General features: G+C 37.6%; 1 protein-coding gene across 1 annotated transcript; it reads left to right on the top strand.

Moving 5' to 3' along the window:
- The first annotated feature begins 205 nt into the window (after window positions 1-205).
- On the top strand, window positions 206-57,140 carry KIF14 (kinesin family member 14). The gene is made up of 30 exons (XM_058700513.1): window positions 206-440; window positions 3,027-4,254; window positions 6,508-6,762; window positions 7,488-7,575; window positions 8,606-8,704; window positions 9,487-9,539; window positions 11,011-11,041; window positions 11,614-11,721; window positions 12,581-12,697; window positions 13,165-13,280; window positions 14,839-15,011; window positions 16,612-16,759; window positions 17,020-17,083; window positions 19,522-19,706; window positions 23,760-23,862; window positions 25,145-25,305; window positions 27,317-27,464; window positions 28,007-28,159; window positions 29,862-29,988; window positions 32,397-32,490; window positions 33,071-33,203; window positions 34,556-34,656; window positions 39,828-39,922; window positions 43,559-43,783; window positions 44,269-44,453; window positions 47,287-47,445; window positions 48,026-48,148; window positions 51,860-51,934; window positions 54,502-54,640; window positions 55,011-57,140. The coding sequence occupies exons 2-30, from the start codon at window positions 3,143-3,145 to the stop codon at window positions 55,385-55,387; spliced, it is 4,947 nt and encodes a 1,648-aa protein (XP_058556496.1). The 5' UTR covers window positions 206-440; window positions 3,027-3,142; the 3' UTR covers window positions 55,388-57,140.
- Window positions 57,141-60,948: the final 3,808 nt, after the last annotated feature.

The following is a 60,948-nucleotide window of genomic DNA, read 5'->3' as shown; positions in this document are numbered from 1 at the left end:
TTGGACTCGCTGAGACCTAACAACGGCGCTTCCTGGGGGTGGGAGGAAGCGAGGGCGCGGTGCCCGACGCCACGTCCAGCAGCCAATCAAAATGCAGGGCGCCCATTCAAACCGCGGCCGCAGAGGGAGCAGGTTGTGGGGGCTGTGAGCGGTGTGGGGACTTCCTCCGGGAGGTCTCGGAGAGTGGCGAACCCTGCGGAGGGGCGAAGTATCGGTGTCGTGGGGGCGAGGGGGCGTCTTCTTTACCGGCGACCGCTGAGGTGCGGGCGGAGGCCTTAGCTCGGGTCCCCCACCACCCCGGAATCCGGGTCGGCGGCGGAGGCGCCCCCGGAGGACGCGCACGGGCGGCGCCTCTGCGGGGACAGCGCAGCCGGACTTCAGGGCCTCTCGGCCCACAGCCTCACCCACCGAAGTCTCGCCCAGTCGGTTGACATTAAGAGGTACACTTGCTGTCCCAGCCCTCGGAGTGACTAGCTTGAGAACCCATCCACGGGGATCTTTTGGTTTGGGTTGTGACAGTTTTTTCCCCCTTCTGTTCATTCCACTCCTTTTAAAACTCTATGGCGAACCCCCTCCTGCCCCCCCCCCCAAACAAACAGAAAGCCGTGTCTATCAGCGTAAGTAGCAAATAGTTTTTAGCTGCCCTAGAATATCCGGAATCTTCTTGCCTTTACATTTCTTTCCATAATAGGAGCACTCTATACTTTTTTAAGAGAAAAGGTTGAAGGGAGGAGCTTATGTCCTGACGATTTTTTTGGGGTGGGGGTAATGACTGTTACTCTTTTAGAACTTTAAAAGACTTACTTAAAGATTAACTTCTATTATTTTGTTCCTCAATAGCATTATCTACGGAATTGAGCAAGTGTCATTTTACAAGTTAGAACCCGGCATGCAAATTTAAAGACTTCTTTACATCAATATAACCAGTTTGGGGCAGAGCTGAGTAGAAGCCAGGCCTTTTAGCTGTCACTGCTGTTTTTTTTTCTTCTAGACATTATGCTGGATAGATATTGTTGACATATTTACTTACACACCTGTCTACTTTGTTGTCTAATTGCTAGAGGGCAAGCTGTCCACTTATCTAATCTTGCATAATTTTTCTCAACACAAGTAATTAATTTACAGTACTTCTATTTATTGTCTGCACTACTTATTTGGGAATACTCTGTTTTGTGACACCACTCAAACTAATCTCCATGACTGTTCCTGTATTTAACATACATGCAACAGGTGTTATCAAAATGCTTTACTCCAGCCTTTGATTTAGGGGCTAGGGTTTCTGTTAGTCCCTCTCCTAATCTGCAAACACAGAGTACTTAAATAAAAATCTCTGCTGACAGGCGCTCCCTCCCTCCCTTCCTTCTCCTCTTCTCCTCTTACCCCTCCTCCTCCTGCTGCTGCTTGTGTTAAAATACACACTTATCATCTTATCTACTTTTATGTACACATTTTATTTTTTTTTAACATTTATTTATTTTTGAGACAGAGAGAGACAGAGCACGAACGGGGGAGGGTCAGAGAGAGGGAGACACAGAATCCGAAACAGGCTCCAGGCCCTGAGCTGTCAGCACAGAGCCTGATGTGGGGCTCGAACTCACGGACCGCGAGATCATGACCTGAGCCGAAGTCAGAAGCTTAACCGACTGAGCCACCCAGACGCCCCTATGTACACATTTTAATGTGTATATCCTTAAATACATTCACATTGTTGTGCAGCCATCACCACCATCCATTCCCATAATCCTCTGTCATCTTGTAAATCTGAAGCTCTATATCTATTAAACAATAACTCCCATTGTCCCCTGCCCCCAGCCCCTGGCAACCACCGTTATACTTTCTGTCTTTATGATGTTAACCTCTCCAAGTACCTCCTATGAGTGGAATTATACAATATTTGTCTTTTTTTTTTGTGACTGGCTTATCTCTCTTAGCATTATGTCTTCAGGGTTCATTCATGTTGTAGTAGATTGCAGAATTTCTTTTTAAAGCTGAATGATGTTTCATTGTACACGTATACCCCATTTTGGTAAGGTCATTCGCCAGCCCATGGACACTTGGGTTGCTTCCATGTTTTAGTCATGTGGAATAATGCTGCTATGAACATGGGTGTACAAATGTTGCTTCAAGACCCGGCTTTCAGTTCTTTAGGTTACATATCCAGAAGTAGAGTTTCTGGATCAAAAGGTAATTCTGTTTTTTAATTTTTTGAGGAACTTCCATACTCTTTCCCACACTGACTGTGCCATTTATATTTCTACCTGTTGTATTCCAGGGTACCAATTTCCCCAGTCCTTGCCAAGACTGTTTTTTTGTTAGTAGCCATCCTAATGGGTGTGATGTAGTATCTGATTGCAGTTTTGATTTGCATTTCCCTAATGATTAGTGATGTTGAGCATCTTTTTTATGTGCTTGTTGGCCATTCATATATCTTCTTTGACATGCACTTTTTACATCTTTTAAGTCGTTTGGGACGTTTGGCCTGATATAGTGGTTATCTGTGTATTCTTTCTAGACTAAGGAAATGGGAACAGGGTCTTGTTTTTGAAATCCATAGTATCTGTCAGAGGGCCTGGCACATAATGGGGACTCAGTAAATATTTGTTGCACAATGATTGTAAGCTCTTTGAAGGCAGAGATTTGTCTGAAACTGCTTGGGAATAGTATCTGAGGAGGAGATCGTGGTTTATTCTAATGTGTTCCTCCGGGAAGTTACTTTCACAATGGAAGTTTCTCATATTTAAAAAAAAAATGGTTTTTTTTTTAATGTTTATTCTTGAGAGAGAGACAGAGCATGAGCAAGGAAGGGGCAGAAGGAGAGAGGGAGACACAGGATCTGAAGCAGGCTCCAGGCTCCAAGCTGTCAGGACAGAGTCCAACGCGGGGCTTGAACTCACAAACCACGAGATCATGATCTGAGCTGAAGTTTGATGCTTAACTGACTGAGCCACCCAGGTGCCCCTAAGGTTCTCATATTTTTTAAAGTCTGTTTAGAGTCTGTGTAATCTCATTTTTTTTTTTTTTTACAGTTTAGCAGATAGTTTTGGAAACTGATACTTAAAATATGGCTGGAAGTCAAATGAATGTCTAAAGAAGAGCTTAGTTGCTTCACTGACCTCCTTTTTTAAGACAACTTGCTGCCACAATGTCAGTGTTCACCACACATAATAGAAACAACAGCGATATCCTTGGTATACCTTCTTCCCCAGGGAGTTGCTCGCTGAATGTCCTCACCCATGGTAGACCTGAGCTGCATTTGATGTCAGATATGACAGAATGTGAACACGATGATCCATTATTGAGATCGGCAAGGAAAATCAGAGACATAAACAGTACTTATGTGATTTCTGCCTGTAAAAAAACAGGAGATGTACCTCTGACCCCTAACCCTGTAGGTAGACTGACACTTCAGAGAAGAGTCACAAGGAACAAAGAATCCTCTTTGCTTGGCAGTGAGTTGGGAGACTCCACCGAAAACACTGCAGAAACACGTCTTACGTTGCGGCGGCGTGCTAAACCAGAATCAGTGGAGAAGCGGAAAACAGCTCAAACAGATTGTGGGGAAAAGTGGAAAACAACACAGAATGTGGGCAGTGCAGCCGAAAATGATGGTGCCTCACTGGAAGCTGGTACAAATGTAAGGACTGTACATAAAGATAAAAACCCTTGTATTGCACCGGTTGTACCTTTAGCGGACCCAAAATGCATTAAAATTATGGCCGCTGAAAACCGCAAAGAGACATTTGTTGCCCTCCCTGGGGCAAATGAAAAGGTCGCACTTAAGTACTTAAGTAACAGAGCACCCACTGGTTCCCAGGGTCAGACTGAAGCTGTTCCATCGGGACGCTTGGCAACCAAACCTCTTCCGAGCAAGGTGAACATCAAAGTGTCGGGGAACCTACCTCACAGAAGTATTGGGAGGGATACTGCAAAATCTGCAAATAAATTTGAAAGCTTAGAAAAAAGAAGAACACCTACAAAATACATCGCAGGACACCGACTGACACCGAAGTGTGACACATCACAGCTGACGAGCCCAGTTGCGTCGTCACTGCTGAAAAAGAGGGTGCCTAGCCTGCAAGCTACACAAAAGCGAACAAGTTCTCTGCCTGCAAATGAAAGGGAAAGGTCACGAGAAAATACACTCCCTCTTGAAGAGGAAACCGCAGGTCGGAACCCCCCTGCAGAGACAGACCCCTTAAAGGTGGAGAACAGTCAAGTGACAGTGGCGGTACGGGTGAGGCCTTTCAGCAAGAGGTATGTTACACCTTTTATGTTTTCTATTTATCATTATTATTTTAATGTTTATTTACTTTTGAGAGATAGATGGAGTGTGAGCGGGGGAGGAGCAGAGAGAGAGGGAGACACAGAATCCAAGGCAGGCTCCAGGCTCTGAGCTGTCAGCACAGAGCCCGACGTGGGGCTCAAACTCACGAACCCTGAGACCATGACCTGAGCTGAAGTCGGACACTTAACCGACTGAGCCACCCAGGCGCTCCTCACCTTTTAATGTCTAAGGCTGAGCTAGTGACACGTAATGTGTGTGATTCCTCTCTGCTTTTGGAAAGTGAGCGTATTCGTGTATCTTCAGGCGTGGTGTGGCGTTTCTATGTAGAGAGGGCTTTTAGGTTTAGTTGTAGTACCCTGATTATTATTATTTTTTTTTTAATTTTTTTTAACGTTTATTTATTTTTGAGACCGAGAGAGACAGAGCATGAACGGGGGAGGGTCACAGAGAGAGGGAGACACAGAATCTGAAACAGGCTCCAGGCTCTGAGCTTGTCAGCACAGAGCCCGACGCGGGGCTCGAACCCACGGACCGTGAGATCATGACCTGAGCCGAAGTCGGACGCTTAACCGACCGAGCCACCCAGGCGCCCCTACCCTGATTATTTTTGATGATTGGCTGTAAAATTAAAACATTGAAGTCACTGGAGTTTGCAAATGTAAATTTCTTTTGATATACTGCTTTTAAAAAGTCGGAAATACTTAAGTCTCTAATGCAGTCTGCTTTCAAATCTGCAAGATATGGTGGGCTATTCTCTGTTTCTCTTAAAAAGAGCACTTGTTAGCTCACTTACTCCCCATAAAGGCCCTTCCAAAACCCCTTCCAGTGTAGAATCATCCCCATCATCATCTCTGATCTATAGTAGTTATAAATGCAGTGATATATTAGATTTGATTTTGATGGCAAAAAAAAAAAAAAAAAATCTGTCTCCAAAGTGATTGGGAATGAGATGGTCACAGATTACAGGTAAGGCTGAAAAAGATGGATGTGAATGTGGCATCTGATTATTTTTGAGTGTTTTCACGGAGTGACCGTGAAAAGCTTCAGAGTTAGTAGTTTTTGACTTGTATATCTAAGCAAGATATGAGAGGATATGGTGGCAATGGGAAGGAGCCTCTAGTTTGAACCTAAATCAGTAGTTTGAGGCAAGTTACACAGTGCTTTAAAGCCTGTTAGTAAAAATGTGGGGTTAGTGACAGGTGAGAGAACTGAGGGTGAGTTGACTGGAGAGAGAGAGGGTGGGGAAACCTAAAAGACCTCCAGAATCATGATAGGATGAGAGGCAACAGAAAGAACAGAGCTGGTAGGAACAAACCCCATGATGGAGGACTACCCCGAAGAGAACTTAGCAAGGGACCCAGTGCCTGATTCCAGACTCATCAGACAAGCCCTGTAAACTGTGTTTATAGCCGGGGTGGAGGGGCATTTGTCAAATTGATGAGGCAGGTGCTTTCCAGGACGAATTCTGATCTAAAGCAGAGTTGGGACAAAAAGGGGTATCTGGGACCAAACAAGGACTGATAATGTTCTCCTGCAAAGGTAGAGTAAGTGAAAGATTTCTACGTAGGTCTGAGATGGAAGAAGGATGGACATGAAGATCCATAATATTAAGGGAGATAACCTAACAGAGGGAGGCACCTTTGGATTAACAGTAACAATAGCTAGTGGCCAAAAGAGATTTATGATTGAAATTATACTTAACTGAGTTTGTTGCACTTATATTTGCATTTCATGTCAGCTTTATATAGATCTGCACCTACAAAATTTATTTATATTAAAAAGTTTCCAGATTTGAACTGAAGAGTATAGGTAGGTTATAGTAGGTGGGATGAGAGAAGGGAGAGCTCAAGAGAAGAAGGAAAAAGATGGAAAATCCTGTAAAAGAAGGGTAACTTTTCAGATAACATTTCTGGAACTCCATTTGCCCTTTAAGTGGTGGCAACTGGAGCCAGGGGAAGTATATTTTGGAAAACTATCATAATTATGTTAGCTGGTCTACACTGTCCACGGAAAACTAAAGAATTATCTTGCCCTACAGGAATTTTATGTTTAACTGGTTTTGAGGTTCTTATTATATTTCATGGGAAAAATACTCAAAATAATTAAAATAACTTAATAGTTTTCTTTCTGCTTCTTTTTCTTTTTTCTTTCTTTCTTTCTTTCTTTCTTTCTTTCTTTCTTTCTTTCTTTCTTTCTTTCTTTCTTTTTTGCTTCTTTTAAAGAGAGAAGGTTGAAAAAGCATCCCAGGTGGTCTTCATGGATGGAGAGGAAATAGCTGTGGAACATCCTGACATGAAACAAGTTTATAATTTTATTTATGATGTTGCATTCTGGTCTTTTGATGAATCCCATCCAAACTATGCCAGCCAGACAACTGTTTATGAGACCCTAGCTGTTCCGCTCCTGGAACGAGCCTTTGAAGGCTACAATGCCTGTCTCTTTGCTTATGGTCAGACCGGCTCTGGAAAATCATATACGTAAGTTTTATTCCAAGTACAATTATTGAGAAACCTTTAAGTCTTTGGTGAGAAGCAGCATGGTTTGATAGAAAGAATGTGGTTTTGAAACCATACAGATCTAGGCTCAGATCTCATCCATTTTATATACTGGTTCTGCAAACTTGGGCAAGTTACTTAACCTCTGGGCTTCAGCTTATGCAGAAGATACTGTTTAGCTTGTAAGTGTCAATGGCCCATTTGACTGTACATTATATTTCTTGTATAAACCAAAGCCCTGAGAGGTTATTTTGTAAGTATTCTTGTGAGAATTAAAAGTAAGTCATCTGATAAATGGTAATGGTATACCTGTCCTAGAAGGAGATACTCAGAATTTTAACAGTAGCTAACGTTTACTGAGTTCTTACTATATTCCAGGAACTGTATTAAAGACTCTGCTTATACTGTCTCACAACAACCCTCTGAATTAGATAGTTCCTATTTATTCCCATTTTATAGAAGAGGAAATTGAGGTTTATTGGGGTCAAGTATCTTGTCCAGGGTCACAGACCTAATAAGTGGTGAGATCAAGATTTGAACTCCGGAAGATTTGGCTTCAGAGCCTACGTTGTTAGATTTGAATGAGGTTTAATTAGCTTGCTTCCCATTCACTCCCAAACCCTTTTCCCCAAAAAGAATTTTAAAAATGCTAATTTTATGCAACTTCTCCCCCGCATCCCACTCCCCATTTATTATGTATTTTTCAGGATGATGGGACTTAGTGAGGAACCAGGAATAATTCCAAGGTTTTGTGAAGATCTTTTTGCTCAAGTAGCCAAAAAACAAACCCAAGAGGTATGTTCTCATCTGTAAACCTTCATATCAGACTAGAAAACAGTCAAATCAAATTAAAATCAGAGTCCTCGCCGCTAAGGAAATAATGGAAGATGTGCTGTGATAGAATATACAAGATAGGAGGGAGATAGGTTTTCTTAGATGAGGGAACACTGAGCTTATTTTGAAAGGAAACAGCAGTTATTAGCTTGGTGAAGAGGGGGAAGGACATTCTAGGCAGAGGGAGCAGTGTGTGCAAAGATTTGAAAACGAGAAGGTAGGGGGGCGCCTGGGTGTCTCAGTCAGTTGAGTGTCCAGTTTTGACTGGTCATAATCTCGTGGTTGGTAAGTTCGAGCCCCACATCGGGCTAGCTGCTGTCAGCACAGAAGCTGTCAGTGCAGAGCCTGCTTCAGATCCTCTGTCCCCCTCTCTCTCTGCCCCACCCCCACTTGTGCTCGCTCAAAAAATAAATAAGCATTAAAAAAAAAAAGTAGAGAGACTTTGGGAATCTATAAATTGCTTACTTTAAGCATGGAATCTGAGGGCGGGGGTGACAAGAGATGAAACTAAAGAAGCAGGCAGAACTCAGCTTGTGAAGGACTTTATGAGCCATGCTTCCAGGAGTCTGAAAGGCTATAGAAGGTCAACAGGGAAGTCAAAGGATCATCTTTGTTCTTAAAAAAAAAAAGATAGCTCTGGCTGCAGTGTGGCGAATGGATTGAAAGGAAGTAGAACTAACTGGATGCAAAGAGATCAGCTGTGGGACTTGTAAACTGTGTAAGGAAGGCATGACAAGGAGCTAGATTAAGTCAGTGACTGTAGGGTTAAACATTTGAGAGATCTTAGTAAGTAGAACTTATCTTCTTTGAAGAAATGTCTATTCAAGTCGTTTGCCTATTTTTTAACTGGGTTGTTTGTCTTTTTGTTGTTGAGCTGTAAGAGATCTTTATATATTCTGGATACTAGAACCATATCAGATATATGATTTGCAAAAAAAACACAAGGGTTTTTAAAATAAGTTGCATGCTGTGTCTCTATTCCTCCTACTAGGTCAGCTACCACCTCGAAATGAGCTTTTTTGAAGTATATAATGAAAAAATTCATGACCTTCTGGCTTGTAAAGGTGAAAATGGGCAGAGAAAGCAACCAGTAAGATTGAAACAATTTATAATTTGCTTTTAATTTGTTTTTGTAAATGCATGTAGTTATATTGGTTCTCAAGATGATCTAGAGAGCTTACATTTTGACTAAAATTGCTGTTAAATGATAGCAAATGCTTGGAATCTACAGTCTAAATAAGTAAATCGATAGTAAATAAGCTGAATGTTATTGTTAGTGGAAATTAACTTAGGTATCAAATTTAACCTCTTGTAAAGCAAATAGTGTATACAAATCAAAGATAAAATATTTGTTCCAGAGTTGAGTCGGACCACTTAAGTCAAATGCCAAATCCCTAAAAGTCTATAAAGCCAAAACCAGAAGTTTAAAAACTGTGTTTTTATTATAGAATATGTATCTTACCAGATTATTTAGCAAATTGATAACATTTGTGGTTACAAAGTTTAAAATGTATAATGTAAAACTGAAAACAATTTTAAGTGTCTGAAATTTATCGAACATATTTTAGAGACATATTTAGAAGCATAGAGATACTAGTTACTGCAGGTCTTAAGAATATAGAACTAGTAAGATATTTGATGCTACAGTCAACTGTAGCATATTGTGCGATTAGAAAACAGTTTGGATATTGAAATTGTCTTAATGCCTTACAGATTTGTGTTTGTGAGAACCTTTATATTTACCCCTGGGTCAAGTAAAGGCAAATCTCTTTGCCTTAAACTCAAAATATAGACAAAAAAATCATTTCAAATTATATTTTATATGAAATAATTTGTCATGCCCTTAATAGTGCCAATGTTTGCTTCCACTAGCTGAGAGTAAGGGAGCATCCTGTTTCTGGACCATATGTTGAAGCTCTGTCAATGTAAGTGTTTGGCTCAGCAAGAGCAAGGAGAAAAGAAATGAGTAGAGTGAATATTGTTCTCATTTGCCTCCCCAGCTTTGAAACCCTGGATAACTATTTAGCCTTCTATTCTTAATATTATTCAAATAACCATTCCTTCTCTTTCCAACTAGAGTGTGGGCTGCGTGTTTTTGTATTTGTTTATGTATTTCACAACATGTGTAAAGTGCCGAGCATAGAGTGTTATGCTGTGTGTGAAATACTTGATTTTTCTCCCTACCCCCCGCCTTTTCCCTGTTAAGTTAAGCCTTCCCTCTTGAGCTGCTTTATATATCTATTACTTGAAGCGAAGAGGGGAGAAGGTAATAAGATAAGGTCAGTGTTGAGAGTGTGAAACATACTGAGTCATTTACTTCATCTTTCAACACTCCAACTGCTTTCTTATTTTTTATTTTTATTATTTTTATTATTTATTTATTTATTTTTTAATTTACATCCAAGTTAGCATATAGTGCAACAAAGATTTCAGGAGTAGATTCCTTAATGCCCCTACCCATTTAGCCCATCCCCCCTCCCACAACCCCTCTAGCAACCCTCTGTTTATTCTCTATATTTAAGAGTCTCTTATGTTTTGTCTCCCTCCCTGTTTTTGTATGATTTTTGCTTCCCTTCCCTTATGTTCATCTGTTTTGTATCTTAAATTCCTCATATGGGTGAATATATGATATTTGTCTTTCTCTGACTAATTTCGCTTAGCATAATACCCTCCAGTTTTATCCACGTAGTTGCAAATCGCAAGATTTCATTCTTTTTGATTGCCGAGGAATACTCCATTGTATCTATATACCACATCTTCTTTATCCGTCCATCCGTTGATGGACATTTGGGCTCTTTCCATACTTTGGCCATTGTCGATAGCGCTGCTATAAACATTGGGGTGCATGTGCCCCTTCGAAACAGCACACCTGTATCCCTTGGATAAATGCCTAGTAGTGCAATTGCTGGGTTGTAGGGTGGTTCTATTTTTAGCTTTTTGAGGAATCTCTGTACTGTTTTCCAGAGTGGCTGCACCAGTTTGCATTCCCACTAAATGCTTTCTTAAGGGAAAGGGAAAGTGATTAGGAATGGATTCGGCTCCATTTAATAAAACTGGGATTATGTTAAGATCCATACATACCAGCATATCCACCCCCACGTATACATCAAGTGTATGTTTTGGTCTCATGAATTAGACTTGAAAATTATAATGCTAAGAGCTAAGCTGCTTCATTAATTAAAATCATACTTTTTGGTAAAATTAAAGCATTTTATTTTCTACCCTTCAAAAATGGAGATAGTGAAAGATTCTGTGAGAATCAGTATAATAATACCTATGAATTATTCAATTGTGGTCGTTAGAGGGTAATTATATAATTGAGAGGTTATTATATTATGAGAATAAGAGTGTAATAATCAGTTAAATTGATTTTGTCTTCTTACTTTTTAAAAATAGGAATGTTGTCAGTTCTTACTCTGATATCCAGGTAAGATTGATTGTGTTTTATTTTCTTTCCACTAGATAAAGATCATAATCTTAAGTATTCATAAGAATATTTCTCCTTAATTACTACTTACATAAGTAAAAAGTTAATCTTGTTAATTCATTATGAGCTGATTTTGTTTGTTAAACTTTAATCAAAAGAATTACTCTTCTTAACTAAAAATAAAAGTTGATGATCATAGTAGTTGAGAGTTATTGAAATAGCATTTTAAAAATATGATTTGCCTGGCTGGCTCGTTTGGTAGAGCATGTGACTCTTGATCTTGGGGTTATGAATTTGAGCCCCAAGTTGGGCATAGAGATAACTCAAACGTAATAAAATCTTAAAAAAAAAAAAATAAAGGTGTGATTTCCTGTTTCAGATATCTGTGATGGAAACAAAATTGACAATGGGAATACAAATTATTAAATGATAAACATGTATTTATTTCATTTTATAAACAGATTATAAAGCATATATGTTGCCAAACATGCTTACGTAACTTTTTTGTTCCTTAATTTGTTCCAATAAATTTTAGTTTACAGTTCTGACCTCCCTCTCTTCTTTCCTCTAAGAGTTGGCTAGAATTGGGAAATAAACAAAGAGCGACGGCTGCTACTGGTATGAATGATAAAAGCTCCCGATCGCATTCAGTTTTTACCCTGGTGATGACCCAGACCAAGGTATTCTTTCTGTTGATTATTTTCTTAGGTAAGATAACGACTGTATTCAGGTTTTATGTTTTTCTTATTTTATTCTTTAAATCAAAGGTAAGAGTATAGTAATCTATATATATAACATAATTGGATTTGAGTATACACAATAACTGAATGACTTTTAGTATATATGGCAGGGTTTTTTTTGCTGTTTAAAAAGTCAATAACATGATTATTAATTTATATTATTGGTGTTATCATATCAATATATGATAATAGGTTATCAATATATGGTAATTGTATAGTATTTGGAAAAACCTATCAGAAAGTCAGAGATTTTAAAAAATTCAGCCGTAGGTTCCGCTACTCAAATAAAGCATCTCTAAATATTGTGGTATATTTTAGTTATTTTACAGTCACACTTAAACACATTTACAAGATCTACAACAATTTTATGCTATTAAAATTCTTTGCCAAATATAATTTTTCATAGCTGTGAAATATTCCATTGACTATTCCAGTTCCTCAAGTTTTTCTCTACTGTTGGACATTTATGTTGCTTTTAAATACCTTGCTCCTTTAATGTTGGGATAAACAACACCTTTGTGTTCATTAAGCTTTTGCTCTATTTATGGTTTTTTTTCTTTAATAGAGTAGTTGTGAGTTTTCCTCTCTTTAAAGTCACTTCTTTGTGGCATAATGCAAGCATTACTCCGTATATTCTTGGATATGTATGCATTATAAGTTGTCACAGATTCATGAAGGGATAGTTTCAAAAATAAATGAGTGGTTTGTAATCTTGTATAACTTTCCATTTCAAGACTTACATTGATAGCAAGTCATAGAAGAATTTATGACATACTATTTTACTATCATTTTGCTACAGATAGAATCTGTGGAAGGTGAAGAACATGATCACAGAATAACAAGTCGGATAAACTTGATAGATCTGGCGGGCAGTGAGCGCTGCTCCACAGCTCAGACTAGCGGAGAGCGCCTGAAGGTAAATATGAGGCTTTGGTGGGGCACCTGGCTGGCTCAGTCAGTGGAGCATGTGACTCGATCTCGGGGTTGTGAGTTCAATCCCCACGTTGGGTGTAGAGATTAATTAAAGAAGTAAAATCTTTACCAAAAAATATGAGGCTTTTCTAATTTTGATAAAACTTATTCCCCACAGCATTATTTTTAGGAGATTAATATGAAATATATTTAGCAAGAGCAACAGCAACAATAAACAAAAAACTTTATGTGCAGTTTATAGGTTGCATCGCTGTGATTTAAAACGAGATCTTTACCTTTCGTTTATGTTTACTTTTTAAAGAAAATTAGTAAATTTTGAGTTGTAAAAAGGTGGTAGTTTATGGTAGAAAATATTTACTCAATAATTATATGAGGGAAGGAATATATTTTGTGAAATAAATTTATTGCTGAGCAGTTATTTTAAATTAGATGTTATTATCTTGTATGCAGGAAGGTGTGAGTATTAACAAGTCCCTGCTCACATTGGGAAAGGTTATATCTGCACTTTCTGAACAAGCAAACCGGAAGAGAGGTTTTGTTCCTTACCGTGAATCTGTTCTTACATGGCAAGTATCTTTTGAAGTACAAAGAATTGTATAAAATATAGTGAATACTGTGGGGAAAAGAACAATTGACTGACTTCATGTAGCTTTGGGACAGAGCAGAAGTGCTTAGTGGTGTGAATTCTGGAGCTGACCTACATGGATTTGAATCTCAGCTCTGCATCCTATAAGCTATGTGACTTTGGTCAAATCCTTAATACTCTAAGAATTTTTTTTTTAATTAATTTTTTTTTTAACGTTTATTTATTTTTGAGACAGAGAGAGACAGAGCATGAACAGGGGAGGGGCAGAGAGAGAGGGAGACACAGAATCCGAAACAGGCTCCAGGCTCTGAGCTGTCAGCACAGAGCCCGATGCGGGGCTCGAACTCATGGACCGTGAGATCATGACCTGAGCTGAAGTCGGACACTTAACCGACCAAGCCACCCAGGCGCCCCAAATCCTTAATACTCTAGTCTGTTTCCTCCTCTGTAAAATGGGGATAATAACAATGCCTACCTCTTAGGGTTATAGTGAAGATTAAATAATTAACGTAAAACTCTTAATACATAGTATGTTCTATATCCATGTAAGCACCTGTTACTATACTTACTATTTTTAGTGCTTAATGTTTAATGTTTGATATCACCGAACATGTTGGTATGTGTGTAAAGTGAAATTGTCTTGTTTATTTGGCTAGCATTTTAAGCATTCAATATGTGTTTTCATTAATGAATATGTTTTCATAAATCAGATACATTACGTTCAAATTACATCTGTATAGATTTAATATCTACTTGTGACAAGCATTAATACATCATAATTCTGGTAAGGACTGTGTCTCTACTTGACAGCAACATGTCTTTACAATTGGCTTATTAGAATGTAGTTGTCACCTCAAAACACGTAAGGGAAAATCTGATTTGTGTGTGTGTGCCTTTTGAAAGTTAAAGAATAGTGAAATTCATTCTGCATTAATAAAGATAGGCATTTTAGTCTCATACTACCTTTTTTCTTCTAAAGTAAGGCTTTTGCATATAGTACAAAACAAAATTTTTGTTTATATGTCCATTCATCATATTCAATATGAGCACCTGTTCAGAAAGGTTGTGGTAGCACTGGAACTACAGGGATGAGCAACACACATCGTTTGTTTCCTGAAGTAGCTCAGAGTCTAGCCTGGGGAGAGGGAAGAGCTACCTTACTAAATACTCGATGGTTAGCCATATTTTAAAATTTTGCACTGGTTATTGTTTCATGAAACAATATAAAAAGTATAAAAGGAAATAAAATGTTCGTGAGATCTAAAAGTAGCTACAAATATCAAAAAAGCTCTGAATGGTGGGGTGCCTGGCTGGTTCAGTCGGCAGAGCATGCGACTTCTGATCTCAGGGTCATGAGTTCAAGCCCTACAATGGCCACAGAGCTTATTAAAAAAAAAAAAAAAGTTCGGAATGGTGTTTGAGTGAAGAGTATAATTCTGTGTTTTATACCCTATTAGCTTGTTTTGTGCTTTCTAGATAATCACTGCTATTAAGTTGTTGTAGAAGCAAAGTCTAATTATAACTTACTTCCCTTGAAGGCTGTTAAAAGAAAGTCTGGGTGGAAACTCAAAAACTGCAATGATTGCTACAGTCAGTCCTGCTGCCAGCAACATTGAGGAAACATTAAGCACGCTTAGATACGCCAGCCAAGCCCGCATGATAATCAATATCGCCAAAGTAAATGAAGATATGAATGCTAAGTTAATTAGAGGTGACTATGTTTCTAAAAATTTAAAAATTATTTTGTAACAGTTGAATCTCAAATATTAATTTTAGTCATGAAAATGTGCAATTTAAGAAAATTAAAGATTTTTCTTTCATACTTATTTATAATAGATTTTAGTCATCATTCTACAGTGATGGTGGAAGTGATGATGGAAGGACAATGGGAAAGAGAATAAAGAAACCATCAGGAAAACTGCGTAGACAATAGAGAGTGGGTAAAGGGGAAATAGCAAGTATAGCAAAATCATCTTACAGACTGAGCCATAGATGCATACAGCAAAATAACAATAATATTATTTACTATTTTTTCTCTTATGACCTTTTCTCCATTGTCGTTCTGTTTATCAGCTCTACTCTTGCTTAGTTCATTGATCTAAAAGATAGTGATCCTGGGTGCCTGGGTGGCTCAGTCGGTTGAGCGTCTGACTCTTGATTTCGGCTCAAGTGATGCAGGGTTGTGGGATTGAGCCCCGCATCAGGTTCTGTGCTGAGCATGGAGCCTGCTTGGGATTCTCTCTCTGCCTCTCTGTCTCTCTCCCTCCCTCTGCCCCTCTTCCCTGCTCATGCACTCTCTCCATGTATAAAATAAAATACAGGGACGCCTGGGTGGCTCAGTAGGTTGGGCGTCCGACTTTGGCTCAGGTCATGATCTTGCAGTCCTTGAGTTCAAGCCCCACATCAGTCTCTGTGTTGACAGTGTAGAGCCTGGAGCCTGTTTCAGATTGTGTGTCTCCCTCTCTCTCTGCCTGTCCCCTGCTCATGGTCTGTCTCTCTCTCTCTCAAAAATAAATAAAGATTAAAAAAAGAAATTAAAATAAATAAATAAATAAATAAATAAATAAATAAATAAATAAATAAAAAAGATAGTGATCTAAAGGCTTGAGTTTCTAGCAAAGGCCTAACTTCATTTATGCTAAATACTACATTCTGTTTATCTCTTGGGAATCACCTGCTGAGGATGGGCTTGAGCACCTGCTAGGAACCTTGATTTGTGCAGTTTCTCTTGGCTTATGTGGAACTACCATCTTGTCATAGTCCTTTGTCCTCTGGTCCTTTTGAGCAGCAGAGGGTGAATAGCTACTTCAGAGGAGAAGGCCAGAGAAGAACGAGTTTATTGTATCACAGTCCATTTTCTCTCTTTTGGATTCCCCTCTCTTTCACAAATAGGGCTGTTTTCATTAAAAATAAGTATTCTGAATTCCAGCTTGAAAAATCTTTGATTTTTATCAGACATGTTTTTATGAGTAAGGTTTGCCAGGGCCGTCCTAGTTTATATCTGCTGTCTCAGTGTGATGAATAGTTCTGCCTTTCCTTCTCAAAAGTGTCCCACTTTGGACACTACATTATATGGCCATAGTGTTTATGAGGCAGTCGGGGGGCGGGGGGTGGAATTCATTAACATGCGAGCACTTTTTCAGGTTAAGTAGGGATTTATAGGTAATGTAAGGAAAGTAAAATTGATTTCTGCAAATATTGTTTTATTTAATAGTATTTAAAATTTCAAGTAAGATTGGAGGATTAAGCCTCCTGTGGTAGTTATTACATATCAGATGTTGTTAATCATGCATCTTTTTACAAATATTTAGAATTGAAAGCAGAAATTGAAAAGCTAAAAGCTGCTCAAAGAAACAGCCGAAATATTGACCCCGAACGATATAGGCTGTGCCGGCAAGAAATTACATCCTTAAGAATGAAACTGCATCAACAGGAAAGAGACATGGCGGAGATGCACAGGTGGAATGTAGTCAGTACTTCAGATGTCAGGGTGTTGTCTGGACTCATTGGACTGGTGGGGCTGGGGCTGGTGGAGAGGGAGGAGCTTGGGAGGGGTCTGCAGCTCTGTTTCTCTACTTTCTGTGTGAACAGAGCAGTCCATCCCAGACTGTCATTTGTTAAATATTCCGAAGTGGCTTCCTAATCTTTACTGATGGTCTTTTGAGTCTCAGTATTACGTGTCTGGTATTTTTAACTCTATTATTTTTGTCTTTGGAAAGAGCCTGGAAAGAAAAATTTGAACAAGCCGAAAAAAGAAAACTTCAAGAAACAAAGGAGTTACAGGTATCATTTCAACTCTCTAAACTGATTTGAAAATTAAATAAAGATGACAGTAAATATGCAAATCTAATTTCTCAAATACTCATTGCATACTGACTCTGTACAAAGCAATACCATAAACCGAACTGGTGTAAAGAAGTGTCGAGATAAAGCTTGTGATTAGTTAGAGCCCATGGCTGTGTTGGAAAGTTAAAATATAAACAAACCATCTAATTGTATTTAATTTGGTTCAACAAATATTAAATATTTGTGCTGTGCTGGCCATGGGGGTGGCCCAAGATGAATAAAATGTAGTTTTGGCCCTCAGAGAGCATGTGATCTGAAGGGAGGTTTACAAAATGTAAATAGATGACGGAAATGCAGTTTGACTTGACTCAGTTGAACCATATGACACTGCCATTTTTTAGATAAAAAATGGTTGAACACTGGGAGGGTCATGGGGTCATGTGGTTCAATCTAATGCAATGAAAAGTGTATAAAAGGTAGAGAGCAGGAGATGGGAGGGAGTAATTAACTTTGATGGGGATGGTTATTAAGGAGGACTTTAAAGAGAAAGAGACAAGATTTTGTTAGGCTACCAAAGTCAAGATTTCTAAGCAGGAAGTCCCATATTCAGAATCATGGAGGGACAACACAGCTTGGATGTTCACTTGTATATTAATGCTGGTGACAGAGATTAGACTGGAGGGAGATGCAAGATTCAGATCATGACATAGTTACGAATTTGAATTTAGGTGACTAGGAGCTACTAAAGGGCTCTAAATGGAAAGGGAGTGACATGAGTAGACTTGTGTTTTAATAGATTATTCTGGTAATGGTGGATTTGACGGAGGAAAGACTGATGATGTGTGGGGAGGTTATTCATGTAGGAGCCTGTTACCATGTTTAAGGCAAGAGATGGTAAGAGCTTGGAGGAAAGAAGTGGTGGGGGAATGTCTAGTGGAGGAGCTGGACTCATGAGATAGAAAGGCGTTAAAATTGATAGGCGCAGAGGGTGTTTTTCAATGTGTGTGTTGAGAGAAATGGAAAAGTAAAGAATGATGCCCAGGTTTCTGAAGTGTGTGCACTGCATTGTGAAATTATGAAGTCATCATAGTGGTCAAAGAAGTCCGACGACAGTGGGTTAAAGAATGACTAAGGAAATAGAGCCATACATGTAGACCTGAAAACCTCAAGTGGGAACTGAAGGAATCAGGAAGGGGCTATGAGATTGTGGGTAAATTTTATTTTGTTCCTTTTGGTTTTGTTTCTTTAAAGGATGGAAGAGACTTAAACTTTTTTTAATTTATTTATTTATTTACTTATTTTTGAGAGAGAGCTAGAAAGCCTGAACATGGGAGGGGCAGAGAGAGAGAGGGAGAGAGAATCTCAAACAGGCTCCATGCCGTCAGGCTCCAAGCCTGATGCAGAGCTTGATCTCAGAAACCATGAAATCATGACCTGAGCTGAAAACAAGAGTCAGATGCTTAACCCACTGAGTCATGCACCCTGACTTAAACTTTTTTATAGGAATCAAAAGCCCTTAATGGAATGAGGTTCTAAAGGGAGATGGGAGAGCATGGGTCAAGAGCAAAGGTATTGGCAGCCAAGGAAACATTTCAAATGATTGGTAGGCAAAGTATCATAAGAATTGAGCGGAAGGGTGGAATATTCCTTGGTAGTGGTCAGTCCAGCTTCACAGAAGTGAGATTTCAGTTTTGAAGATTTGGCTTTGAAGCTTGGGCAAGATTTTGATAGGGAGAAAAAAGGAAGAGTGCATTCTAGGAAAGGAAAATTATGTGGGAGTAAAGGTATAAAAGTTTAAGGTGTGCTCAGAAGAGGATGTGTAGATCAGTTTTATGGGAGCAGGCAGTTTGTATAAGGTCATAGGGAGATAAATTGGCAGCATATGTTATGGTTAGTTTATTGATTTTCAAGCTAAGAAATTTGTTTTATCCTGTGTGAACCGGAAAGTGATTGAAACTGACCAGGGAGTTGACATTTTGAGAATACCCTTTCAGGAGCATTAATTTGGTATAAGATGTAAGATGGACTGAAGACAGGAGGAATTGTTGACAGGGCGATCAGGAGGCTGCTGCAGTCGTTCAAGTATGAGGTGATAAGGGTGTGAACTAAGGTGATGGCAGCAGACACAGCAAAAGGAACTGACCCATTCTAAAGACAATCAGTCAATAAGAATAGTCACAGTTTAGGGATGATGGATTGTTGTATGAGAGGGCTGAGGATGGTGAAGATCAAAGAAAGGTTAGCATAACTCTAAAAGTCTAAGAAGTATGATGGTAAGAGTCATAGAGAAGTCATGAAGTAGAGAGTCTAAGAAACCTTTATTGAGACCTCACATACAGTGATTTTAATGTTTAACATAGACCATTTACTTTAGGTGGATTTAATAATTTGATGCTTGTCATTAAGGTTAATTTGTTTTCCCTGATCTCTGCTAGAAAGCAGGAATTACATTTCAAATGGACAACCATTTGCCAAACCTTGTCAATCTCAATGAAGATCCTCAGCTATCAGAGATGCTGTTATATATGATAAAAGAAGGAACAACGACAGTTGGAAAGTATGGACCAAACTCAAGCCATGATATTCAGTTATCTGGGGTGCTGATTGCTGATGATCACTGGTATGTCATTCTTCTAAAAATAAAAAGGCACCTGTTCATTTTTAAATAGGCTTCTGTATCTTGGTAATGTTTGGTTTCCTTCACATGAGGCGTTCATTTATACTGATTCTTTGGTATAATTCTTCAAATGCATCTTTTAGCCAAGACAAACTGACATTCTGAGTGTTTCGCAAGGAAGATAGGTTAATTACTCTCAGTGTGAGGTACAGTGTAATGCTATTTCTGTTTTGGTGTATGTGATCTCTTGGTTGAGGGATCATTTCTTTTCTTGGAATGATAATCATTGACATTAAACTAAACTTCCATCCATCTTTTTTTTATTTTTTAAGTTTATTTTAAGTAATCTCTACACCCAATGTGGGGCTTGAACTCACGACCCCAAGATCAAGAGTCACATGTTCTTCTGAGTGAGCAAGCCAGGCACCCCAAACTTCTATCCATCTTACATGGCAAGGTTTTTGGTTGGACTGAGAAATTAAAAGTTTTTTGTTCGATGTGAATTTTGTTCATATGAATTGAATGATTATATACATATTGTTGGGATGACAGTGTACGTAAACTGTTTTGGCTCCGTGTTGTTTTCAAGATTCATTCATGTTGATGTTCTTTTATTTTTACTGCTGTGAAGTATCTTATTAGGTGTATTTATCTATCTTTTATATTATTACAGTATATCTCTTGTCGATAGACATTTGGATTGTTTCTAATTTTTTGTTACCACGTTACTGCTGTGTCTATTCTTATACATGCCTCTGGGTACAAATGTGGAGAGTTTCTCTAGAGTAAGTTTCTCAGATGATAAACTGAGATGTGAGCCCTCAAGTGGTAGCCAGTAGGAACTTGGGAGGCCTGACCTGCTAGACCAGTCATGTTTAACTGTGAGCAGCCTTTCTGTTTACCCTGATCTGCTGTATAAATATTATGATGGTCTAATTATGCTAAAATAATATTAATTTTTAAAGTTTGAGAAACACTCTTAGATTATATCTAAGAATACTTGAGATTATAGGATATGTTCTTATTCAACTTTACTTCAAAGTAATTTCAAATTGTTTTCCAAAATAATTTTCCATTTGTTTTCCAAAGTGTTTTCCAAATTAGTTGTCCAAAATTTGTTTTCTAAATTTGTTTTCCAAGATGATTATGAGTTTTTACTTCCATTGGCATTGAGAGTACCTATTATTCTATATCCTTGTCAACACTTGGTATGCTCAGACTTTAATTTATGCCAGTATGGTAGACATGATATGGTATCTCATTGTGGATTCTTTTTGCATTTCTTTGACTAATGGTCTTTCATGTATTGGCCATTTTTGTTTTCTTTTATTTTTTAAATGTTTATTTATTTTGAGAGAGAGAGAGAGAGAGAGAGAGAGAGAGAGAACGCAAGTGGGCGAGGAGCAGAGAGAGGGGGAGAGAGAGAATCCCAAGCAGGCTCTGGGCTGTCAGCGCAGAGCCCAATATGGGGCTCCATCTCACGAACTGTGAGATCATGACCTGGGCCAAAATCAAGAGTCGGGCATTCAACCACTTGTGCCACCCAGGTGCCACTAGTTTGTCTTTCTGTGACTTGCCTATTTATGTCTTTTGTCTGTGTTTTAGTTGGATTGTTTTTTTACTTGGTAATTTGTAAGAGTTCTTTATATATTCTCATTGCCAAGCCTTTGTTTTGTGTGTTGCAAGTATCTTTTTTTTCCAGTGTGTAGTTTATCTTTTCACTCTCTTATTGCGCCTTAGGATGGATCAAAGTCCTTCATTTTATTGTAGTACATAGCATCAATCTTTTCCCTTTACAACAGTTGTGTCTTCTTTAAGAAATCCTTTCCACGCTGAGGTCATAGAGATGTTCTAAATTTTCTTCTAGACGTTTTGAAGTTTTGCTTTCACATTTAAGTCCTTAAGTAGTTCTGGGGTTTTTTGTTTGGTGTGAAGTAGGGATCTAAATTCATTTATTTCTCATGTGAATCACCAATTCTCCCAGTATCATATATTAAATAGTATAATTGCTTCTTTTGTGATCTGTAGTGTTCATATAAAAATTTTCCAAAAATATGGGAATCTTTTTCTTCTCACTAATACTCTCCATAGTCTTAATTATTTGAGCTTTATAATGTCTTTGTATCTAGTATGGCAAATCCCCTTCTTCAGGTCCTTTTGTTCTTCTATTAGTTCACTGCTTTCTATAACAAATAAATCTATTATTTACACCAGTGGCAAAGATACATAACATAATCCCGAAGTGTTAATGGTCCAGTAGCGGACTAGGAAGTCCCCTGCTTGCCTGGCAGTCTGTATTTCCCCTTTTAGTACACTCATCACTATTGTCTTACTCACCACACAGTGAGCTTTATGACAGCTGGGTTTGTGTCTGTCTTCATTGCTGAGACATACCTAGTACATGGGGGCTTAATGAATGAAAGAACTTCAGTAGCTATCAATGTGTATTAATGTTACACGGGTCTTGCATTCTTAGTGCTTAGAAGTAAAGTCCACTTATAGTTTGAATCCTAAAGACAAGCTTCTAGCATTTAAAAAAAAATTGTTTTTAAGTTTATTTATTTTGAGACAGAGAGTGTGGGAGGGGCAGAGAGAGACGGAGAGAGAGAATCTCAAGCAGGCTCTGTACCATCAGTACAGAGCCTGATGTGGGGCTTGAACTCACGAACTGTGAGATCATGACCTGAGCCAAAACCGAGTCAGACACTTAACCGACTGAGCCACCCAGGCACCCCAAGCTTCTAGCATTTAAGTTGGTCCTTGAAGGACGGAAGCAATAACATTCTTCCTATGTTGAAGAAATGACTCAAAAGAGAGAAGCTGATGTCAAGGCAAATTCAGGGTTCTGATATGGATGGTTGAGTGTAAGATAGGATTCTTATGGGGAAACAGTGATGGATAAAGAATGTTGGTGGTTGAAGCCAGATTGTGGAGAGTTCAGAATGCCAGGCCAAGGAATTTTGATGTTAGAGTAGATAGACCTAGGAGAGAGAAGGAATCAGAACAAGTAGATATTGTTTAAATCTTTGGGGCGCCTGGGTGGCGCAGTCGGTTAAGCGTCCGACTTCAGCCAGGTCACGATCTCGCGGTCCGTGAGTTCGAGCCCCGCGTCGGGCTCTGGGCTGATGGCTCGGAGCCTGGAGCCTGTTTCCGATTCTGTGTCTCCCTCTCTCTCTGCCCCTCCCCCGTTCATGCTCTGTCTCTCTCTGTCCCAAAAATAAATAAAAAAAAAAACGTTGAAAAAAAAAATCTTTACCTGGCTAAGACCCTAGACTGGTAGGAAGGATGTATTGCTTAGGGGTAAGCTATTCCTTCCAGATTCTTTTCTCTAGATGCTCCATTTGAACCGTTATTCTTTAATTATAGATCTTGGAGCCGAATTGACAGCTAGAGGTTTTGGGTTAGGACTCAGCTTTTGCTGCTGTTTTTTCCTCTCTGTCAAGTTAATCCAAAGATGACTTTGGAGTGTCTTTCCTATTCTCTAAATAAAAAGACTCAAAGGAACGTGTAGCATTTATAGCTGATTTTCCATAGTGTCAGGGTCCAGTTAATTAGATTTAAGGAGTCTAATCTAAGCATCTAAGTGCTTCCATGCTTTTCCTTCTGTATTACCCTACTTTTCATGAGAAGAGAATGTTTGTTTTCCTATGCATCTTTAAAACTCCTACATAAAACCAGAAATTAAAAAATAAAACACTTAAACTGTTTCATTCATAGGTCACTATTGTCAATCTTCTAATGTTTTTTCCTTGAATTTATTTCATTTTATTTTTGGGGAGAGGATTGGTATTTTTTAAAGTAGTTGTTATCAAAATATATATAGTGAACATCCTTCCCACCACTGGTGGACAGAATTGCTAAATAAGCCAGGCTTTTTTTCACCAGAGGTTCAAAATATAGTTGGAGGAAAATAAAAGAATTTTAAGTTTTTTTGGTCAGAAATTGATATGAACCTTAACACCAAAGGAATAGCCCAAGCAGGATGATTTCATATTGCCCGTTTCTTACTTTTTCATCTGTCTTGTAATTATAACAATGTGCTTCTTATCTTAACAGTATTATAAACAATTCTGATGGGATAGTGAGTATCATCCCAGTTGGAGAGGCAAAGACATATATAAATGGAAAACATATTTTGGAATCCACAGTATTACATCATGTAAGTTAGCTGGTGATAAAAATATAACAAATTGTTTCACTTTGGGCAAGTTGTTTACTTCATGTGAATCCCAGTTTTCTCCTAAGATAAGGTAGTGAACTAGATTAAGGATTTTTTAGTTCTAAAATTATCTTTTCTATTAATTTACTAATTGCCTTTGTGTAAAGACACAGGTTGTATCAGTGTAAACCAGTACCTGAAGAGCTGACCACTGATAACATCATTATATGTCCAGTAAAGAGCTGGGCTTTGGAATTAGAGGCCAGACAAGGCTGAAGCCCTGGTCATTTGCTAGGTGATCTTTGAAAAAAATTATTATTTATTTTTTTTTTTTTTAAATTTTTTTTCAACGTTTTTTATTTATTTTTGGGACAGAGAGAGACCGAGCATGAACGGGGGAGGGGCAGAGAGAGAGAGGGAGACACAGAATCGGAAACAGGCTCCAGGCTCCGAGCCACCAGCCCAGAGCCCGACGCGGGGCTCGAACTCACGGACCGCGAGATCGTGACCTGGCTGAAGTCGGACGCTTAACCGACTGCGCCACCCAGGCGCCCCTGAAAAAAATTATTTAACTAGGGTGATTATATATCACCCAAAGCGGGACACTTTTGAGAGCATTTTCTTTTCTTTTTTTTTTTTTTAATGTTTATTTATTTATTTTTGAGAGAGAGAAAGCATAGGCCGGGGAGGGGCAAAGAGAGAAGTAGACACAGAATCTGAAGCAGGCTTCAGGCCCTGAGCTGTTAGCACAGATCCCGATGCAGGGCTTGAAACCACAGACCATGAGATTATGACCTGAGCTCAACCGACTGAGCCACCCTGGTACCCCGAGAACATTTTCAATAATTACAGTGGGAGAACAGGCATAAACCAGTGTGTTGCAGACAAAGCAAGACATTTGGTCACTTCATATATATCCTACTTTTCGGGGTAGGGGAGGCTTAAATGAAATAATGTATAGCTCTTAACACAGTGTTTGCAAATTGTAAGCTCAGCAAGTGCTTATTGTTAATTAAGTTCTGTGCTCTTTAGCTTCCTCATTCCTAAAGTTGAAATAATAGTAGTGTCTCATTGGGTTGTTGTGAGACATAAATGAGATAATGTATATGTAAGTTGTTTAACAAGTGATTGGCATATAGAAAATATTTAATGTTAGTTGCTATGATTTGTATGTTTATTATTACCATATTAGATTATATTGAATTGTTGAGATTAATGATTTGTCCCATGTAAGTTTGTGGTTCAAACTCACCTCAAGTAGTAAATTTTTTGTGTGCTTTAGGGTGATCGGGTGATTCTTGGTGGAGATCATTATTTTAGATTTAATCATCCAGTAGAAGTCCAGAAAGGAAAAAGGCCATCTGGTAGAGATACTCTTATAAGTGAGGGTCCGAAAGACTTTGAATTTGCAAAAAATGAGTTGCTCATGGCACAGAGATCACAGTAAGTATTATTGTTAATAAGAAATAGTAAGAATATGAGAGCAGTCTACAAGAGAGAGTTAATCATATTGTGTGTCTCCAGTATTAATTCTTTGGGTGTTAGTTTCTGGTGATATGATCTTTCTCTTGGCACATTCATTCATTTAACAGCATTTATTGAGCAGATGTTATGTATCTGTCACCATACTAGGAAATACAAAACATGGCTGAAAGTTAACTACTCCCCTGGAGGAATTTATCATCTCATGGTCTGAGAGATAGTTGTGATAGAGTTCCATGACAGAGTCCTGCACTGTGTGCAGTTTATGGAGTGAGGGGTACTCCTAGCCCCAACCAGGAATCAGCAAAGTTTTCTAGGTGATAAGAAGACATCCAATGGAATGGAGTCCCAGGAGACTGTTAGAAGTTAGCCAGCAGAACAGGGAGAGTGTAACCTTTTTTTTCTTTGCCCCATTTTTAGTTCCTGCAATATTGTAGGATTTCTAATTTAAGCAGTATCCTAGTAAACTAATTGGTGAAGTATACATAAATAAAATACTATGGAGTTTGGACTTTATCTTAAAGAATATGGAGTCATTAAAGAATTTTAAGCAGACAAGAGACAGACATGATCAGAAATCACGTTTTTAGAGCTCATCATGATCCAAGTCTGGAGAATGGATTCGAGTCAGAGTGAGTGTAGATTGCAAATGCAGTTCAGAGATTGTCGAAGTCAGAGAAGTACAGTGTGGTGGGATCTGAGAGAGAGTATCAAGGAGGAAGAATCAACCAGGCTTGATGAACAAAGAAGATGAAAAGAGGAGGAATCAGAATGACTGTTATGGACTGGGCTAATCCTACTTTATCTTTTTTTTTTTTTTTAATTTTTTTTACATTTATTTATTATTGAGAGAGAGACACAGAGCATGAGCAGAGGAGAGGTAGAGAGAGGGGAAGACACAGAATCTGAAGTAGGCTCCTGGCTCTGAGCTGTCAGCACAGAGCCTGATGCAGGGCTCAAACTCATGAACTGTGAGATCATGACCTGAGCCAAAGTCAGTCGCCCAACCAACTGAGCCACCCAAGCATCCCCCTACTTTGTTTATCTTTTAAAAGTCTGAACTTGCTTTTGCTCTTTTTAAAAAACATTATGGTACAATATAATGTAACATAAAATTTACTACTTTAACCATTTTAAAATGTACATTTCAATGGTATTAAGTATGTTTGCAATGTGTACAGCCGTCAAACTATTCATCACCCCCAAATGAAACTCTGTACCCATTAAACTGACTCTCCATTCTCCCTCTGGCCCCCCTCCTGCCCTGGGCCCTGGTCACTGCTAGCCTCCTTTCTTTTGCTATTCTTTTTTTCAGTAAAATTGGGAATGGAAATTTCTATACAGTACTTGCTAAAGCGTTGATTTTATTGGGAAGAAAGAAGCTTTTAGTTTTCTATATTTCTTGATGCTTTTTCCCTTACATATTGAAAGATGACAATACTAATTTAATGTTTTGACTTATCAAAATGTCAAATTATTATAGATGGTTGAAAACATATACTATCTGTTTTATCAGCTCTCATATTATTTTTAGTTATTTCAATTTTTTCCTAATCTGTGACTTAAACGTGAATTAAAAGTTACTGATATTTGAAATAAAATTTTTGTAGTAACCATTATTAAACATAAAATTTTATGTTTATTGTAATGTTAGCTATAAGATTTACTGCAGTGTTCACTATGACATCATATTTTTATATGACTTATTTTCTTTAAGATTAGAAAAATATATTTACTTAAATATCAGGTATCTGCTCTAGTAACCGAATTAGAAATAAGCAAATTTTTATCCTTTTATATTGCGTGGTGTAAACAATTCTAAGAGCAGTAAAAGTTTAAGAATACTGTTGGTTGAGTATGGGAAAATTTTGAGTTTAAAATTTTTGTTTAGTGGAAACATTTTAAATTGATTAAGAACTATGGTATATAGAGGATTCTTAATATATTCTGTGAATATCTTGCTACTTTGTAGACTTGAAGCAGAAATAAAAGAGGCACAATTGAGAGCGAAGGAAGAAATGATACAAGGAATCCAAATTGCAAAAGAAATGGCTCGGCAAGAGCTTTCCTCTCAAAAAGCTGCATATGAAAACAAAATAAAAGCATTGGAAGCAGAACTGGTAAAAGGCAGAACTGGTTTTCTCTTTCTCTGCGGGTGCACCCCAAGTAACGTATTGGCTGTAAAATTGATTGTATCCCGAGATGTCAAAGATTAGAGATAAAACCACAGTGGGTCCTGGCTTTCTTTAATTTTACTTTAGAAAGCAAGTTAGCAGTAGACAAATGGCTGCTGGAAGACGAAGAAAAATCGAAAAGCTTCTGTTCTTTTTTATGAGAAGGCCCTTCTTGCCTGAAAGCTTACATCTTGGTGATGCTCACAGCTCTGCTCTCACATCATTACACAAATATTTCAAAAGGGACATCTTGCATTCCCACATCCCATTTTAGAGGAGAATGCTCTACAAGGTTTGACTTGTGATACTTATTCTAAGTTAGATTAGTCAGGCTGAATTAGGCAGAGGAACTACAGGGCAACTTTCTATTGGTGAGTGGATTTCTTACACACTGATTAAAGAAATGGACTCTCGTACACTTTTATATTATTTTTGGGAAAATGCTGTGTATTTTTGCCCTAGTTATTTTTTATTATTGTTCTTCAAAGAAAGAAGAGTCTCAAAGGAAGAAAATGCAGGAAATAAATAACCAAAAGGCTAATGACAAAATCGAGGAATTAGAAAAGGCAAAACAGCGTCTTGAGCAAGAAATATATGTCAACAAAAAGCGATTAGAAATGGAGACTTTGGCTGCAAAACAGGTAATTTCATTTTGTAGGTACTTGGCTGTATTCTGAGCAACAGTTGGATTTTTTTTTTTTTTTTTTTAAGAACTTAAGGGACCTGAGAGGAGATGGCTGAATCTGGGTCTCCAGATGAGAAGGGCTCTTCTTTTTGTTTTGATTAAGATCACTTCATACATATATATATATATATATACACATGTATAAAATTTTATACATTTTATACATATATACATTTTATATATTATATATACATTTTATATATAAATATATACATTTTATACGTTTTATATATATATATGTGTGTGTGTGTGTATGTGTGTGTGTGTATATATATATATATATATATATATATATATATATATATATATATATATATATGAATGAAGGGCTTTTCTTGCCTGAAAGCTTACATCCGGGTAATGCTCACAGCTCTGCTCTCACATCATCACACAGATATTTCAAAAGGGACAGAGCTCTTATTTCTAGCTGGTTCTATTACCGTTTTTTTTTTTCCTTGTTATGCTTCCACAACTATCCTGTGATCAGTCATGCCAAATAATATAAGTGAATGAAATAGTGCTAGGGCACAGTATGTGGAAGGAAGAAAGACGCAGCTCTAATACTGGGTCACATTCTAATGTCAGAATGAAGCTTTCTCCATCTGTGAAAAGAGTGGCCAGCAGGCTACTTGCCTGAGTGACTCTTAAGAGAACTCACAGTAGGGTGTTTGTTATCCCAGTTGTATGAACTCAATCACTGAAACTTTTGTCATCTCAGTGAGGACAGAGGCATCTTCCAGGCACTGACTCACATTAATCAAGTTCACAAGACTGAAGCATAAAACCAGAATGTCAGTATTTTAATATCTTCAATTACCTTTTAATCAACCTTTGGCTATTCTTTCTTCTTATATTAGTGGTTCTTAAAGTATGGTCTCTAGACCAGCTACATCAGCATTACTGTTCGAAATGCAGTCTAAGTCCCCACTCCAGAAACTACTAAATCAGAAGCTCTGGAAGCGGGGCCCAGAATCCATTCTAACAAGTCTTGCATGGAATTCTGACAAATACTAAAGTTTGAGAAGTGCTGTTTTTATCTCTGCTTTGATTCCTTGTATCTTAACCTCAAAGTTTTATCCTCAAGTGGCAATTTTATTTTTCTTTTTTCCAAGTTTTGTGGCAAGAGTATGGGTAGAAGAAAATACCTCTAGTAACCCCAAAGTTCTGATACAATAATGTAGTGATGGTACGTTACCCTAGGACACAAAGTACCTAGTGAATCACTTGAGAGTCTTAAAAGAAAAAAAAAGCTGTTTAAATCTTGAAAACAGTAATTATTAATGGGCTATTTGTATCAAATGAGGTTTTCTTGGTGTCTTTTAAATGTAAGTCTATTTAGTCAACAAATGAACTCTTTTGAGCAGTTTTTTTCTCTTTTTTTTTTCCTGAAGGTTTTTTTTTTTTTTTTTTTTTTTACTTCCTATCAATGGGAAGAACAAGATTAATTTATGTCATCAGAAATTCCTAATGATTTTGTTATGGGGCAAATTTCATAAAGATATTTTATAAATCACTTTTTAAAAACATTTTTTTGCTTAATAAAATATACAAAACTTGTATGAAAGTGAGGTTTAATTATACTGTGTTACCATTATCAATTATAATTTCTCTTTTTGTATATTCTCATGTGTGGGTCTATGTGAATGAATACCAATTAGGCTTTAGAAGACCACAGCATCCGCCATGCAAGAATTCTGGAAGCTTTAGAAACTGAGAAGCAAAAAATTGCTAAAGAAGTACAAATCCTACAGCAAAATCAGAGTAATAGGGATAAAACTTTTTTAAGTGAGTATATGATGATTTTAGCAGGCATTTTCAAGTTTTATATGTTATTTCATATAATTACTAAAAAGTTACTTGCCTTTGTATATTACAAATGGTTTATTCTAGATGTTGCTGACCTTTTGGATCTAAATAAATAAGTTTGTAGGCATGACTGTTTTAGAATATTCATATTTTAGAATGTTTAGTTACAAAGGCAAATAGTAAACAAAATTTCAAGTGTTATTTTAATGTGTAAGATGTTTTTATTTTTTTAAAATGCTTATTTATTTATTTTGAGAGAGAGAGTGAAAGCAGAAAAGGGGCAGAAAGAGAGGGACAGAGTCCCAAGCAGGCTCTGTACTATCAGCACAGAGCCTGACGTGGGGCTAGATCCCACAAAACATGAATTCATGACCTGAGCCGAAATCAAGAGTCAGACGCTTAACTGACTGAGCCACACAGGTGCCCCATGTAACGTGTTTTTAAATACAATCTCTTTTTCTGGGGCACCTGGGTGGCTTAGTTGGTTAAGTGTCTGACTTCAGCTCAGGTCATGATCTCATGGTTCATGAGTTCCAGCCCCACATCAGGCCCTGTGCTGACAGCTCAGAGCCTGGAACCTGCTTCACATTCTGTGTCTCCCTCTCTCTCTGCCCTGCCTCACTCGTGTTCTCTTTCTCTCTCAAAAATAAATAAACATTAAAAAAATAATCTAATTTTTAGTTCTTGTATTTAAATGGAACCTAATCATTGTGTAGTTCATCTTCTTTTTCACTTGGATGTTATTTTTCACGTATACTTCTACACTGCTGTATAGAACACGCATGTTTGTAATGTAAATGTTTTTCATTATGGAAAATTTTCAACAAACTGTAAAAGTAGAGCAATTACTACAACAGATCTTATATCCCTATCATCCAACTTTAGCAATTACCAACATGTTCGGTCCTGTTTTGGTTATGCTCAGTCCCCCGGCCTCCTTGGACTGCTTTGAAGCAAGTCTAAGACCTTCTACCATTGATCTATCAACACTTCACTGTGTATCTCTGAATTAGATGAGGACTCTCTTTTCTCTCTTTCGCTGTCACTCTTTAACCATCACCATGATATTATTATCAAACCTAAAAAATTAATAATAATTTCTTACACTCATCAGATTTCTAGTCTACATTCAAATTTCCTGGGTTATATCATAATTTTTTTTTATGTCTTGTTTGTTTGAATCAGGATACAAGTGTGATCCACATGTTGTGTTTGGTGGATATGCCTTTGAAGTCTCTTTTATTTATTTATTTTTATTTTATTTATTTTTTAAGTAGGCTCTACGCCAACATGGGGCTTGAACTCACCACCCTGAAATTAAGAGTCACATGTTCTACTGACTGAGCCAGCCAAGTGTCCCTTTTTAAGTCTCTTTTAATCTATAAATTTGCTCTTCTTTTTTTTCTCTTTCCCCTTGTAATTTGTTTGTTGAAAAAATCAGGTTATTTATCCTGTAGTTTCCCACATTCTGGATTTTGCTGTTGTATCTCCATGGTGTTGCCTAACAGGTTCCTCTGCCCCTAGATTCCCCATAAAGTAGTTGTTATTTCTGCAGGCCTGTCAGACTCACATTCAGTTTTTTAGCAGAATATTTGGTAGTTGTATTGTATACTTTTTATAACTTCTATTTTTAAACACATTTAAAACTATTATATAGTATAACTGTTGTTATATCTGTTGCAAGAGGTTAAAAAAATACACTTACTAATAAATCTTTTTATTCCTCTTAGGGCCTAAAAACAGTGCCTTGCAATGAATACTTGATTTTTTTTACCATGTGAATAATGAGTTTTATCCTTTCAAAAAAAAGTGTTCTAGTGGAATATTGGTTATAAGTTTGAGTAAAACAGAAAATATTTATGATAAAATCTGAAATGTAACTTAGGAAAGTGGAATTGTGGCCTAAGTTATTTCCCTTTTTTGTTCTGATGTCCTGAAACATATGTTTGTTTGTTTTAATTTTCAGGCAAAATAAAAAAAAGATTGTAGTTCTATATAAGTAAGGCTGTAGTATACTTTACCTAAAATTTTAAACAAATTAGAAGTTAGGAAAGAAATAAATGAGAAAAACAAATCTTTAAAGATAGCAGAAAAAGCATTGTCTTTGGCATTTCCTCTCTTACAAAATCTTTTCTGTATCAACTTTCTGTGTCACCTTCAGCACCTTTTTTCTGTATCTCCACAGGTGAAAGACCTCATTTTCTATGAAGAGTATTTTATTTCAGGCTTGAGGAAAAGTTACTCACATATTGCCCTTACTTTCTGCAATAAATAGTTAAAGCCATTTATTTGAAATCAATATATTTTTTTCAGGAGTTGGTCTGCCTAATGATAGAAGTTAGGGCTCATATGTGTATTTTGAATCTTCTCTTTGTGCTTTCTACTAGTTCAGCCAAATTGGAGCTCCATGAAACTCTCAATGATGATTCAGGAAGCGAATGCCATCAGCAACAAATTTAAAAAATATTATGTTTTTGGCAGGTGAGCAATTATCTTAATTATACAGTAATTCTTTGTTTTAAACTAACTGACCCTCATATGATTGCTTTCTAAATTTAGTTTCCATAAAGGTACAGTATCTGTAGTGCCTGCCTAGAACAGTATCAGAATCCCCAACAACACTCGCAGATACCCCTTTCCGGACTCACTCTGGAGTAAAAGACTTTCGGCAATTGCCATACTGTACTAAGTATGCTTATAAAATAAATATTTATTTTAAGCATTTTTAAGTATATTTAAGTATACAATAAAATATACTTATTTTATAAACAATAATTTTAGATGTTTTAGAAATTTACTAATTTTCTTTTGAGTTACAAACTTATTACAAGTTTGGAAAGAAATATACGTGATTAGAATTTGATTTTTAAAATTTTTATATAAGAAGTTATTCTTATATATACTAGACATGAGTTTTACTTTAATAAAAATGTTAACAGTGGAGAGAGATATTTAATCAGTGGACTGCATTTTCATGGAAGTTATTCTAATTCAGAAAACCCTTAGTATAAATGTGTATGTATGTTTTAGGGTAAGCAGTTTTCTTTGGTTTTTCTTTCAGACATGATGTATCAGATAAAGGAAGTAGTTCGGACACTTCTGTGCGGGTTCGTAACTTACAACTAGGGATCTCAACTTTCTGGAGTCTGGAAAAATTTGAATCTAAGCTGGCAGCAATGAAAGAACTTTATGAGGTTTGGAATGTTATTAAAATCTCTATAAACTTTTTGAAATAAAAAATATGTAAGTGACATGTTCTTAGTAAAGAAAATTGGTAAATAAAGGAAAAGGCAATTTACATTACCCAAACCAACCGGTATTACCAATTATGTATGTTTACTTTACTTTTGCCTATAGATGGGCTTCTATTGATTTGTTTTAATATAGTTATGAATGTAGGGGCGCCTGGGTGGCTCAGTCTGTTAAGCGTCTGACTTCAGCTCAGGTCGTGATCTCACGATTCGTGAGTTTGGTCCCCGCATCTGACTCTGCACTGACAGTGTGGAGCCTGCTTAGAATTCTCTCTCCCTCTCTTTCTGTGCACCTCCCCAGCTCATTCTCTCTCTCTCTCTCTCTCTCTTTTTCCCTCTCTCTCTCTCTTTCTCTCAAAAAAATAAAAATAAAAAATATTTAAAAACTAATATGTGCAGATATATTTTTAGTTCTATTAAAATAGCAAACAATTAGAAACACCAAAAAGCACAGCAATGGGGAAATATAAATTTAATTATGTAAAATGCATATTATAGGCATTGAAGATCATTACAAATGATACAGTGTGTTTTATGTCTATGAAATTTCTTCTTCCCTTAAGTTTAAATGTAAAAGTTTGAAAACACACAATTATAACTGTGTGTGAACAGATTAACAGAATATACAAAATTAATATAATTAATGTAATAATTTCCAAATTTTCTGCAATGAATGTGGATTGCTTGTGTAATTATAGCAACAAAAAAACTGTATTGAAGTCATTTGATCATTCTTGCTTTGATAGATGCATTAAAGTATGGTTTGTGAGTTACCTTCATTATCTTCCTACTTTCAGCTGTTGCAATATTCTTTGATTATTTTTTCTATATAATTATACTATTTCTGAATCAAGCTCTATATGTATAGTATTTTCTTAGAACTTTAATTAATATTACTTTAAATACTTAAAATTCAGATTATTATCAGGATTAATATATTTAACCAGGGAGTGATTGAATTTTAATGTTGTCATATTATTTTCCTTCTGAGGATTTATCTTTCCTGTTCTTACTATGTCTTCTAAATCCCAAGTTTATTTTTTTGAATCATTTAATGGTTTCTGTTTCTTTTATTAGTAGAGCTCTTTTAATACAATTTCTAGCATCATGTGCTTGATTTTTTGTTTTATCAGGAATGGGATATTTTTAGACTTCTATCGGGTAACCTATACTTTTGCTAATTTTTTAAATTTGAAATGTAACAAACTTAAACTTTTTTTTTCTCTTAGTAGCTAAATATTTTTAACCCAACTTAGTAGAAACCATATATATATATATATTTTTTTTTTTTTTAGAGTAATAGTAATAACAAAAGTGAAGATATCTTTTGTGATCCTGAAGATGAATGGGAACCTGACATTACAAATGCACCAGTTTCTTCCCTTTCTAGAAGGAGGTAAAGACATTTTTATTTTTTTGTTCTGGGTACACATATATATCATTTCCTTATTTTAAAAGAACTATCTATTGTCATAATGAATATGTCTGTGCAGGAAACCCAGTAACATAAGAGAAATAGTATGTTATTGATCAAATTACAGCACTTGGGGCATTAAGTTGTTTATCAGTCAGTTAGAATAGGAACAAAAATGGTTGGCATTTCACCAGTAAGTCTTAAGAGTGACATAAGACATAAATAACATAACTTTTTTTTAAGTCATATTTATGACTTAAGACATAAGAAACTAAATCTAATTTCCTATAAAAATGAATAGTGTTTATTACTTTTAAATTACCCTTTTTCAAGAACTTGGTGTATTTTATGATATGTTATTATAAGTTATAGAACTTTAAATGCTGTCAAGTTAGTATGAACACCACAGAAGAATAAATCATGGTGATAGAGAACTTCTGTATATGACAAAGGCTGCTTATTAACTAAAAATACAAAAGACTTCCATGGTGAATAGATGCTTTTTGAGAAAAAACTAGCTCTGTTTAGACCTCAGATACTTAGATTACAGAGGGCAAAATGGTATAATAGAAAGGCCTTGGTCTAGGAACCAATTTAGCTGCTTAGTTTGGTTTTTAAACAAAGACTTCTTTTTAAATAAATACTTCTTAGTTTGTTTTTAAACAAGACTACTGTCTGCTATGTCTTGAGGATATAAAGATGAATAAAAAATACTCTCTGTCCTCAAAGACCAGGCACTGAGGAAACTAGAGGAACAGTTGATAAAGACCCAAAATTAAACCAGGCAGAAGGACTGGAGAGGAAAGCCTGGTTTTATACATATTCAGGAGGAAGAACCAGCAAGAACTTGGCTGGCTGTGGGGTTGAGGGTGATAAAAGGCTCCAGAATGAATCCTGGTCTAACTAGGGCGACTGGTGAGGGGAAGATAGTATTCCCTGAAATGGAGGTTCAGATCAGTTTATTTTTGACCCTGATGAGTTTGAGATTCCAGGGAGCATCCAAGTGTATATTCAGGTCAAGAACTTTGAAGGAGGGATTTGGGAATTTTCAGGATATAAGGGTCAATGGCATTCATCCATCCAACAGAAGCATCATCATTATCAAGAACATTTATTGAATGCTTGCTAAGTATTATCTCATGTCGTTCTTACAACAAATCTATGAGGTTAGTGCTGTCCTTTACCTGCCTTTTACAGATGAAAAGGCCAAAGATTTAAAGAGGGTAAGTAACTTGTCCAAACTCATAGAGCTAATAAGGGAAGAATGGGCACTCAAATCCAGGTTTGAGTGACTCCAGAGATCCTGACTTCCTTGACTGCCATTGCCGGATAGCCCCTCCTTTGCATATGAAAGGACAGAATCTTTCTGGTTAAATAATTTTTTTTTTCCACTTCATCACTGTCAGCTGCAGCTCAGAATCCGTTTGGGTTTCCAGACCTTTTCAGGCCTTTCTTGTTTTGGACTCATTTTAAACTCGTAAAATTTCAGAGAGATGTAATTGCTTTATAGGGGTTCTTCCCCCTGTACTTTTGTCCTATTTGCTGTATGCCAGCTCCTAAGCTGCAGTAAGAAATAGCCAAGATCTAATAGTTGATAACGTGTTACCTTATATGTTATATACACAACAGCTGTGTATTTCAAGCTGAAAGAAATACAGACCTTGTCGTTTAAACAGATTCTGAATTCCTTGAGCATAGGGAACACATCTGTATCCCCTACAATGTAGTATAATAAGAAAGTCACAGGCTCATGTCACAGTCCTGGGTTCTAATTTTTTGTATTAAGTTTTAAATTTTAATTCCAGTATAGTTTACAGTATTATGCTAGTTTCAGGTATAGTGATTTATGCAGAGTGTGGCCATGGGCAAGGCTTCAGTGTTCTCGTCTACCAAATGGAGACAGTAATACGTATCTATTCTACAGAGCTTATCACTGAGTTTAAGTGAGGTCATATATAAAAACAATTGCTTCTCCTGCTACTTCTATGACCACCATGGGGCTGATGATGATGATGTTGTGAAGTAGTTATAAGGATTAAGAGATAAAGTATGTAGGGGTGCCTGGGTGGCTCAGTCGATTAAGCGTCCGACTTCAGCTCAGGTCATGGTCTTGGCAGTTTGTGCATTCGAGCCCCATGTCGGGCTCTGTGCTAACAGCTCAGAGACTGGAGCCTGCTTCGTGTTCTGTGTCTCCTTCTCTCTCTGCCCCTCCCATGCTCATGCTCTGTCTCTCTCTGTCTCTCAATAAGAAATAAATGTTAAAAAAAAAATAAAAAAATAAAAAAGAGATAAAGTATGTAAAACTCCCACTGCAGTGGATGGGTGTTGAATAAATGGCAGCTCTTATTATTATTGGGTGCTTAATATGTATTAAGTAAAATTAAATCTTGGAATTCAGAGATGATCTGAGATCTGATTTCCGATTTAATACCAATAAACAGATGGTGATATCTTTAGGTGATTTATCTGGAGGACTTCAAAACAGAGTTGGGCTCTCCAAAATGAGCTAAAGTTGGCCTGTGGGGGAAATTGAGTGGATGGGCTTGGGGTACTTAGGCTAACCTGGAGTAACATAAGCCTCCCAAAAATTCAAACCAGAAGTACAAATGCCTGAGGGGGTGAATTATAAATCCTTTTAGATTTTATAATTACTGGTTTCTTATTATCTTTTATTATGAACAGATACAGACTTAGAATTGTGGATCACAATATGAGCATTAATAATTAATGGACATCGGTGGGTGACAGGACGGGTGAAATAGATGAAGGGGATGAACACTTAGCATGATGAGCACTGAGTAACGTACAGAAGTGTGGAATCACGGTATTGTGCACCTGAAACTGATAGAATGCTGGATGTTAACTAGACTGGAATTTTAAATTAAGTAAAAATAAATAAATCATGAACATCAAAATTTTAGCTTAGTGAAAGTTGGTGATTTACATCTTATTTTCTGCTAACTTCAGAAAAAATTAGGGACCAGGAATCTACTCCTGAAATCATTGTTGCACTGTATGCTCACTTGGATGTAAATTAAAAAATAAATTATTAAAAATAAATAAATAAATAAACATTAAAAAAAATAAAAAAAGAATTAGGGAACCAGCAGAAGTTTAAATTGTTGCTGAAAAGCCAAAGCTTCTTTTAATATTTTTTAAGATTTTGAAATCCAGGTGTTTTCGTTTGGTAAAGAGGTTTTTTTGAGAACTTCTATAATTTAAAAGTATCATATTTTTTTAAAAAAATGAATTGCTCTTGGTCAGAGACCTTGTATATGAAGTTTCAGCCTTGTAAGAATGTTTATGACAGAATTGCAAACTCTGAGAATGCCTCCAGGTAATGGAAACACTGACAGATTCTTAATTATGGAACTGCTACCCGGCCACAATACGCACAGCTGTTCTGCAATAAAATAGACTGGTTTGGCTGCCTATAAATTTTGATATGTATTGTGGACAGTTAAAAGTAAAATTTCCCCTGAGGTTAAGTGAAAATTCTGTGAAAAGAACGTAACAAGCATTTTATTTGTGTTTAAACATTGTTTAACCAGATAGTGTTAAAAGAGTAAGTTTTCCTAGTTTAGACTTATTGTAATAATATACCCTTTCCTTTCGTCCCTAAGTACAAAAAACTTACTTTTGAGAATTGACATTTCCTCTCCCTACTACCAGTCATACTGAGAGTTGATTTTTCCTCGCCCCGTTATCAGTTATATTTCTGTGTTTTTCTTGTAGGAATTCATGGGGAAAAATTAAATTTGAAACATTTAGAGGACTACAGATAGAACGCATTTTTGTTTAACGGTCTTTTCAACAAACAGCATTTTTCTTTGAGGGGCCGATGGTAATAGAGAGTTCTGTCAGGAAAGAGACTTCAAAGGATCCCCTAGATTTAGATCCAGGTCACCGCTCATGTCTTCAGGGATGTAATGAGGGCTGGAGTTGGAGTTTAGAAAATTGATAGATGAATGGCAATCTGGAAGTAGGCCGCCTTTTCCAGTAGCAGTTAGGAAGAATGAATAACAGCTAGACAGCCAGTCACACTCAAGGGAGAAATCTGAGTGGTTTTATGGGCTGTGGGAAAAGAGGCAGCCAAAAGAGTGATTAAGGATAGAGTCATTCTCTCCATTTGTGCTATTGCTGCTACACTTCACAGGTGTTATGCTTTTCACACTGTGTAGCAAATACTTACTTGAATGTTTATTCAGGTGTTTAGAATCCTTCCCAGGATGTTCTCAGGATAAAATCCAAGCTTCCTTAATTGGCATCCGAGGTCAGCCTCAAGCTGGCCCCCACACACCTCCCAGCCTCATCCCTTGCTGCTCTTTCACATCTTAGACTGCGGTCCTTCCGAACCTCGCTTGGCTCTTTGCACGCGCAGTCCTTTTCTCTCATCGCCGGGTCTTCCCGCATCCTGGCGCCCGTGTCTGAATACTCTTCCTTCTTTCTCAAGCCTGCCTCCTCATTTGGCTAACTCCTGTGCATCCTTCAGTGTCACTGTTCCCAGAGGCCCTCCTGACTCCTTGGGCCAGGTTGAGTTCTCCAGAATCTACCACGGCATGCTCTGCTCTCATGAAACATCACTTTATTGTAATTATTTGCCTAATTTTGTTACAGAAAAGGAGCCCAGAAACCATGTTTGCTTGTTTAACCACAGTATCTAGAGCCTGTAAATAGTAATACTCTTCAAATATCAAGCAAATATTGTTTAATTAATAACTAACTGTATGCTTAGAATAATACCTCTAAATAGTAAAGTTCGTGCTCAGTAAACCAAATGAACTATTTCTTGATGAAAAGGTTTCCGTAGAAAAGACACACGTGCATACCCAATTTCTTTAGAGAATTAAGAATATTCTTGGGGTGCCCAGGTGGCTCAGTCGGTTGAATGTCTGACTCTTGATCTTGGCTCAGGTCATGATCTTGCGGTTTGTGGGATTGAGCCCCACATCAGGCACTGCATTGACAGCACAGAACCTGCTTGGGATTCTCTTTCTCCCCCTCTCTCTGCCTCTCCCTCTCTCTCTCTCTCTCTCTCAAAATAAATAAACTTTAAAAAAAAATCTGTTCCTTTTTTTTAAAAAAAAGAATATTATTAATATTATTACTCCATGTAGTATATAACTACTAATTTTATGGTTTATCTTTTTTAGGAGCAAAAGTTTGATGAAGAACAGGAGAATTTCTGGTTGTTTACATGATATACAAGCCTACCCAATTCAGAATTTGCATTCTTCCCATTCATCAGGTATTTTTTCATCAAATTTTCTTATATCCTGAGAAAAGCATCAAGTCCTGGCTCAGTTACTACCTTGTGTCATGTTCTTGTTGCAAATCATTTCATCCAAACTTTCACTTTTTTTGCAAAGTGAAGAGGGTGGGCTGGGTGGCCCTTTCCATGTCTAAAATTCTGTGCTCAGAGCCTTTTAATAGAGTGCCTAATTCAAATGTGGAAGGAAAGTTTAAAAGAAAAAATTACAGGAATTTTTCCAGCAAATAATTATTTTATGTGAATATGGATGACAGTATTAATTTTCCTATAGAAGGTGGACACCCTGTAAATTTGCATGTGTAACTACCTGTAAGAGTTGAAATTACTACCAGGTAGTAGGGGCTATACAGCAATAAAAGAGAAAAACGCCTACTTCACTCAACAACCTGGATGAATCCCAAAAACGTTCCATTGAGTGAAAGAAACCAGGAAACAAAAAGTACATACTGTATGATTATATTTCTGTGAAGCTCAGGAACAGGCACAACTGATGTATGGTGACAGAAGCCAGAGCAGTTCGGAAGAGAATAATGGCTCCAGAGGGAACCTGTTGGAATGTGCTTGTGGAAACCTTGCACACATTGATCTAAGTGGGGGCGCGCACATATGTGAAAGCAATAAGCTGTATACTTAAGATGTGCACACTTTACAGAGGATAAACTATACCTTAGGAAACAAAAAGTTTTAAAGTTGCTGTATAAGTTAATAATCTGTGTGATAAGGGCACTAATGGGATACAAGTGGTCGTAAAAGAAATTATATTTCATCTTGACTTTAAAATAGAGAAATTTAGTTTCTTTCTTTTTAAACCCAAAATTACTTTTTAGGAAGATAATTATCTTAATACTTATTTAATCTAAGGGAAACAAAATAAGCTGTAGGCTTTTTGTTTACCAGCACAATAAAAGGTAATGTATCTGTGGTATCGTTATTTATTCAATATTATTTGAGAGTAAGAGGTTTTACAAAAGTAGTTTTTCCAGATGAATTAAAGCTGCCTTTTTAAGGGCCATATTTAAAAATTAAGTAAAATACAAAAGGTCTTTGCTTGTTCGCAGTTTTCAAAGAGGGAAACAGAAACCCCCATCTGCATTTAGTATGGACTCGCCCGGGCTGCAGGTTCTGGAGGGTGCACTTTTCAGCTCTGGGAAGTTGAGCAAATGTCTTAACTTCTCACCTTAAGGGCCATATATTTATATTTTTTTAATGAAAAAAAAAATTTAAGTTTATTTATTTATTTTGAGAGAGGGAGCGTGCACGCCGGCAAGTGGAGTAGGAGCAGAGAGAATCTCAAGCAGGCTCTGCATTGTCAGCAGAGCTCAATGTGGGGCTTGAACTCACAAACTGTGAATCCATGACCTGAGCCCAAATCAAGAGTAGGGCGCTTAACCGACTGAGCCTCCCAGGCACCCAGGGCCATATTTTTAAACTAGAGTTTTGCAAGGCTTTGTAAAATGTTGATGCTGGATTTTATCTATTTATTATTTATTTTATTTTAAAAAATTATTTATATATTTTATTTTACTTTTATTTTATTTTATTTTTTTAATTTTTTTAATGTTTTATTTATTTATTTTTTTAATTTTTTTTTTTCAACGTTTTTTATTTTTATTTTTGAGACAGAGAGAGACAGAGCATGAACGGGGGAGGGGCAGAGAGAGAGAGGGAGACACAGAATTGGAAACAGGCTCCAGGCTCTGAGCCATCAGCCCAGAGCCTGACGCGGGGCTCAAACTCACGGACCGGACCGCGAGATCGTGACCTGGCTGAAGTCGGACGCTTAACCGACTGCGCCACCCAGGCGCCCCTATTTATTTTTGAGACAGAGAGACAGCATGAGCAGGGGAGGGGCAGAGAAAGAGGGAGACACAGAACCAGAAGCAGGCTCCAGGCTCCGAGCTGTCAGCACAGAGCCCTACGCAGGGCTCAGACTCACGAACTATGAGATCATGACCTGAGCCGAAGTCGGACGCTGAGCCACCTAGGCGCCCCTATTTATTTATTTTAAAGACAGGAAACAAACCATAAGAGACTCTTTTTAGCCAGTTAAAAAAATTTTTTTTAAATGTTTATTTATTTTTGAGAGAGCTGGAGAGGCAGATTGTGAGCGGGAGGGGCAGACAGAGACACGGAATCCGAAGCAGGCTCTAGGCTCTGAGCTGTCAGCACAGAGCCCCAAACGGGGCTCAAACTTGGAGACTGCGGTATCATGACCTGAGCCGAAGTTGGATGCTTAACCGACTGTGCCACCCAGGCTCCCTGCTACTGTTCTGTTTTGTTTTGTTTTGTTTTAATATTTATTTATTTATTTATTTATTTATTTATTTATTTATTTATTTATTTATTTATTTATTTCAAGAGAGAGCATGCAAGCATGAGGTGGGGTGTGTGGGGGAGGGACAGAGGAAGAAGGAGAGAGAATCCCATGCAGGTTCTGTGTTGTCAGTGCGTGTAGCTTTCTATCAACCATGAGATCATGACCTGAGCCCCAATCAAGTATTGGACACTTAACCAACTGAGCCACCCAGGTGCCCTGATGCTGGATTTTAGAATGCATTAACATCATTACTTTCTTAAACAGAGATTATATTGGTAACTATTTATGATGACTAGATTATAATCATTATTATCATAATATTATTACCTTGCAGTATAGAGCTTTTTCTCTTCCCAAATCAAATTCATCTTTGGTCTAGACTCTTTTTTTTTAAATACTTTTATTTTGTTTTGTTTTGTTTTTTAAGTAAACTCTACCCCCAACATGGGGCTGATCCCGAGATCAGGATTCTTATGCTCTACTGACCGAGCCAGCTACGTGCCCTGTTCTAGACTCTTAATAGTCCCCATCCTTTGCCCTCATTCTACCTTCCTTTTAGTTTGCTGTTTGTATTGCCTATGAACTGTATCAAAAAAATAATCTTATTTATTAAATGAGAATCATTATACTCATGAGTTAGCATTCTAGTATAAAGTTATTTCCAGAGGCTCCAAATGAGCTCTTTCAAGCTTTTCCATTTACTTCTGATTTGGATAGTGCTTAGAAAATTATGGTGAAAGTCTGTCTCCCAGAGATGTGATATATTAACTGTAGATAATTGGCTTTAGCCTATTTTGATTATAGTATACTTAGAGATGGAACTATTAAAAGTAGAGCTATTGAGACATTCCTCTTATTATAGTTTGCTTTATTATTGCCTATGTTTACAGCTTATGAATTAAATTAACTTTACATTATGGTATTTATATTTATTATTTTTATATTATTTTATTTCATGTAACTGCCATTGTTTCCACCAATTCACTGTTTCTTAGGTGTTCCCAAAAAGTAAATAAAGAAGGAGATTGAACCAGTGGTTATTTAGTTTATTTGAATTGTCTGTTATTTATATTGAACTACTAACCTATGGATTGATGCCATTGAAAGATTAATTGACTTCCTTTATGGACTTGTGTTTTCACTTTGGCATATAGAAGTAAGGGTGTATTGAAATAAGAACAGCCTGCTTTGAAATTACTGACGAATGAGTCCATAATATGCTTGCATTAATGTATTTGTTGGAAAGTGTTGTGCCTGAAAAGTAGGCTTAACATGGCTATTTTCTGCCCATATAGGCTTACTGGAGAAATCGAGCACCATTTCCCCAAGTTCAGCAGAATCTTTTCTTCCTGGAATTTGCAAAGAATTGATTGGGTCATCGTTAGATTTTCTTGGACAGAGTTATGATGAAGAAAAAAGCCTGGCAGACAGCCTGATTAATAATTTTCTTAAAATTTATCATGGGCTATTTGCCATTTCCAAAGCTCATGAAGAACAAGATGAAGAAAGTCAAGATAACTGTAAGCAACCTTACTGCTTTTATTAACTTACATGAATGACTATTTTCTGCACATTACATTTGCTTTTGAATGATTGCCACATTTGGCATGCATTTTCTGACTATGGTAAAATGTTTCTTAAACATTTTAAATCCTAACCTTAACCCTAACCTGAATCCTAGACTAGAATAATCTTTTTTTTTTTTTTTTTTAATAAATTTTTCTTTTAAATGTTTATTTATTTTTGAGAGAGATGGAGACAGAATGAGAGTGGGTTAGGGGCAGAGAGAGAGGGAGACACAGTATCCGAAGCAGGCTCCTGGCTCCGACCTGTCAGCATAGAGCCCGACATGGGACTCGAACTCACCGAGCTGTGAGATCATGACCTAAGTCAAAGCGTCCGAAGTCGGATGCTCAATTGACTGAGCCACCCAGGTGCCCCTAGACTAGAATAATCTTTTATTTGGAGATTATTTCTTCCAATAATTTTCCTTCTTCTTTCGAAGTGTTCTCTTCTGATCGAGCAACCCAGTCACTTACTATCCAGGTCACATGTGCTTTTGAGCAGCTTGTGGTTCTAATCAAACACTGGCTGGATGATATTCTACCTTGTACCAGCACAGCAAGACTTGAAGATGAACTGAGACAAGAGGTTAAAAAACTAGGAGGCTACTTACAGTTATTTTTGCAGGTAAGTTGATTTGCTGATTGTCATTTGAAGAAGTCATTTATTCAGCAAGTATTTATTGACCTTCTACTGTCTGCATCTTCCCTAAAATTAGATCTGTAGGATTTTCAGAAGTGATTTCTGTTTTGCAATTCTGAAAGTGTGGTTTTCTATGATTGTTTATTATTTATTGCCTCTGTGCCAGGCACTGAGAATTCTCAGTGATTGACAAATATTAACTCATTCAATTCTCTTAACAACTTTAGAAGTACGTACTTTTCTTAATCACCATTTTATAAATGAAGAAATGGAGGCACAGGATATGTAGTCTTTCCTGTTTTATAACCAGTAACATATTATACTATGCTAGTCCTCAATAATGGCGATTGGGAAGAAAGGCGGAGTCTTGCTTTGGTTATATATTGGGTATCAACTTGTGCTGAATGAGTCGAGTCACAAGCCCACTGGTATATGGTCAAGAAAAGTAATTTTTTTTTTCCTGTTTACCTTATATCAAGTGAGATTAGGCATGGCTGTGAAGAAGAAGTAAGATAAAAGCTTCTTGGCTGTCACATAAAATCTGGAAGGAGGCATGGTGGCTCTGTTCCACACCTTGAGAGCTAAGCTCCTTCTAATGTACCCTCTGCCAAGCCTCATGCATGCCCTTTATTTCGTGATCCACCCTAGTGGTGGAGCTCTGTCTGAATTCAGTGCAGCAGGATGAAAAAAGTGACAAAGAAGGGAAAGGCCAAATGGGCCTTCTTTTAAGGGTAGGTTCTAGAAATTTCCATATGGCATTTCTCTTTATAAGTCTTTGGCCAGGACTTCATTACATGACCACATCTAGCCACAAGTATAATTGGGAAATTATTTTTTATTCTGGACAGCTGTGTACCTAGTGAAAAATCAAGAGTTCTATTACCATGGAAGAAGTAGAGAATTTGGTACTGGTTAATACCTAGTCATCTGCCATATCAGTGAACTCTTCCCTAAGAATTCCGTGACTGTCTGAGGGAAGTAGTTATGAAAATACCAAAGGGGATAGGTTTCACTTTTTAAAATGGGTAACTTGGCTTCTTGACAAAATGTTCTACAATATTTGAACAAATCTTATGTTGTAGCGCCCACCAAGAGACTTTCTACATTCTACTATTGTAGTAGAAGGTTAGTTGTATCAAATACTTCCTGAGTGGGCTATTTATTTATTGATAGGATTTGGAAATGTTTATTTGGTTGAGTAATCTAGTCAAATTGAAATCAAATGTTTATTTTTAATTATCCATTATTCTCCCCTAGGAGGTCTTTCTGGGTCTCCCCATGACTTGGTTAGACATTTCTCTTATTTGTTTTTCTGTTAGGCCTGTACTTCACCTGTTATGCCCTTTAATATATCATATTTACAGGCCTGCATACCTCATTGGGCAGAGTAAGCTTTGGGTAGTTAGAGGGACAGTGGGTCTTTTTTCACAAGGACTCATCATACGATAGCTGCTTGTTTGGACACTTGTTATTGAGGTAATGAAAAATTCACACTGGATGAAGGATCACTTGGGATATAAGTGGTGAGGAAACAGAATGACCCTACGACAGACAGGTGGACTGCAAACAGGTGTGGGTGAAGTATTAGGTGAAGAAGATGCTCTGAGCACAGGGCCATGAAGATGAAAGGGAAGGCTGGCCAGAGAGCAAAGCTGGGGAGCCAAAACCTGAGGATCTGACTTATGCTTGAGCCTGGAAGAGGAAGCTAGCAGAGGGGTGGTCTGTGGTGGAAAAGAGAGTTTGAGATATACTTAGTCTTAGTTGGCTCTTAGGTTTGAGAGGCAGTTCAGGAACAGAAAAAAACAAAACAAAACAAAAAAACCACTATTGGCATTTGGAAAACCAGTGTTTGAACCCATGCTGAATTAGTTCTGTGTCCTTGGGCAAGCTGCTTCACTTTTTGAGTCTCCCATTTTGTCACCGGGAAAATAAAAATAAGGCCTGTCTGGCAAGATTGCCATGAGGATCAGATGGATGGATGTGATAAGAAGGTACCTATTAGAGCAACTGGTGGGTAGTTTCTTTCCTTCTTTTCATTCTCTGGCAAGACCACTCTGAACTTAGGGGTTGCGACCTACAGCTCTATGGGAAATGTTTTATAGGAATTGAGGATGGAGAGAACAGGTGACCTGGAGGGGAAGTTAGACGGAGCTCAGGAGACACTTGCGTTACGTTGGCACAACTGAATTTAGTGACTACGCTTACTAGCTAAGTATGGTGTGAGAAGTCTTACCTTTTAGCAGTATTATAAGCATGTCCCAGAAAGCAGGCCAAGAGAAGTATTTTGAAGAGAATCACTGTAGTTGGCAGGTAACAGAAAGAAAAGCTCGGGGAACACCTCCTCGTTGGTCATGTGCACTCTGGTGCAGGAGAAGCCTTTTGTTTGGAGGGTGGTCTTCTCCCCCTTTTCCTTCCCTTTCTTCTTCCTTCTCCCCTGATAAAAGAAAATATCTTTGCCCACCATCTGTCAGATGGCTCCCGGGACAGGAAAAGTTCAAAGGCAAAAGCGCCATGGTTTTGTTCCTTCTTGGGGGGTGGGGGACTTTCACTTATCACTTCTTTCTTATATTAGTTAACTGCATGCTTGTCTTATGTCTCCTATTAGTGTATAAGGTCTTTGAGGGTAGAGACTATATCCTAGTCATTTTATCCTCGTTAGGAGCTATAGGGTTGCATGTTTTCTGGCTCTGAGATTTTTATGAAGCATAGTCACCATATCGATAAATGCAGAATTTGTTTTCTTCAAATTGCTTTTCTTGTCTTTACCACCCTGTGTAATCTCATGTATCTTATGTACTGGTCCATTTTTATTTTATAGGGATGCTGTTCAGATATCTCATCAATGGTAAAAGAAGCTCAAAACAAAATAGTCCAAATTGTACAACAAGCTGTGAAGTATGTGGGACAGTTAGCAGTTCTTAAAGGGAGCGAGCTACATTTTCTGGAAAACAGTAGCAATAAGGCTACCAGTGTTCAGGTAATTTGGTAACATTAGTTTTGAAAGACTTCATCTGAGGGAACAGTAGACTCCTGATAATAGTATCACTAAACATGATAAGTTGTTTTTATTTGAAAATAGCTCATACTTTTAATAGTTTAGCAATATAATTTAAAACGGTTTCAATCTAAGTTGGCTAAATGTACTGGATAATTCTGAAATCCTCATTTTACTTTTTGGATCTTTGCTTTCATGATAGCCACCTACTTAGCCAATGAACATATGAAGAACTCTATAATTCTAGAAAATTTGTGTTTGCTTGCTTTAAGTTTTCATGCCATTGAAAACATAGTAATAGAATGTTACTGTGTTCTAGGAATGTATTGTCCTGTCTAAGATGACAGACATTGTTTATAGCATGTTGTATGTGGAATGCTAAATTACAGGTTTGCTACCTTTCTTATAGACTGTTAGATCTTATTCCAGCTTTAGTTGAATTTAATAAACTTGGAACTTATTATAATCCTACAATAAGCAGAAAATAAAATTAGTTGTTTGATAATTTTTTAAAAAATGTAAAACCTGAGTTTTCCAGTTAATGCTTAAAAACTTTTTCTAGGAGGATTTCATGGATGCTCTTTGTGATGGTGTAGGCTTAGGAGTGAAGATTCTATTAGATTCTGGACTAGAAAAAGCAAAAGAACTTCAGCATGGACTCTTAAGGCAGTGTACCCAAAATGAGGTAAGAGGAATGAAAGAACATTCTACATAGTACCAGATGGTCTGTAAAGGTGATTTAAAAAAATTAGTTCTGGGGCATCTGGGTGGCTCAGTCGGTTAAGTGTCCGACTTCAGCTCAGGTCATGATCTCACGGTCCGTGAGTTCGAGCCCCGCGTCGGGCTCTGTGCTGACAGCTCAGAGCTTGGAGCCTGTTTCAGATTCTGTGTCTCCCTCTCTCTCTGCCCCTCCCCCACTTGCACTCTGTCTCTCTGTCCCTCAAAAAATGAATAAACACCAAAAAAATTTTTTAAAAATTAGTTCAATAAATTGGATTCTTATAGATTTATGTATTTTAACTTGTGTTGAATAATTATTTTATTGAAAAGGCTGATGCTATCATTATGTCATGGTGATATTTTCCCAAGTTACTCTTGAGTTACTGCAGCCTCTGTTGTATAATTTTGTCAGTTATTATCCATGAAAATTCAGCCTGTGGATACACTCCAGAGCAGAATGGAGTGTGGCGCTGACACCTAGTGTTCACTTTCTGCTTGTCTTTTTCTTCTTGCTCTTTGGTTAGGTCTCTACTTGTCCACTTAAGAATAGAAACTACCCGGGCACCTGGGTGGCTCAGTCGGTTGAGCGTCCGACTTGGGCTCAGGTCATGATCTCTCAGTTGACGAGTTGGAGCCCCGCATCGGGCTCCATGCTGACAGCTCAGAGCCTGGAGCCTGCTTCCGATTCGGTGTCTCCCTCTCTCTCTGCCTCTCCCCTGCTCATGCTCTGTCTTTGTCTCAAAAATAAAGATAAACATTAAAAAAAAAGAATAGAAACTACCATTTATTGATCCAATATTTTAAACTAAATATTTTGACAGAGGCGTTCACCTCTGTTATTTCATATTAAGACACAGAACCAACACAGATTTGAGTGACTTCCTAAAATATGCTTCCTCCCCACCTCCTCCAGCTAACCAACATGAAAGCATAAAAACAATGCTGTCTTAGAGGTGGCACTGTGGTTAAAACCTGTCTCTGTTATTTTCCAGCAATCATTCATCAAGTCAGTGCTCTGACTCTGTTTCCTCACGTGTCCTATGTAATAATACCTATGTCCTAGGTTGTGACATTATTTATTAAATTTATTAAGTCACTTATTAAATCATCTCTCAGTGACAATTACAGGACGGGTGCTTTATGTGTAATAGTGGTGAACCTCCCCACTTGCAAGGTAGGAATTACTCATCTTCCTGTGTGTTTCACTGAGCTGGAGAACCTTGTCCAGTCTCGAGCCAGGGTTTTATATTCTACCCACCTGACTCCGAAGCTCAGAACGCTAACTAAATAAGTTTTGTAAGCCATTGTTCAGGCACTAATTTTCTTCACTGAGAGTTACTAGTAATGAATTGGGGATTCAGAAGGTAAGTTCAAATCTTACCACAGTGAGTTTCAGAGTGTCTATTCAGCAGTCACATTGTAACAACTTCTTATTAAAACCATCTCTGCCCATTCCCTTTCTTTTTCTGGAGTCAGTCAGCTGGGATGGAGCTCCCTGGGGATGTTTTGGTTCCTGAGATCATCCCCCTTAGGAGGGATATCATTTACATACATATTGATTTACCTAGGGAAGTAAATCCAGCGGAAGACTGTTAGCTTCCACCCCTCTGGCTAGTTGTTTCCAGGAAGGCATAGAGTAAGTTAATTTTTTTTTTTTCATTAATGTATGTCTAGCTTATCTTTCTGGGGGGAAACTTTCCATGTAAGCCAGAGGGGATCTCCATTCCTTTCCTCAGACTAAAGGGCTTTATAGGTTAATCACTGTCCGAACCGTCTCAGAACTGGAAAAAGACCCTGAACATTAAGTTGCTCTCCCACTTCCTGTGTAGCTTTGAGCTGCTTGCCTGAGCCCCACTTGTTCATTTAAAATGTGAAGATGATCATAGGTACTTTGTAAAATTGTTCTGAGGATTATGTGCCAGGCCAGTCAGGTTCCTCAGCTCGCTTGGTCTTACTCTCTGTGGATGTTTGCCTCTCTCACTTTGTGCTTTTATTTTGTTTTTAAAATAAAAACTCATCCAAAAGGAGCTCATTTTGTCACTAGATCAAGATATCTGGGTCTAATCATATTGTAGGAGACATGAGGCTGATTTCAGTTCTATAATGCAACTTTGAAGAAAGTGGACTCCTACTGGCCACTGCTGACATCTTCAGCTTGGTTTTGCTCAGCAGCACATTTATCACTAAAACACTATCACTGTTTGCAGATTGAATGTCTGCTGGCAGTAAGTGCAAGAGGCTATAGAATAAGTTAATGAAAAGCAGAGATGAAGTAATGCATGTGAATGTGCACAGCAAGTAGCAAAGCAGGGTGTGGATGTTAGCTTTGCTATTGTTTTGAGGAAATAAACAGCAAATGAGTCAGGCCCATCTTGCATAAAATTCATATTATCTGCATTTCATGCAGACCTCTACCTCCCTTCCTCTCATTTTCTCTCTGTGGTATGCCACAGCTATTTATTTAGTCGTGGTGGGGTTTTAGCTTATCGTATTCTTAGAAGTTAAAACTCAAGAACCTATGGCAGGAAAGCAAAGAATCTAAAGAAATAGAAAATAGGCTCAAACATAAGGCATAGGAGTTATAATTGTAAAGCTGGAGTCAAGGGGAAAAAAGATTTTGTTTTCAACCAGATACAGGAAATCTAAGACCTAGGGAAGAGCTGTGTGGGTAAAGCCAATTAAATTCTTAAAATAGAATCCCCTGGCAGAAATTAAGTGAGAAGACACCTTAGGGGGCAGCATTGAGCAGCACAAAAGCAAAGGCTTAGAATTTACACTGGGGTTCCGGCCCTGGCTCTGAGTCGTAGGAGCGCGGGATCTGTTTTCTTATTTGTAAAAGGAGGACAATTGCATATGCAGCATAGGGCTGTAATGGAGAAGCAAATAATAAAACATGTAAGTGGAATAACTTGGACACAGGAAGACAAGTATTATATGATCTCATTTATATGTGGAATCTAAAAATAAAGCTTAAATCATAGAAACAGAACAGACTAGCGGTTACCAGTCAGAGGGTGGGGATGGGGAAATGGGTGCAGGTGGTCCAAAAGTACCAACTTCCAGTTATAAGGTAAGTCCTGGGGATGTAAAATGCAGCACAGTGACTATAGTTAACAGTACTACTATATTGGGTATTTGAATGTTGCTAAGAGAATAGATCTTAAAAGTTCTCATCACAAGAAAAAGGATTGTAACTATATGAGGTAATGAATGTTAACTAAACTCACTATGGTGGTCGTTTTGCAGTATACGGGATCATGTTGTACACCTTAAACTAATCCAATGTTAGTTGTCAAATATATTTTAATAAAACTGGGGAAATGTATTTGTAGTTCTTAGAGCATAATATTTGCTTTATATTAGTTATACTCTTCCAAGGGAAGTCTTGGAAATTTCATTCCTATAAATATTTAAATATAAGGCAAAATGCTATTATTATAACAAACTTCAGAGGGTATCTATATTTAATGTAGAATCAATATGCAATTTATTTTGAAAGAAATTTTGCTCACATGATTTAGGTACCCCAGTTGTTTAATTATAGTCCCAATAAAAGAACTCGAGTCTTTTGTCTTCATAGACGAAAATTCTTCCCTGTCTTGTCCCATAGAATTCTAGGATTTCTAAACTTCTAAATAATTATTTGTATAATAAAATATGTTAACATTCTCTATAGGTTACCAAACAGATGAAAGCTAATGCCATGGGATTGATTGGATCTCTTGAAAACATCTTTGCTGAGTGGAAAACAGTAAGAGAAGCTTTAAATTGTTTTTGTGTTTACTTTTCCTTGGTGTATTTTATCATTTCATTTGGTTTAAGTGTAGATATGATATGTTTATTTATGTTTTAAAAATTTTTTTTTAATGTTTATTTATTTTTGAGAGAGAGAGAGAGACAGAGTGTGAGCAGGGGAGGGGCAGAGAGAGAGGGAGACGTAGAATCTGAAGCAGGTTCCAGGTTCTGAGCCCTCAGCACAGAGCCTGACGCGGGGCTCGAGCTCACGGACCATGAGATCATGACCTGAGCTGAAGTCAGATGCTCAACCAACTGAGCCACCCAGGTGCCCCTACTTCTGTTTTTATCCTTAGCCAGATAATTCCTTTGTGCATGTTTAGTTGAAGCACGTACAGTAGCTCCCTAGCTACTTCCTCTTGGATGTCATAACTTATTTGTTTTAGTAATACATAAGATATTGTATAGAAATTGATTAATATTGATGTATTTTATCTATTTCTTAGTTTAGTAACTGTCAGCTTTTGCTGAGATAGTCATTGGCTGAAAAATTGTGTTTAATAGGGGCGCCTGGGTGGCTCAGCAGGTTAAGCATCCAATTCTTGATTTTGGCTCAGGTCACGATCTCATGGTTCCTGAGACCTAGTGAGCCCCTGTCAGGCTCCAGGCTGATAGCACAGAGCTTGCTTGGGATTCTCATTCTCCCTCCCTCTCTGTCCCTCCCCCCATCCTTCTCTCTCTCTCTCTCTCTCTCTCTCTCTCTCAAAATAAATAAACTTTAAAAAATTTTGTTTATGGGAATGCAAGCTGGTGCAGCCACTCTGGAAAACAGTATGGAGGTTCCTCAAAAAACTAAAAATTTAGAACCACCCTACAACCCAGCAATTGCACTACTAGGTATTTATCCACGGGATACAGGCATGCTGTTTCGAAGGGACACATGCACCCCCATGTTTATAGCAGCACTATCAACAATAGCCAAAGTGTGGAAAGAGCCCAAATGTCCATCGATGGATGAACGGATAAAGAAGATGTGGTACGGGCGCCTGGGTGGCGCAGTCGGTTAAGCGTCCGACTTCAGCCAGGTCACGATCTCGCGGTCCGTGAGTTCGAGCCCCGCGTCAGGCTCTGGGCTGATGGCTCGGAGCCTGGAGCCTGTTTCCGATTCTGTGTCTCCCTCTCTCTCTGACCCTCCCCCGTTCATGCTCTTTCTCTCTCTGTCCCAAAAATAAATAAAAAACGTTGAAAAAAAAAAAAAATTAAAAAAAAAAAAAAAAAAAAAAAGAAGATGTGGTATATATATACAATGGAGTATTACTCGGAAATCAAAAAGAATGAAATCTTGCCATGTGCAACTACATGGATGGAACTGGAGGGTATTATGCTAAGTGAAATTAGTCATAGAAAGACAAATATCATATGACTTCACTCATATGAGGACTTTAAGAGACAAAACAGATGAACATAAGGGAAAGGAAACAAAAATCATATAAAAACAGGGAGGGGGACAAAACAGAACAGACTCATAAATATGGAGAACAAACTGAAGTTACTGGAGGGGTTGTGGGAGGGGGGATGTTCTAAATGGGTAAGGGGCACTAAGGAATCTACTCCTGAAATCATTGTTGCACTATATGCTAACTAATTTGGATGTAAATTTTAAAAAATAAAAAATAAAATTAAAAAAATAAAGAAAAACAGTAAAGTACATTAAAGGTTAGAAAAATGTGTTTAATAATATGCTTAAAGATTTTAAAATATAGGTGAATTAGACAAATTATTTTCATATGACAAGTAAATAGAAAAATATAAACTAAGTATATAATCAATGTGTTAAAAAGGAGGGAAATATCTATGTCCTAAAAATTTTTACTTAAATAAAAATAAATAGGAGATACTAAGTTGAACTCTAAAAAATTAAATAAATTTATCGTTTATGATATTGGGTAATAAAGGGTACTAAGGTTTTATTTCATTCCCATGTAATAGGATGACTGGATTTTGATTTAAAATTAATTTAAAATACTTGGGGTACCTGGCTGGCCCATTCGGTCGGGCATGTGACTTGATCTCAGTGTCACGAGTTCAAGCCCTACATTGGGTGTAGAGCTTACTTAAAAAAAACTTTTTTTGTGGAGGATACCTGGGTGGCTCAGTTGGTTAGGTGTCTGACTTCTGCTCAGGCCATGATCTCTTGGTTTGTGAGTTCAACCCTGCATCAGGCTCTGTGCTGACGGCTCAGAGCCCAGAAGCCTGCTTTGGATTCTGTTTCCTTCTCTCTCTGCCCCTCCCCCATTCATGCTCCGTCTCTGTCTCTCTGTCTCTCTCTCTCTCAAAAAAAAAAAAAAAAAAAAAAAATTAAAAACCAACTTTTTTTAATTAAAAAAATAAAATTCTTATTTCTTTTGAAAACAGTAATTATTAATATTGTATTTGGTCTTGCTTGTGGAAACAGAATTAAGCATTCGTGAGGAAAGTAACTCTTTCTTGAACATAAGATTCTGGTGATTAAAATCATTTTGAGTAAGCTTTACTGTCATGTAGTCTATTGTGTGGTTTTAAAAATATTAATTTTATTTACAGAAAAGTTTCAGAAGCGAACTACAACAAGAAAATTCTGGATACCAAGATTTGAAGAAGATGGTTAATCTTGCTCCAAAATTCTTGAAGTTAAAACATTGCTTAGAGCAAACTATTCAAATTATTATTTCTGCACTGAGAGGTATATGCTCCAGATGGAATTTGTAATTAATCAAAATTTTATAGTATAAAGACTCTCAGACATCTGTTCTTTTAATTTCTAGTTTAATTCATGAATCCAAGTCTAATTAATGCTACGTCCTTGACATTAATTACCAATATAAGAACTTGAATGGTTGCATTCCCACTTAATATATATAAGTACATTGCCTAAATAATTAGATCCTAAAAAACCAGGTGCTTAGTTAGCAGATAAACTGAGTAATCTTAAGTAGTTTAGATTTGTCTTGATAGGGTTACTTTGACCTAAAAGATATTTACAGTCATATAACAGTAATAAATACATGATACAAAATGAAAAGGTTAATTAACTTTTTCTTTTCCTTGCATAGGATGCCACAGTGACAAAAATCTTCTCAAGAATTGTGTTGAAAGTCTGTGCAACTTGACCAAGGATTTTCATGATGACTTCAGCATTCACTCTGCTTCTCTTGACAGCTGTGAGAAGAGAATGCCTCAGGGCAGCCACAGGGGGCTAGAGTCTCTAGTCAAGTCACTCCTCTTCTGTTTTGAATCTGAAGAGAGTCCTAATTTGTTGAAACCCTGGGAAGCTTGTAATCAGAATGGAGAAGAAGGACGACAATCTAAATCAAGTAGGACTGACTCCATGAGGAATAAAGGTGTACCAAAGCGTGTCTATGAACTCCATGGCTCATACCCAGCAGTGGCGTCAGAGGAAAGCACACCCAGTAGGATTCAGTGGGTATGAATTCTGCTACGTAGGCACTTTACGCCCATCCATCAAAGAGAGAGAACACTGGGCAGGCAATTTTCCTCACATAGAATATAAAAAGCAGGAAACCAGCATAAATGTTTCAAAGAAGTGCATGTGTGTTGGTGGTCTTCCACTGGGCAGGGACAGCATAAGCAGCATGGAGTCCTGATTTCAGAATGTGCATTCAGAAGTTTCTGAGACAATTTCGAATAAACATTTTCTGTATTGGAACATGGTGGCAATAGAATGAAATTAGGAGTTTGAAAACAAGTGAATGGTCTCTTCTCCAAGTTCTCATTGCCTTGAATTTTAAGTGTTTGTTTTTAATATTGATATACTATTTCTGGTTGGTTCTTTAGCTTGTTTGTAAATGGTTACTATAGTTATTATAAGTTATTTTCTCATGAGTGGAAACATGTGAACAATCAGCTACCTTTGTGCCTGTGCCTTCTCTCCTCTGCAAGTAGCTAGGATGAGGTTTGTGGTCAAGTTGCCAATGTGTTTAACTAGGGCAACGTAACTTACATTGTTAAATCTAAAACTCTTTTCTTGAAAGGTTAACTGGTTGCCATTTTGAATAGTGTGTTCAAGGCATGGTTTCCTTTTCTTTCCAAATTATAAGTAGCTACCTAAATATAGTATGATTATATATTAATATGACTTGCTGGCATAATAATTCACTATGTTATCTCTGTTCCATAATGAGGGCTGTATGAATATAATTTAAAAACCTATTAAATATTGACAGAATCACACTTACTGAATGGGGTTAGGAAATCAGAGGCTGGACCTTTTCTTGATAATGCTTGTTTTGTTAAATACATAATGAAAGAGTTTGTACATGATTTGGTAAAGATGACAGATCTTTATTATATGTCACAGCTTAAAACACTTTTGATTTGCAATCAAGTAATAAAGAGAATATTCTACTTTTGGGATCTTTCATTAAGGAACTGACTTGAGGTTTTTGACCACACACATATGTGTAATTTGGAAAGATACCTAATGGTTCTGCTTAGATGATAACGAGTAGTTCCTTGAGAATAATTCTTGTAAATAACTTGATTCTTGCATTTGCCCTTTTCACTTGCAGGTACCACTTGCACATTTGACACGACTAGTGAAAATCAGATGTTAATACCATAAGTAAATTTGATCATTTCTTTGTTAGGGAGAGACTGTAAATAAATACCGGTTATCGTAGCCAGAACAATGTTAATACACCATGTGCTGTGTTGCCAGGTGCTTTCAAATGGTGCAGAGTAGCAAATTTTGCTTTCATTTTCTTTTTTTTTTTTTCCTTCTATGTTTGGCATTTGAGCTTGCATTCTTTCTGAAGTTCTAAACATACTTTTAATAGTCAATGCTCTGCCAAGTAGCACTTTTGCGATCAAGTTTTATAAAGTTTATCGCTTAGATGTACATTAAAGAACTTTTCTTGAAGGTTGTACTTCTTTGAAGAATTTTCTAAAGTATCAGTACAGTAGTTTTCATCTTAATGTTTGGTACTTTATCTTTACCCTCTGCTTTCTAAACTCATAAGTTCATTGGTCAGAAATCTGTTAGTGTTGTAAAATTTTGCGTATGTATATATATATATATTTATACTTTCAAGTAAATTGTTATGCAGTATTTGAATGAATGATGAAACATATATTTGCTATAGAATCATGTGCACTGATAAGAATGTTATAAAGAGAATTCCTTTAATCTTGTTGGCTTCAGAATTATCTCTTGGCCTAAGGTATTTTTAGTCTATTGGTTTTCTTCATTTACTTTATTTCTGACTCAAACTTACTATAATAGCTCTGCCTTGATAATAGTTATACTAGTTACCTAATAGTTTTGTTTGTAACTGTGATAATATTTATGCTGGTATCTCAAATCAAACAATTAGGAAATACTAAATATTAGGACAACTACTTGGATTTTTTTTTTTTTTTTTTTTTTTTTTTGGACATTGCTCTGCCTCTTTGCAATTGGTTGTCTGGAATAGATTTATCCCCATGTGCTGTAGTGGAAAGAGCATGAGCTTTGGAGTTTGACACATTTTTCATTCATTTAGAGTATGAATCCCAACAAGGCTATTTAGTAACTGTATGACCTTAGACAAGTTGCTTGCTATCTTCTTACCCGTTTCCTCATTTGCAGCAAGAAAAGTATTACCCCTCCTCATAGCCTACCTGAGCATTAAATGAGAAAAATGTAGGAGTAGGTCCTGGCATGTAGTGGATTGTTAGTAAATGTTAGTGTCTGTCCCTCCTTCCATTACTAGCAACTAAGCCCTTGTCACGATGCATACAGGATCACGTTTGGTGCAAGCCTATGCCACTTGCAATATTCTGCCCATGTACTGAGTTGTACTCCAATGCTTTAAACATGGCATACTTGAAAACAGATCTGCCATTAGGTTCTGTGATTATGAAAGGACTAAACAAGATCTCGCCAGCCTTTAGGAAGGTAGAGTAGGACATAGGTGTGCCCTTCATGAGGTCCTTCTGAAAGTTATAGCAAAATATTGTTTAGTTAACTAATTAGCCTTTTAATTTTTTTAATGTTTATTTTTGAGAAGGAGGGGAAGGGCAGAAAGAGAGGGGGACAGATCCGAAGCAGGCTCTGCACTGACAGCAGTGACGCTGATGCGGGGCTCGAATTCACAAACCATGAGATCGGGACCCAAGCCGAAGTTGGGCTCCCAAATGACAGCCACCCCGGTGCCCTGGGAATTAGCAGTTTTAAATTTGCAGTGCCTAACTATGTGCCAATAATGATTTTGTGGCTTTAGCGAATATGGAAAGTAAGAATTCGTTTATCACAGAGGAGGGGGAAAGGTGTCAGTGTGGTTCAGTTAAGAGAAGGTTGATCTGGGGGCGCCTGGGTGGCTAAGTCGGTTAAGCGGCCGACTTCGGCTCAGGTCATGACCTCGCGGTCTGTGAGTTCGAGCCCCGTGTCGGGCTCTGTGCTGACAGCTCAGAGCCTGGAGCCTGTTTCCGATTCTGTGTCTCCCTCTTTCTCTGACCCTCCCCCGTCCATGCTCTCTCTCTGTCTCAAAAATAAATAAACGTTAAAAAAAATTAAAAAAAAAAAAAGAGAGAAGGTTGATCTGTTCAGCTTCTTGTGGGTGATTCAGCAGGGAAGCTTGCACTCTGGAGTGTGCAAGTTACAGTCATTGTAGGATATAATCAAGACTGGATTTTCTCATCTTTCTTCCTTTAGCCATTATTGGTTTATGGGCTTTTTAGAAGAGGAGTACGGGCATTTAGTTTATATCATCTGATAACCAGTTTCATTCCACTTATTCCAATAATTATTTATTTAAAGCCAGCCATACTTCTAGTGCAAAGTCATAGAAACGTGAAAAAAAGCTTAGATTGCCTCAAATCTGGGACTTGTGAAAGACCCAGTTTGTTGGATCCCCAGTTGTTTACAACATTATGCCTTCTCATCAGTGCAGAAGACGTCAACACACTAATGTCGAGGTACATGAGAACCACCAGAGCACCACTGATTGATGCAAGAAAGAATTCAGGAGGACACCATTTTGGTTAAGCACCTGGCTATTCACATTTCTTATCACTGAATGCCCCTGAAATCAGATGCTTATAGATTTTTAAGAATATAAGAGGAAATTGAGTCTTTTCTGGGAACGAGTCATGCTTTTGTTTCTCTGGCTAATTTTTGGTGTAAATGTCTGAATTTGTCTACACCATTAAGCATCCGCCCTGCCTCATTTTCAAGATGAACAGATTGAGCTGTCCACTAAAAAGACGGGGAATCTCTGAAATTTTGAAAATAGATATCACTTCTTTTGACTTTTCTCTGTCTTTTAAGCCCTCCATTTTGGATGCGGGGCTGTGAATTCACGGTTTCCCTTTCCTTCTCTTTCAGCAACTCCATTGCTGGCCGCCCCCCCCCCCCCCGCCCCACTTCCTGACACTGCTCTAAGTTGTTGGTCATCTTGTTTTTTTAAAAAATATTTATTTATTTTTTTGGGAGAATGCAAGTGGGGGAGGGACAGAAAGAGGGGGACAGAGCATCTAAAGCGCGCTCTTTGTTGACAGGCTGACATTAGCGAGCTCAATGTGGGACTCAAACTCACAAACCGCGAGATCATGACCTGAGCCGAAGTCACACGCTCCACTGACTGAGCCACCCAGGTGCCCCACATCGGCCGTCTTCTAACTGCAAAGCCCAAAGCAATTTTTCAGTCTTCATCTTACTTGGTTGCTCCCTCTCTTTAGAAATTCCTTCCTTCTGTGTCCCCTGTAACAGAAAATTCTGGCTTCTACCTCTTGGATTGGTTTTTCCTTTTTTTTCATCTCCATGTATTTCTCATTCTTCACCTATTCTTTTATTTATTTTTTTAATTAATTAATTAATTAATTTTTAAATTTACATCCAAGTTAGTTAGCATGTAGTGAAACAATGATTTCAGGAGTAGATTCCTTGATGCCCCTCCCCCATTTAGCCCCTCCCCCCTCCCACAACGCCTCCAGTAACCCTCAGTTTGTTCTCCATATTTACGAGCCTCTTCTGTTTTGTCCCCTCCCTGTTTTTATATCATTTTTATTTCCCTTCCCTTATGTTCATCTGTTTTGTCTCTAAAAGTCCTCCTATGAGTGAAGTCATATGATTTTTGTCTTTCTCTGACTAATTTCGCTTAGCATAATACCCTCCAGTTCCATCCACGTAGTTGCAAATGGCAAGATTTCATTCTTTTTGATTGCCAAGTAATACTCCATTGTGTATATATACCACATCTTCTTCTTTTTTTTTTTTTTAATGTTTATTTATTTTTGAGACAGAGACAGAGCATGAACAGAGGAGGGGCAGAGAGAGAGGGAGACACAGAATCCGAAACAGGCTCCAGGCTCTGAGCTGTCAGCACAGAGCCCGACGCGGGGTTTGAACCCACAGACCGTGAGATCATGACCTGAGCCGAAGTCCGACGCTTAACCGACCAAGCCACCCAGGCGCCCCTATCCCACATCTTCTTTATCTGTTCATCCATCGACGGACATTTGGGCTCTTTCCATACTTTGGCTATTGTTGATAATGCTGCTATAAACATGGGGATGCATGTGCCCCTTCGAAACAGCATGCCTGTGTCCCTTGGATAAATACCTAGTAGTGCAATTGCTGGGTCATAGGGTAGTTCTAAATTTTTAGTTTTTTGAGGAACCTCCATACTGTTTTCCAGAATGGCAGCACCAGTTTGCGTTCCCACCAACACTGCAAAAGAGATCCCCTTTCTCTGCATTCTCGCCAACATCTGTTGTTGCCTGAGTTGTTAATGCCATTCTGACATCCACCTATTCTTTTAAATACTAGTGTTCTTGAGGATTCTGTGCCCAGTGACCTCCTCTATGAAGTCTACTGGCGTTCCCTAAGGACAGCTGAATAGTGTAGCTGTTGAGGATACAGGTTCCAGAGGCTTTGCCAATCACTCCCCTGCTTCCTGCCCACTCCCTTGACAGAGGTAGAAGGTATACAGTGAGCACAAGGTTTTTGTCCTGGATGACTTAGTGGATGGTGGTGCTTTCCACTAAGATGAG

The sequence above is a fragment of the Neofelis nebulosa genome, chromosome 15, assembly GCF_028018385.1.
Source record: "Neofelis nebulosa isolate mNeoNeb1 chromosome 15, mNeoNeb1.pri, whole genome shotgun sequence".
NCBI lineage: Eukaryota > Metazoa > Chordata > Mammalia > Carnivora > Felidae > Neofelis > Neofelis nebulosa.
Note: the sequence above shows the minus strand (reverse complement) of the source record. Positions and strands in the feature narration are given on the sequence as shown.

Excerpts from the sequence above, each read along its gene's own strand:
- KIF14 (XM_058700513.1), top strand. The coding sequence starts at position 3,143 with ATGTCAGTGTTCACCACACATAATAGAAACAACAGCGATATCCTTGGT. Across the intron at positions 9,540-11,010 it reads TATGTTGAAGCTCTGTCAAT|GAATGTTGTCAGTTCTTACT; the intron begins GTAAGTGTTTGG and ends TTTTAAAAATAG. Across the intron at positions 15,012-16,611 it reads GAATGCTAAGTTAATTAGAG|AATTGAAAGCAGAAATTGAA; the intron begins GTGACTATGTTT and ends ACAAATATTTAG.